General features: G+C 36.2%; 5 protein-coding genes and 1 long non-coding RNA gene across 9 annotated transcripts; 5 read left to right on the top strand and 1 right to left on the bottom strand.

Moving 5' to 3' along the window:
* The first annotated feature begins 604 nt into the window (after positions 1 to 604).
* LOC113063733 (uncharacterized) lies at positions 605 to 2,695 on the top strand. The gene is made up of 3 exons (XR_003278728.1): positions 605 to 663; positions 763 to 863; positions 2,636 to 2,695. It is a non-coding gene; the product is annotated as an uncharacterized LOC113063733 (long non-coding RNA).
* Positions 2,696 to 23,940: 21,245 nt separating this feature from the next.
* Positions 23,941 to 31,181, top strand: LOC113064104 (SWI/SNF-related matrix-associated actin-dependent regulator of chromatin subfamily B member 1-A-like). 4 transcript variants are annotated; one of them, XM_026234663.1, is made up of 10 exons: positions 23,941 to 24,092; positions 25,388 to 25,499; positions 25,642 to 25,750; positions 26,092 to 26,229; positions 27,555 to 27,682; positions 27,829 to 27,995; positions 28,176 to 28,366; positions 29,950 to 29,961; positions 30,434 to 30,565; positions 30,733 to 31,181. In XM_026234663.1, exons 1-10 carry the CDS (start codon positions 24,009 to 24,011, stop codon positions 30,770 to 30,772), a joined length of 1,113 nt encoding a protein of 370 aa, XP_026090448.1. In that variant the 5' UTR covers positions 23,941 to 24,008; the 3' UTR covers positions 30,773 to 31,181. The 4 variants fall into 4 exon arrangements, with proteins under 4 accessions (XP_026090448.1, XP_026090446.1, XP_026090449.1 ...); XM_026234661.1 differs by having other exon boundaries at positions 25,621 to 25,750; XM_026234664.1 differs by lacking the exon at positions 29,950 to 29,961.
* Positions 31,182 to 37,256: 6,075 nt separating this feature from the next.
* On the bottom strand, positions 37,257 to 53,676 carry LOC113064103 (stromelysin-3-like). Its single transcript, XM_026234660.1, has 8 exons — positions 53,360 to 53,676; positions 46,638 to 46,936; positions 42,563 to 42,706; positions 41,114 to 41,247; positions 40,039 to 40,277; positions 39,730 to 39,934; positions 38,829 to 39,089; positions 37,257 to 38,713 (listed from the first exon to the last, which is right to left on the bottom strand). Exons 1-8 carry the CDS (start codon positions 53,462 to 53,464, stop codon positions 38,586 to 38,588), a joined length of 1,515 nt encoding a protein of 504 aa, XP_026090445.1. The 5' UTR covers positions 53,465 to 53,676; the 3' UTR covers positions 37,257 to 38,585.
* Positions 53,677 to 60,151: 6,475 nt separating this feature from the next.
* Positions 60,152 to 63,586, top strand: LOC113064101 (coiled-coil-helix-coiled-coil-helix domain-containing protein 10, mitochondrial-like). The gene is made up of 4 exons (XM_026234657.1): positions 60,152 to 60,358; positions 62,549 to 62,786; positions 63,059 to 63,200; positions 63,397 to 63,586. The coding sequence occupies exons 1-4, from the start codon at positions 60,315 to 60,317 to the stop codon at positions 63,414 to 63,416; spliced, it is 444 nt and encodes a 147-aa protein (XP_026090442.1). The 5' UTR covers positions 60,152 to 60,314; the 3' UTR covers positions 63,417 to 63,586.
* Positions 63,587 to 64,157: 571 nt separating this feature from the next.
* On the top strand, positions 64,158 to 65,719 carry LOC113064102 (D-dopachrome decarboxylase-A-like). Its single transcript, XM_026234658.1, has 3 exons — positions 64,158 to 64,377; positions 64,483 to 64,658; positions 65,075 to 65,719. The coding sequence occupies exons 1-3, from the start codon at positions 64,270 to 64,272 to the stop codon at positions 65,145 to 65,147; spliced, it is 357 nt and encodes a 118-aa protein (XP_026090443.1). The 5' UTR covers positions 64,158 to 64,269; the 3' UTR covers positions 65,148 to 65,719.
* Positions 65,720 to 66,846: 1,127 nt separating this feature from the next.
* On the top strand, positions 66,847 to 69,243 carry LOC113064100 (glutathione S-transferase theta-3-like). Its single transcript, XM_026234656.1, has 5 exons — positions 66,847 to 67,060; positions 67,487 to 67,574; positions 67,950 to 68,100; positions 68,267 to 68,443; positions 68,553 to 69,243. The coding sequence occupies exons 1-5, from the start codon at positions 66,898 to 66,900 to the stop codon at positions 68,751 to 68,753; spliced, it is 780 nt and encodes a 259-aa protein (XP_026090441.1). The 5' UTR covers positions 66,847 to 66,897; the 3' UTR covers positions 68,754 to 69,243.
* The last annotated feature ends 2,332 nt before the right edge of the window (positions 69,244 to 71,575 follow it).

Genomic DNA, 71,575 nt, shown 5'->3' with positions numbered 1-71,575 from the left:
AGATGAGCACCTCCCTCAGAGTTCTTCCGGAGCGCGTAACTTAAGCCTAGTGCTGATGATTATTTTACAGTCTACAGTTCAGATGAAGTTCTGAAGGTAGCGTTACAAACTCTTCTTTCAGTTTTCTGAAGTAACGTTAGTCATTCAAGTGCCTCACTAGAACCTAGTACCCAGTGTAATGCTGCGTGAATATCTGTTTTTATACAGTCTATGGTGAATATACGGTCATAAGTAAATTGCATACGTTCAAATCTACATATTTTAGAATAAAATTAATAATAGCATATATCTTGTATAAATAGAGATACAATAACGATCGACACAAATGTGTTAAATTTCCTTTTATTGTGTTATAATTATGTGTTGTGTCATTTAAAATCATCGTCTGGATGGTATAGTTTGTCTTAATGCATTTAATACAAACTTGTCAATACATTTGACTTTCTCTGTAAAGATTTATTTATATGTATGTTTATTATTTTACAGTGTTTTAACATGTTTTTGTATTTTTCATGTTTATGATATTTTGGGATGACTGAAGATTCAGCGCAGAATTCAATAATCCTGTGAATGGACCACAGCGAGTCCTTTTGCAGTTATTCATCAAAATGCTATGCAGACATAATGGAAATGGCATTTACATTGTAGAGCTTGGACAAAGTTGTAAGTAAATTTATTTATTTATAAATGCACATCTATTGGAGTCTATATGCTTTACGATTGTAAGGCCCTGTTTAATGCATCCCTTTGTTTTTATTAAAGCACACAGGCTCTGCGCAGGAATTCATCAAGGACATGACTGCTGGGATCACGCTTGTGGATGACCGATCTGAGCACCATCAGTCTGCAGTGATGTGATCCAGGTAAAAGAAGAAGAAGAAATCTGGGTGATCTGGGGTTGTAACACGTTGTGGGGTTGTGTACTGTGTTAGACTATCTGGGACTGGGTCTAACAGAAATAAACTAATTCAGGTTTAAAACAACTTGAGGTTTAGTAAATGACAATTTTCTTTCTTTTTCTTTTTTGAGTGAACCCTTTACGAAAATGTAGATATTTGCATTGGAAAACAGCTTCAAATTTTAGAGAACATAATTTGACATTATTTTCCCTTCAGTTTTATTCCGTGAATTTTCTATAATTGGTATTTAAAATGTCTTTATAAAGTGTTGAATTTATTTTCATAAAACCACCAGAAACCCTGTTTTTGGACATAGCCATTCTTTATTATTTTGCTGAATACTGTTTTGAATCCTGAAAAATGTTCAGTGCTAGCATATTGGCCATTAGCAACTTTGCTTAAAGGATTATTTCACCAAGAAATTAAAATTAGGCCATGTTTTACTCATTCTCAAGGCACCCTATGTGTATATGATTTTCTTCTTTCAGACGTATGTTGAATTAAAAATTTTCCTGGCCCTTCCAGGTTATTTAATGGCAGTCGACAGGTGTGTTTTTTTCTCAGCAGTCCAAAAATAGTCAAATAAAATGCACCCATCCATCAATAAAACGTGTCTCACATGGCTCTGGGGAGTGAATAAAGGCTTCCTGTCGCAAATCGATGCGCTTTTTGTAAGAAAAATATCCATATTTAAAAAGTTGTAAACACTTTTTTTTCTCTTCCACTGACTATCATACGTGCAAGCCTAATTTTGTGATTCTACTTTGTGATTGGCGTATTGTTGTCTCTCCTCCACTCTTCCGTGTTCGTCACTTATCATCGGTGCATGCATGACCCATATGTCCTATTTTCATCCACCCGGAATGGCTCTCACGAAAGTTAGAGAAAAGGGTTTAAATATGCTTTGAATATCATTTTAAATATGTATATTTTTTTTACAAAAACACATGGATTCGCTACAGGAGGCCCTTATTCACCTCTCAGAGCCATGTGAGGTACTTTTTATTATGAATTGATGCACATTATTTGACTACTTTTGGACTGTTGAGAAAAACACCCACCAATTGCCATAAATATTTTTTTATATAATCCGACTGGATTTGTCTGAAAGAAGAAAGTCATACACACTTACGATGCCATGAGGGTGAGTAAAACATAGATGGGTTAACCAACCCTTTAAGGGTCATGCTTTACTCTGAACATGCAGTCCAACAGACTATTATTTAAAAGGAATACTATATTTTCTGATCATTGTATAAATGGTGTGACAGATTAGACACTTAGAATTGGATTAAGAAAAAAAAAACTGAATATGTTGTATTGGTTTGTCACATTTTATGTCATTCAGAAATCATGTAGAATACCAGTGAAGAAAATAATTTCCCCCCATTTTTAGCATAGTTGGTTCTGGAGGTGTATTTTACACTTATCTTCCCATGGGATTTTAAACTCTTTGTGTTCGGAAGAACAAAGAATTTAGTACAGGCTTTTAACAGTTTAATACAGGAAGTTATTTTGAATGTTTCTAAACGAAACCGTTGAGGAGCACCATTAACAGTTGACTTTCATTTTTGGTTAAATTTTTCAAAATATCTTCCACTTGAAGTTGAATTACAATTTGCATTTATTGGTAGCTGTGCTTTTAATAAAACACACAACTTTAATAGTGTATGTACATATGTGTGTTCATTTGTTATAAATGTATTAAGTAATGTAATATTTTTTTCTTATCCCAGCCATCCAGTGACATTAAGGATGTTGAGAAAGAAATTGAAGAGGGCATTCTGATTGTAACTGAGGAGCAGCAATGTGATGTGCTTCCCAAGGAATAACCAACATTGGTCTCATTTGGACATCCTGTCATCACTGACATCTCCCATGTCCCCAAGGCATTTGGACTCCTAATGGGTCTGTATGCAGTGAACATCCTCTACCTCCAGCGCATTAAATACACCATTGAGGCTCTGCAAAAACTTGTGAAGACCAGCTGCTCCCACCATGTGCTCGCTACAGCGGCAGGAACTGTAGGTGTGGAGGAGTGAATGTCCAGCGCCCTCTCCACCCTCAACACCACAAATAAGGTGTCCTTGAGCAAGGCACAACTTCTCCCCGGGCGCTGCAGCATAAATGGCTGCCCACTGCTCTGGGTGTGTGTTCACGGTGTGTGTTCACTGCTGTGTGTGCACTTTGGATGGGTTAAATGAAGAGCACAAATGTATGTCATGTCACTTTCACTTTTCAGTGTTCATGATGTGTCCATCAGCACTCTTTTTAGAATGTACATTATAGTTTATCATGTCATGACTTGGAATATGCATGTTCTCATGTAAACAAATGTTGTTTCCCCTCTCATTTTCTTAAACAGTATGTACACATTTTCAGTATGTAGCATTATGATGGGGGACGAGTTTGGAAACTTTCAAGATCCTTCTGATGTTAACACCTCTGTCTGGTCATGTTGTGCTATGAAATTTAGAATCTGACTGTTTAGATCTTTGTGCTTCCATGTGCATTCATTCCATTTATATCTTATTATACAGAAGTACAGTACACTCATTCTTTGTAACTAATTGTGATGTTATATACATATATCTTGGTTTCTCATTTTGACCATGACTTGCATTATGGTGTGGGGAGTGCATGTGAACTTGTGCAGGGTTAATAATCAGAGTTCAACCTTCTGATTTTCATATTGAGTTATGAAATTAAAAACAATCCCTGTGGTTTTGATCTGATGAATTGAATTGCAACTATTTGTTTCTCAATCCCATGCCAATGTTATTTATTATACATCACACTTTCAAGTGTCGGTTCAGATCTTTAGACGTGTGTTTGTATTTTGCATTTTTTGTTTTGTTTATCAATTATCAGTTGATGTGTTGACAGCAAATTGCTTGTTCAATTTAAATGTGAATGAAAGTGTTGTCTCTATCATTAAATAAATTACATAAAAAAAAGTGTTTTGTCATCTTTATTTAAACATTTAAGGCAGTGGAGTAACATTTGTTTATGATTATTGATCGAAGTAAAAAAAAAAAAATCCCTGTTGACACAACATGATTTAGTTGACTGGACTAGAAAATAATAGTCAAGTCAACTTAAAGAAATTTGTTACCTGGACTAACTCCACTCTAATTTGAAGTTGTTTCAACAAGAAATTTTTTGTCAAGATAACAAAAAATTTTTAGGCAGCGGGGTAACAAAATATTTTTAGTTGACTCAACAAATTCTTTTTTACAGCGTAAGATCTGTCTCTTCCCAACCCTCTACCATGTTGCATTATTTATTTACTTATTTTATTTTTTAACAACAGGATCGTTTTAGCTGTTTATCCTAAAGCAAAATGTTGAAGACATAGTTACCATCTAATGTTCTCTCTCTCATTTGGCATTTGGTGAGTGTTAACTTTGGATACTTACTGTAGCTCAACTGTTGATACATATTATTGAGTGATGTTGCCATTATACATTGATTTTAGTACGTAGTATGTACCTGCAAACTGTAAAGTAAAACTATAGCATTTACTCTTGGTATCTTTTTCCATCAGCTTTTGGCATGTTAACTAAAACCGTGAATACTCAATCCAAAAAAAAAAAAAACCTAGCTTTGCTTTTTAGAGGAGATTTTGAAGAATCTAATCATAGCTGCTATGTGAGGTCAAGCTGTGAAAGCTTTCCAAAAAGAAGCTTAAGACAGGGATGTCAGTGCTTTCTGATCTTCACAACAGTACATTGATGGGCCTATAAATTGCAATCTTCTGTAAAATAAACTAAGTTATATGGTTTGCCTTTTCTTTCTGATTGTAAGCTTATCACACGAGACACATTTTTGTTCTCCAGGGGATAAAAACAGCTTTTCCTTTCCTGAGATGTGAGGGGTGGAATGTGATGTGACTAGAACTGATTCTGATTGTACATCTTAGATTATATTTTATGGTGAAACACAGATCTTCACACATTTTTCAGGCCAAGGAGCCCTTGATGGATAGAGAGATGGAGTAGGATACTGGCCTGTAATATTGTACCATAATAATAATGTAAGAATATATTTTACTGAGATGCTATACCACATTACATATTGGTTTTTGGACACTTTAGTTGAAAACAAATCGTAAATATATGACGATTTATAGACTTCATTTGCATAATTCAAATCAACCTCTGAATAAATCTCATTGACAATCACTTAGAGGCACTGCCTTTGCTTTCATCTAATCACAGCTTTTGGTTCAAATGACCCTCCATGTGCACAACCAAAGCAAGTCATTCTCATTTTGAAAATCCCCACAGCCGAATCAGTTCTTGGCTAAAGCACTGTAAATGAATCCTTTCATATTCATTAAGAACAGATTAATTTTGGAGAACACGACAAGGTGGCAATTTAGTGTGTAATTGTGTGTTGGTACACAATATCATTTTTAGGCCTACTGTACATGTACCGTATATAAAGTCATTATTTTGTCATGAATGTTCAATATATCCCTGTTACATGACACCTTCTGCCTATACTGTATATAGTGAAAACGTCTTGAAAATATTTCATCCAAACCTCTCTCAGGGTTTCCCAGTGTTGCCTACATAGCTTTGCAGACTTGTCAACATTACATCTCTGTTGAACCTGTCGTTCTTCCCTCACACTTTATGAATTATTTACACCTTCAAATAACAGAAAAGGCCCTTTCCCCAGGCTCTCCTTTTAGCCGTTCTATAAATTATTGAAATCCAGTTTCTCCCCTGGCGCAAAGAGACTATTGAAAGGTTTATTTTTTTATAGCAAACCAGATTAAATGAACTCTGGCGCTTAATGGTATGTTTTTCAAATTTGCTTGATGTTTGCTTGTCTTTGTTAAGCATGTTCTGCTTCCTTTAGGACTGTATGGAAGGTTGTTGTTTATTCATTAAAAAAAAAAGTAGGTTGTTGAATGCAAATGTCATTCAATGTGCAATTTGTTTCACTGCCAGTTACTTTTGTTTTGCTTGCTGCTACATAAAAGCTTTTTTTGCTTCAGGAGAAACGGTTGACATGGTTATACTTTTCGCATGAAAAATAGTATAATTAAATTGCGAAGAACAGAATAAAAGGCGCAATATAGCATTTTTGATTCAAGGATATGATGGCTGGTAAATGCTAAAGGATTTCTAAAAGCAAAGTTGTGGTCAATATCTTGCAAAATTATATGGCAGCAGACAAGACAAAGACAGCTGTGATGTAAGAACCATGTTTTAAGGACAGCCTTGTGTATCCAGCAATACAACATAACGTCTGTAAAATAGCAAAATAACAGATAAAAGTAGAAGATGGAAGAAACAGTACAAACAGTTTTTGAAATATTTTTTACAAGAGATTTCAAAACTAAATTTGAAATAAAAAATCTACATTCTGTGTGATACATTCAACCAAAGACAGAGACACTTTTTAAAGAGATAGTAAGATCATATGGATGCGAGATTATGAATGAGCACCCATAGGGCTTCAGCTTTGCAGATTCTGTGCCAGACCTTATGGTTAAATCACGCAATTAAGATTTTCAGCTGGAAGTACGTCCCTTCAGGCAAGCAATATGTCACATTGGGGTTATTTGAGAGGAACCCCATGGTTTCCAAACAGCCCCGGGTCTGTTAGCAGGAATGTTAGCTATCCATCAAGACACTTTTACTGCCTGCGCTCAACAAGGGGGATGAAGAATGTTTGTGTTAGATAATGTTCATTTTTGAGCAATGAGCATAGAGCACTTTTTTCTTCTTTTTTCTTTTAGAGAAGTGCTTGAAAATTTTAAAGACATAATCAACAATATCTTGAGTGATTGATTGATTGAGTTAGATGTAAGGAGGTCTACATCACCTGGAGAAAGCTACCTGTTATCATTGTTGTTCATCGAAATCACAGTTTCTCAGCTGGCACAACCTTGGTTAAGCTAGCATTTATCTGGTTTAGCCACTAAGCAGCTTATAAGTGCATAAAACTCCTCCAAAACATTATTTTTTTCAGTTAAAGATTATTATTTTAAAGGTTATTTTTATTTTATCAAAACCAGTTGGGATATTCCTTGTTTTTGCTTTTTGTGAATTTGTTAGTTTTTTCTTCTGATAGAATCAAATATGTAACTATATGGTAACCAGGTTTTTTCCCCCTCCATGCTAATCGCACATATACCAGCAGAGTTCCCTACCGATACCTCACTTGTACTGTGTCGCTAAGATGCTATGGGGAAAACTCCATGAGATGCTCCTCAGATGACTGAATCCTTTTTAAATAATGCACTGTAACTGCATTGCCATTGGTTTATGCCATAATATAAAAATCTAGCCAACGGCTTGGCAGCAGTGCTACACAAGCCGATGGAAATGGAGCCCATCAGAGCCTGCCGCAATGTGCCTGTGGCCATAGCAATGACAACGATCTTCACTGATCTACGAGACTGAAGCCTGCTCGTCATAGAAATGCCTTGCACTGGATCAAGCTTAACCAGCGACCTTGTCATCTGATTCACCAGCTGATTCCCTGCCACCATCCAGCCAGACTAAAAGAGCTAATTTTCTAGCGACATTGTTGTAAATGTCACGCAGAGAGTGTGGCTCTTGCAGAACCCTGCACGATGCAGAGGAGTAGTGAGTATGTTGCCTGTCTGGGCAGTCCCCACACAGAGACTGCTCACTCACTGATACAGAATGCACTCTCTAAAAGCAGAAGTCCACTCGCGCCCCAACTTCTTCAATGAAGGCAGCCCTTCTCTCTCGTTTCTCCTCTCTCAGCAAGCTCGTAGAGAGAAACAGCAGAGCCACGGGGCCGAGCATCAGGGTTTGAGTGATCGCACTCCGGCACTGAGCCCATGTGCTCACTTTCCCCATTGCACTTTGGATATGAAGGATATGAAGATGTTGGAAAAACTGGCCCAACCTCCTCTCCAGGGGCGTTTCTTCCTTTTTTCCTTTTCTCCAGAGCGAACGAGTGAAGTATCGATAGGTAACATACTCAGCTACTTACATAAACTCGGTTCCATGAGATAAACTCGGTTCCCCCTAAATTCAATTCAAGTTTATTTGTATATCGCTTTTTACGATATAATTCATTGCAAAGCAACTTCACAGAAAATTAAGTTACTACTATTTAATTTTGTATTTATTTCCATTGTTTTTAAATTACATTCAAAATTCTATTTGTAATTCAATTTGAATTAATTCTGTTTTTCAATGGGAATTTATCTTCAATTTTCCATGGTTTGTTTTTTGAATTACATTCTAAATACTATTTAGTTTTAATTTAATAGATATTTATTTTGCTTTACTAGGATAATTGTATCTTATTAAATGCTGATATGCTCTGATATACAAAATCAAATAAATCAAGGAATCATTTATTAAGTCAACAGATATCTTGTGACTGTTATTCTACCTTATCGAAACCCTGGGAGGAAAATCATAGATAAACAGCTGAATCAATGTGTGATAGAACATTTTACATGCATCAGTTCTAGTGAATGTGAAATGGCAAACTGTTATGTGCAGCCAGTTCTGATAAACTTGAAAAATAGAACTGGATGAGCAGGAGTGGAAAGGATCTCACTGTGTGCCAAGCACAAAGCAGCGAGATGCTTCACGGAAAGGAGATACAGTCAGCAGTCCAACTGTGTGTTTGTGAGGAGAACTTCAATAGGCAGTGGGTATGCAGTGCAGAATACAAGTATTTCATCTCTTTAATTCATGCAACCGCTGCACACTGTAGCTGCGGAGGAGTTTTGATGAAAGCTCAATGTTGGCTCGTTGCAAAGCAGAGACGAGTTCACAGGATATTTCTGAATCACAGTGTCTGTCTTTGCTCCTAAGAGACAGAAAAGAAGAGACAACAATCTCTATTGGCTTTGTATCTACTGACAGAGACAAACAGTCTTCTTTTGTTACAACAAGGCTGTCAGTTTCATCAAGCCTGAAAGGAAGGGACATTCAAGCATGACTCGCATATGCTTGCTTTGTATTATTTGAAGTTATGTAATTTCATTTAAGGTTTTTATTATGATGATAAAATACAGTAAGACAAAAGCATAAGACGTTATATGTGCTTTATTTTGTGAGCTTGGCCCATTTAATTGCTCAAGCAGAATATGAAATATTGTACAGTTACATTGGGGAAAATTAGTTCTGTGTGATGAATCAATTTAATATGATTATTATCTCAATTACTCCTAGCTTCCTACATAAAATTTCTTAATTGAGGCTCAGGCTTGTTCCTCGAATGTTGTAAACTAATTAGCTCAAACGATAATTCTGTAAGAACTGGGTAACTTTCTTATTAGCGCCATAGCTCAGTGAATTCCATTAATTAAATCTTATAAAGCATCTAGAACTTTGAAGTGCGTCCCAAATCTCTTATTGCTAATGAGCCACACCGTTTTTAGACAGAACTTTCTTGGTTTGAAGATAGCATGAAATGACTGAATCGAATGTGCCTTGGTGGAGTGTCTGGTGCTTTAAAATCTTTGGTACAGATTACTGTAACCGTGTTTTATCTTCAGATCCTTGGAAAAGTTTCAGAAGTGATGTATCTGACATTCCGTAGGACTAAATTCTTTTGAAAGCGGTTTGAAATATGTACAAGAGGAATAAAGACTGACAGCTATTTTTTCAGACAGAATGGACTTTAATTTACAAGAAAACAATTAGAGTCTGTCAGCATAAAGAAACTATTTATATTCCCTGAATAAAGGAGAGTGTTCATCGATGTAAGTAAGTACCAGGGATGCAACACTAAAGGTTGCCTGCCATTTATGTTTAAAGAAAAATATATAATAATTAGAAGTATTATTTTTTCTATTTTTACTCAAAAAAGTATTCAGTGGGCATTATAGAGTGCAAAAAATATACAAAAAAATAATAATAATTCATAAATTGCATTCATTGTGAAAGCAGGAGGGTACCCTCACTGCAGAAACATCTCAGGTTATTCCTATTCTTTCGAGTTTCCCTTGACTCCGCCTCCAGCCTCTAAGCCCCAGACTCCGCCTCGGCTCGTCGATCCCCTCTTGGATATCCATCCTCCTCCTGAGCCTCCTCCCAAGTTCAAACCCATCCCTCCCTCTATTGTTTCTACGGTGCGAGGATGCACCATCCAGGAGAGGGCAAATAGTCAGGATCATGGACTGTCTGTGTCATGTTTCGGTTCCCTTATTTGGTCATGCTCTTGTCTTTGTTTTGTTAATTAGTTTGATTAGGTTCCATTGTCACCTGTGTTCCCCTGATTGCCCTGTGTTTATTGCAGATTGCTAATCTGTTCAGTTTGTCTCTGTCAGGTCTCTGTCTCTGTCAGCTCTGTGTTGGATTTACCCTCTGTGTTGATATAATTTAATTCTCTTTCGATTACTGCTCCGTATTCCTTCCGGGAGCGTAACGTGACAGTGAGATATTAAGAAGGAACTGTGAGATAGAAAAATATTGTGAGCTATAAACGTGCAACTGTGAGAAAGTATAAGGTCATTTTGTAAGAGTTGTTTTGAGAGGTATGAAGTTGCTATTGTGAGATTAAAGTTTTGTGATATACAATTGCAGTTTGGAAATATATAGTCACTGTGAAGTTGGAATTATGAGATATAAATTCATACTGACAGATATGAATTTGCAATTATGAATAAGAAAATACTGTGAGAAATGAAATGTATTGCGAGCTATAAAGTTGCAATTTTGAGCTACAGTATAAAGTCATATTGTGAGATGTATTGTTAGACAGGAATTCATACTGTGAGATGTAAAGTTGCAATATAAAGCTATAAAGTCATATAATCAGATATAAAATGCTATTGTGCCATATGAAGTTGTAGATGTGAGAAATCCAATTCTTCTGTTTACTAGTATTGCCTGTTACTAACATCAGCAGGAATCTCTCTGTGTTTCTCCCTGTCTAGTTCTCATTCACATACAGTAGATTTCTATTTTCTGCACAGTTACTATAGCTGGAATGAGTAAAGAGTCTGAATTTGAGAGCTACTAAACCATCTTTCTTAGTAGTTCAGAGAAACGCAGGGGTGAAAGCAAAGAGACACTGCTGGTCTATGGTTTAATCATGGATAGAGCATTGTTTTAATGTTCTCGTTGTTTTATACTTTGTGGATAGTAATTAATTTGCCATTTGTATTAATGGAGGTCATTGTTCTTCTTGCTAGAAGTATGCCCCGGGTTCAGTTATTAAGGCACCACAGTTGTGTGGCAAATGAGTCTTAATCAGATGTCAGTGTGAAATTCATAAGCCTTCGTGACTCATTTGTGTAATATAACATGACTGCACCCCCTTGTGTGTCTGACTAATATGATTATAGAAAGCCTGCACCACAGATTGAAGGTCGTATGAGGTGGGAAATTTATTGAAGTGGATGTCAGTACTGTACTCAGTTTCTAAGCACGCAGGTGCTTTATCTAAGATCCAGTAGGCTATTTGTACACAAGAGACCTACTCCCATGGAGGCAATCAAGTGTGTGAATGTCTGTGTGTGTGTTTGTGTGTGTTTGTTTGTGTGTGTGGGGGTGTTCCACACACCGAGTTCCCCTTGGTAAATCCCACTCCACTTCACCCTGATTGCAACAATTATGATCAATCCAAACAGTTCAGTATGCATATTAATAACAGCCATCTAAATACCCTCCTCATCATTATGTGATTATTAGTTCACTCAGGTTGTAAGTAATTACTCACGGATCAAAAATATGTTTGAAATTTATTCAGCTTGATGTCAGCTATTTATTTGTATCTGATTCTCTTATGGCTTATTTCCCCAAGAACATGAAAAGAATTTTCTAAATTTACAGTGTGGAACAACATTTCTCAAATGTTTTTCAAAGCTGCTCATCCGCACGTCTGTATTACTAATAACAGAATGTTGTAGGGTGACATTTTTGAGTTTGCGTAGGGCAGAACCATTCATCACAAACTGATTTAGATGGGGGTTTTTTGGGGGGTGGGGGGGGGGGTGTTAGGCAATGCTGTGTGTGTGTTGTATTGCTTTGATTTATTGCACATAAACCGGTATTGCAGTTGGCCAAAGTCCAGACATGTACAATTTGTATTTCCAGTTTATGGACCTCAGTATTAAGTTATTTTGCATTTGGACCTTGTTGAGCGTTTAAAAATGAGGTGAGAACTAGAAAGCTACACAGTTCCAAGTAATTCACTTTACACAGTGGCCAACATGGAAACACCTTTAGCCAGCTATTTAAAAAAATACATCTCCATTTTGTTAGAATGAGAGAAGACAGAAATATATATTTTTGTAAAGATTGTTTCAGTAACTTAAATGCAATAATATCAAACAACGATCAAGTGTTATGTGATTAGAATATAGAGAACAATTTGTATGGACCAGTGTAATTATCATTAACTAAAATTAAAACTATAAAATGTTTATGTTAATTGAAATAAATCAAATGAAATTCAAATTGCCAAGGCAACTTTCTAATTTTGTCTTAGTTTAAACTTAAAATAACTAAAACTAAAAGAGAATAAATAACAACATACTAATGAAACCAACAAAAACACACACAACAACATGGCTAAAACATGAAATAAAATTAAAAGGAAAATTATTTCATATAATTTAATACAAATATTAAATGTAATTATAATAAAACAAAATTGATAAAATATTTATAAATACTATAATATTGTATTAATGATACTAAAATAATGTTGGTGTAGACTGGTACTGTTTTGACAGCCCTCGGTCACAGTTCAATTCTTTGTGTAGAAAAGAGCAACTTAAACATTTTACTAAATCTTTCCCTTTTTTTCAGAAGCAAATCAGTAAAGTGGATTAGGAACAGTGTGAGGATAAATAATTATTCAGAATGTTCATTTTTGGGTGAATTATTCATTTATATTAAACAATTTGATTTCATCTTATTAGATCTGAAAGTGCACGACTATTGCAACGACTGATGGTCAGTAAACCAGGAATAATTCAAGGACAATGTTAGGACTTATGTACTGTTATACACCAGAGATGTTTAGAAACTGATATTATCACAGAGCCTTAAATGACAGTAACTCTCAGATCACCATGACTGGGCTGCAGAAGAGATCAGACACAGAAGAAACAAGAGACTAGGACTGGTGAATCCTCGAAAACAGGTTCTACATTTAAAGGCTGCAAAGTCTGTAATTGCCGTTGGCTACATTTCAGAGCACCCTGGAAGTTCTTACATATTCTTTTTGATGGATCTCTGTGTTTATAGAGCTCAGAGCTGTATAATGATTCACCCCAGCAAGCTGCTTTAGTGCTTTCCCCATGTTTATAATTATGCCTAATATGAGAGACATTTTTCATCTTGACCCTCAAAAGCAATATATATATACTGTAAGAAGCAAAAATGTGCAGTGCTTTCCTTAAGGAAATCGTTGGCATAACCCAAACGTTCCTAAACTTTTTGCATACCAAGTTAGAAATTATTTCTTGTCATCATGGAAAAGTACTTATAGCGCTGATCAGCTTATTTAATGTAAATAATTACCTTCATTAATTGCATTAATTGTTGTGACTACACAGTCATTACTTTAATTCTAGTTTTAGATTCACAGTTAAACTTAATGCTTGGGGCTTTATTACTTTCTTTAATCTTTATTTGATTGAAAACTTACTTACTTAGAGGAAACCGGGTGTTTACTGTGCTTGAACAGATTTTGTAATTTCTCTTTAAACAGTAGTTAATTTTATCCTTCAGAGAGTAAAAGGAAATGTATTTTTAGTGAGCTCCTACCATTGATGAAACAATACAAGTATGAAAGTCTGAGCTGTAAATAATCTGCATTCTGTTTGCTGTAAACAACATCACTTGTGCCAGATAGGATCTGTCTCTCGCCATCTGCCTACCCATCTCTCCTCATTTCATCTTACCTCACTTCACCTCTTTCTCCCCCTCCCTGCTCCTGTCTCTTCAAAGTTTCTTTAAAGATTATGGGTAGTTTGAGTACGTAAAGAAAATTTTAGAACATAGACTGAATGTCATACGTGATGGGTACAGCCTAACTTCTCCTGCCTTCTCCTGTTGGAACTAACAATTTTCATAAAAAAAAAAAAAAAAAAAAACTGTAGTAGATTTATGTCCAGTATTAGTATAAAGAGGTGGAGCAGATTGGAACAACAGCTTGACTCTTCCATTCTGTCATACATCACAAGAAAACAGTTGGATGTAGATGCAATTGCTCCCATTTCCCCCATCATGATACCAGTCATTTGAAAGAGCAGGTACATTCCACAGCATGATAAGTGGCACATCACCATTTGAGCACAGATTCGGTGCATAGCATGACACAGTGTACCAGTGTACTGTATGTCAGTAATTACTGTAATGGCTCATGGCAGCATGCTGTTATTTTTCCACACAGGGAGCCATGTGAGTGAAGTTTGCACTTTCACACATCGGCACAGAATAATGAGGGAAAACTGCACATTAGGATGCTTTCAGCACACCTGATTTTCCCTGTCGGCTGAGGGGTCAGGAGTCAAGCAATGTAAAGATTTAATCAGAAATTCAATTAGCATGCAGTGGACTGATGTGACTTGGGAAAAAGAAAAAGCAGCTGTGAATGGGTGCAAGGTGAAACATAAAGGTGGATGTGCTTATCTTTGAGATAAACAAGGTTATTCAGTTCTGAAATAATACATCAAAATACATCCAGGGCTGAGTCAAGGTATAGGCAAAAGGCCATTTATGCAATTATACTATTATACAATGTGCAGGTGAAATTTCAGACTGCATTCATTTCTTTAATTTCTGCATAAATGTCCAACTTTGAAGGCTTGTGAAAGGTGTCAGTTAAAAAGATATTAGATGTAGGTTTTGTATACAGTGTCTCAAGACCTAATGAGCTAACTACGGTTTAAAAAGAAATCTCATTTTCTATTTTGAATAAGTCAATGGCTGGAATCAAAAATAGGCTTTGAACCCCATTTGCACTGAAAGCCAGAATATGTGTATAGAATAATGGTGTTAGGTTGATATTTCATTTTATTTTATTGTATTTTTTAAATTGGACTTAATAATTTGAACGGAGTTATGTCAAATCTTTATGATTCGTGGTTCATTCATCAGAATGAAAGGTGATCTCTATTTAAATTCTCTGTAGCCAATATGATTATATTGTTATTATTAAAATTATTAATTGTTCATCTAAGCAGTTTAATGACATTGTGAGAGAGATAATTGCTATACAGTAGTTACACAAACAAGTAACTGCAATTTAGAAATCATTTTGTTACTTTATTTTTGCTCTGCTGCCGTCTTCTAGAAGAAATCTACAGCAGAACTTAATGCTGCGCGTCTCTAACCAACACACAGTAAGTGGTGCTTTTCATTCACATTAGACACATAAATGAGTTAAATCATGTTTAAATTTACTAATGCCAATAGATTTGAGTGTTAGGTAGGTTAAGGGGTGGTTTTGGACTTTAGCAAAAGTCATTAGCTTAGTTTTATATATAAAACCATCTAACTTGGAGATGCATATTAGTGTTGGGCTGACAGACTATATGCCATCTGACAGACATCACGGTGTTGAGCCGGCATCGCAATCCTGACCCCATGACTCACACCATCTGCAGGCAGCCCAATTTTCTCCTCCCAAAGATTCATTCTGTTACCTGACTGGATAAGTTAAGCCCTAGTGGTGTTTTACATCAAGCCAATCATCTCAATAACCAGCTCTGGCACGAGTACAACACACACACACTTCCCTTCACGTTATGTTTCATTGTCTTGTCAGTTTCAATCAGTTTCCACGACATGCCGCATGTTTAAAGGGCCTGCAGTCTTGATCAAAGTGACATATGGAACACGGCAGCCCTATGTTTTTTTATTTTTTATTTGGGGGGGGGTTAACACATGAAGCTTTCGAAAACCTTTGCACTGTGCATTATCCATGCATCTCACCTGCCTATTACACACACTTTCTGAACAGAGTGCCCTTGTCCGCTCTAGCTGCTTTTCACATTTCACAGTAAATTACAGCATGTTGCACTTTTAAATGTGTGAACAAGTCCTACACAGAACACCCCTGAAAGCCTGAAATGGGAACGCATAGATTGTTTATGTCATCTGGGTGTCTCATGCATACAAAAGCAATGGGGGTCGGGGGACAATTGTATCGCGTATCTGCTTCACTATTCATTCTCGTTCATTTTTTAATTCTCATCCATTTTGCTTAAAAAAATAAAATAAAATAAAGACATAAATCTCACACCTCTGAGGTTATTTTTATCAATGAAAGTCAATGGTCCACATTATCTCATATTACTATAAACAACAGCCTGGAGCATTACACTTGCATACGATATGCAGAGCTTATGATTTACAGTGTTATATGACCCAGACTAAACCTAAAGAATAAAAAGGGGCCATCGGCATCCACAAAAATTATTATAAAATATATATTCCCATGAGGGTTTATAATAATAACCAAGCCACCTCGCTATGTGTGAAATGAAAGAAAGACCAGATGACCACAGCTGTGTCTGTTTTTAATCTGCTTCTAATGATCCAAATTCTGTCCAGCTTTAGCCCTTTGCAGAAGCATCGGCCCTCTTTTACCTTTTATAAGCCTCATTAGCTTATCAGGAACCTTTTATTTAATAAAGTGAAGTATTGTAATGCATATTTGGCGTGCTGTACGGGGAAGGGCTCCAAAGCTCGGGAATGGCCCGAACCTAGAGTACGGCCCTCTAAGTGAGGAGATGGGGTGGAGGGGGGATGCTGATAAACCGTCAATGGATAAGCCAGCTGTATTTATACCATTGTGTTGATTAACTTGAGTGTGTTCCACCTGTGCTAATTAGGTTAAGTATCCGACTCGCTCCTCCCGAACCTTGTTAATTAGTGAGTTTACACTTACATATAATTAGCGGAAGTATTGTAATGCATATTTGGAATGCTGTCTGGGGAAGTGCTCCGAGCGCAGGAATGTGCCGAACCTAGAGTACCACCCAAAAAGCAATAGCAAAAGGACAGCCGCCAGACTAAGGACCACCCCGAAACAGCATTGAGATCTGGGGGAGGCTGATATTTGGGAAGTCAGCTAGTTGGCAGGCCGTAAGAGCCTACATACTCTGGTGGGAAAGACTTATGTGTTGGAAGGGTAGGCCCTACCAGCTACTGGTATTGTAATATGTGGTTTGGGGCACCTGGTCGGAAGGGCTCGAACAGATGCCCAATGGGAGCAGCTCACAACGTTGGAATGGGAGAGCCCAACTGGCCGATGGGGGAGGAGCAATGTGATTGAATAGCCCGACTACGAGGGCCCAAGTTGCCTCAACTGGAATAGGTCACAGTGTTGGCATACAGGCCCTACTGGCTGATGATCCCCTGATAATCAGTGGGCAAAGGGCAGATGACTGACCGAGAGGGCCCATGAAGCCTCCGGCTGGAGATCAAGACTCAAGACGACGGACGTGTGGGTCCTCTCGGTTGAGCAGATAAACAGGCTTTGGGCTGCCAACAAAGAGGACTCTTGCGACATCCGACGGGAGATCAATACTCACGGCATCAGATGGATAAGACCTGCTTGTGGGTGGCAAGTAAAGAAACCCAACCAGGAGTACTCTCGCCGACATCTGACAGGAGATCAATACTTACTGGATCAGATGGGTAAGCCTCGCAGGACGGGGAGAGGGAAAAGGAAAACCCCACTGAAAAAACTCACCAGGTTGGGGGAAAAGACTTGAAATTTATCTGAGAGAACTTGGAAAGCGTTTGGCAGGAGGTTGAGACTCTTGGTGTCGGACGGCTGATCCTCGCCAACCGTCAAACATGAAGGTTAAGTTAGGTGGCCGGGAGACTCTCTCCGACATCCAACGGGAGCTCAATACTTACGGCATTGCACGGGTAATTCTCACCGACTGGAGTGCCAATCCAAGGAGGAATATTCTTAGAGACGGCTGGTTGCGGCAATTGGACCGGAGGAGTGCTGTATGGGTCTTCGGACGAGGAGTTTTGGCTTTGAGAAATGTTGGTAGACGAGCAAACCAAGATGCTGATAAACCATCAATGGATTGAGGTAAGTAAGCTGTATTTATACCATAGTGTTCTTTAACTTGAGTGCGTTCCACCTGTGCTAATTAGGCTAAGAATCTGACGTGCTCCTCCCAAACCTTGTTAATAAAATATAAGTTATTGTCAAAACCTCTTGACCCCAATAAGAATCAGTTTAGCAGAATACAAACCAGATTCCAAAAAAGTTGGGACACTGTACAAATTGTGAGTAAAAAAGGAATGGGATAATTTACAAATCTCATAAACTTATATTTTATTCACAATAGAATATAGATAACATATCAAATGTTGAAAGTGAGACATTTTGAAATTCCATGCCAAATATTGGCTTATTTTGGATTTCATGAGAGCTACACATTATTTTGTTTTTGTTTTGTTTTTTCTGTCACAGCTGCACCATGAATCAGAGGTAAAATTTCCATTGGAAACGGTGGGCTTACCACTCTGGTTTGACGATAAAGGGTTGCAGGTGAGTGAGACAGTATCCTGCATTGCATTCTGGGAAGAGATGGCAGGAAAAAACTGCATCAGTCTGGCTGACCTGGGTGCCAACATAGCATGTAAATAGATGTTTTTGAGGATGCCCATGGAAGTCAAGCAGCTTTTTGAAAGAAAAAAAAAACATGGCTATGCTGATATTTCAATAAAATATTGCATTGTTTTTTTTTTTTTTTTACATTTTGCAAAATGAAAATTATATATTATATACCCAAAAATTAAAAGTATATATTTTAATATTTTTTCCCATACCATGGAAGTCAATGGCTAGCATCAACTGCTTGGTTACTGAGCAAGTGTGCTATGTCTGAAAAGGCATACTCATAGAACCTGATATGTGATTTAAACATGAAAATGTATTAATTGCACTATGGTAAAAGTGTTTTAAGGTCATAATAGTATTGTGCAAGTAGTTGTGTAAAAATAAATCATTTAATAATGAATTTTCTGCCATTGTAAACATCATCTGTGTGAATTTTATCTATAGGTACATTTAAGTTTAGCAAAAATGTAAGTAGAGCTATGTTGGTTTAATGAGCGTTTTTTTTTTTTTTAAGAAAAGCATTCTGCATAGCAATGTACCTATGCTATAGCTACACAAGCCCTTTAGTATCTTTTGTTCATTGTAGTGTGAAGTGTAGAATTCGAGTTTCATGCCATTGGGCAGAGGTTCTTTGGGGAAATGAATGATTTTTTTTTTTTTTCAAAGTAATCATGCTAATGTTTTCCAAGTCCATAGCGGAGTCGGTGCGAACTCTGGCATGGCTTCATGCTTTTAGACACGGCAGGCTGACGAGCGCTGCCTAGATTAACATTTCATTTTCATGGTGCCAATCAACTCAGGTAAACAGACCCACTCGCTGTTCAAACCTCAGGCAGATTTTATCTCACCAGAGTGTGATACATTGGAAGTATACTAAGGGTAGCAAATAGTCAAAATGGAGCCCACCTCTGACCGCCTTCCACTGTACAGACCCCATCATTTCCCTTTTAGGATTTAAAATGAAAGGTGTGAGTTGTAAGGCAGAAGCCAGAGATTCTGCAAATAAATAAATGGCTATTTTTTTAGAAGCAGCTGATAAGGTCGTCCAGTGAAGATGTCACTATTGGTCAAGGTTCAGCTGATTAACTTCAGTGCCTACTGCTGGTACATTCCGGATTTGCACAATTATGCATTTCACAATGCATATTGCAAATTAACAAATTATATCCATGTATTCTGATGAAATACATTTCCATGTAACATAATTTATAGCAATACTATATTAAAGTAGATATTTTCTAAATTTCTCCAGGTATTTTTCTCGTTTGGCTCAAACAGTCATGGGTTCGATTCCCAGTAAAAACAAGAACTTTTAAATTGCAAATGTGTACCTTGAATGCAATGTAGGTTTCTTTGGATAAAAGTGTCTGCCATGTGTAAATATAAGTATTAAAAACCTTTAAGCAGAATCAGTGTGGAGCGGTATTGAGCAAGTTGTGAATTCATTTTTAATTTGTTTCCACCGTCCCAAGCTGACATCTCACTAAATGCATGCATTTTAGATGCTTTTGGCAAAGCTCTTTGCAACCTTCACTCTTGTTGTTCATCCAAACATCAACTATACATGTATGAGAACAAACATGATGGTGTAGTAATTTCCCCTGATGACTTCTAACTGCAAAGCTCATTGTTTGTTTGATTCTTAGCTTCACTCCTCAGAGGGATCGAATGGTTTCAATCCCATTTTACACTCTCAGGGACATCTATTTGAAATTGAATTGAAGCGTTTAAAGTTGTGATTTGAATTGTATATAGAAGGATCAGACGTTGAGCACATTCTTTTATATTCGAGTTAGACAGAAACATTTAATGAAAGTCCTGTCCTCATCCTGTGGATTGTGCTCAGTAGAGCAGTGGAAAGACAGGATTGTCAGAAACATGACAGCAGTGCGAGTATTTTGCCAAGTGAGACATTCACAAAGCCTGTGTGTGTGCTGATAATTAATGTATAGTCTGAAGATTTAGCATACAGTTATGATAAGTACTGCATAGTCTTGTGCATTTGTATAATATGTATCTGCAAGCATATGTGTGCTGATCTAAGAAAGAAAAAAAAAACATGAAAAATGCAAATGCATTCAACTGGATCTAGCATTATTACACAATATCTGGAGGGCACCAGCTGTGCTTTTTCATGTGAAACCTCAGGGCAACAGTCAAGCCTATGAATACAATCATTATCTGATAGTAATTGCATAAATAGATTAATTATAAAGAAAAACAAGCATGGTTCAACATGATTATTTTGCATGCTACTAAATAAACAATGGAAAAGTTGTTTTCCTTGAAGTAATTAGCATAAACTCTCCATTGCCACGGGCAGTTGTGTTGGTTTATCGCTTCTGTTCTGCTCTCATATTTGTAAACAGTTCTAGACTTAGCATGGAACACATTTGTTTCAATGCACACATGCTCATCATATGTTTCCCCAAAAATCCAGTTTGGTTTTGGTTTACTCATGTCAAATTGTTCCAAACACATTTAACTTTTGTCCACGGACCACTAAGTAGCCTAAATAAATAAATACCTCACCATTTACTTTCATTATATGAAAAAAGAGCAGAGTGAGCATTCTGCAAAGCATCTTCTTATGCATACCATTGGAGAAAGAAAGTCATTCATGTTCGGAACAGTTTGAGAGTAAATAAATAAGAACATTTTAATTTTAAGTGAACTATACCTTTAATAGGGGGGATATCTATCCTCTTAAGGTCTAACAGCTCATGCAATTTTGTCTCATTCTCATCAGTGAGAGGTTGAACACATCTTTGGTGGAATTACAATGATATTTAGATTGATAGTCCATAGCGGCATCATTAGGATAAATCAGGGATTCATTTTCTTTACTACTAAAGAGTCACTTGAATTTGAACCATCCCAAATGACTTATTAAACTGCCTGCCTCTCTCGCTTCTCTTTGTTTTTGTCACGCGCTTGCTCTCTCTTAAAATGCATGCCTTGTTTGCTTAGCTGCACTCACAACAACAATGCATCAATCACTGGCAGTTACATAAAACATAATCATATAATCTCCTGGATGGGTTCCTGAGTAGCAGTTACATGGAGATGTTCAAATCTAACCCAAACATTCCAATTCTGGGATATAGAATAAACTATACCTAAATTAAGTCTCTTTTATTAATAATTATCCAGTACATTTCATTTTAAATAGAAAATTCTGCTCAACAGTTCTCATCCACTCAGATATCCAATAGAGAAACACAAACTGTAGCACAGAAAATCGATTACCGAGAATCAGCAGCTCACAGCTGTCTAAAATGCTAAAGGGTCGAGCTGAGAAGTGAACGGTGTAGTTAGCCAAAACATTGACAAAAATGGAACTTAAAAAAAAAAGGAACAGAGGAGAGAGGAGTGGAGACTTCTGGCGGTTTTCCAAGTCCATTTTCAGAGTGTCACCAAGATCAGACTTTGGAAATATTCACAGATATTTTCATGGGAAGGGGGCAGAAGCATTATTGATTTTTCTCTTCATGGAAGTTTATGGGATTTGATGTTTGCACCTACACTGAACTACACCAAAGCTGTAATTCCTTTCATAAAAAGCAACTGACATTTCAGGAAAAGCATGAAAAGCCATGCATGCATAATTTTAGCTTTAATAACTTCCATGCATATGCCAAAAAAGCAAAATGTCACTGTTATAATTGAACTTTGAATATACATAACTCTACTCTGGTGTTCATTTCAAATGGTGTTCAAACTTTCTGTTTTCCTTCAGGTTTATTTGAATTTATTTTGAATGGCAGAATTTGTATATGTTCTCAGACGTGTATGTCGCACTCTATGAAGATTTTTTTATTATTATTATTATTAAGTGCTTCCCCACACTCTAATGCATTTCTCTAATAAAGAATAAAAGCTTACTTTAGGGTCAGAAACAATCATTCCAGTGTGCATGGAGCCTGGTCCAAGTACCATATGTCCATGTGTGCACTAAATTATGTCAGGAATCCATCACAATAATTCCTTTCAGGAAGACAGGTTTTTATGCCTGCAATATTGAATGAAGTGGAAGTCCTGCATTCATTGTTAATTTTATGGCCTGTGCAAGTGCTGGGTTAAGATCAAACATTGAAAATAAAATAAAAATCCTTCAGGTCAATATGCACTTAGAAACAGAAAATTTAAATATAACATTATTAGGCAAAATGCATTTAAAAAATGCAGCAAAACACGTTATTATAAATACTTATTAAAAATATTTATTATAAATATAACAACCTATGGTAACCTGTATGTAAGAAATATGTAATGTGCCTGCATTTTATTTCATTGCTTATTTTGCAGTTCTCTGTTGGTTTTTAGAGCTTTTGCCGGCATGGTCCAGTGAAAACGAATAACTTACAGACTCCAGTACAGTCTCACTGAAACCATTACATTGTTATGAAAGCTAATACACGAGTTTGGGTTGAGGAACATTTATGCAAGATTGCCATCTAGTGTTCATAGAAGGAAATAGACGGCAGCAACCGGACAAGATGTACTTAAGAATAAATATTAAGAATAAATTCAAATGAAGCTTATTACCAAAGTCTCATTTGCATTTAGCAGTATAGTGTTTAACACTCCTAAATGTAGAAAAGCAAAGATGTATCATTCATCAGCTATGACTAAACCACTGCGGATAAAGATACCTGCTATTCAAACAGGCAATGAAGTGTAAAAAATGCTTTAGATCTGTGGGATTATCCCATCATTCATTAGGATTACAGACCAGTACGAGGGCAAATTGCTTGCAATTCCAAAGACCAGCTGAGTAAAGAAACGCATATAATGAGATTTAGGTTTCCTGTTCCTCTGAGGCTTAGTTCTGTCTTTTCTATTATCATCCATTATGTTTGAATCTCTAGTGAAACTATCTAAGAGGAGCACTCTTGTAAAATTATGATCTCCGTTGTTAATTGACTTTACAGATTGACTACGAAATGGGGTCACATAACACTTGGGGCTTGTTTCACTTGACAGCAATTATAGCAGTATAGTGTCCCATATGTAAAAAGTTCATTGTCAAGGTCTAACTCATCAAGGTAACGTTTTACGTAATTACACTGAGACCAGTGTTGTTTTATCATTGAGATACTAGGATAGATTTTATTAATATTTTGAATTAGTTTTTATTTTCAATTTATTTATTTTTTTGTTTTTATTTTCTACTTTCAATTTAATTTTAGGTAAAGTTTTAGTAAAGTTGTTCCGTGTTTATAACTAGTTCATATTGTCCATAAGAAACTTTTCCCATCTGCAAATCTTGGATCAAAATATTTTGTATTTTTTTGTATTAATTTTTCAGAATTATTACTACAATTACAATTACTGCAATTACTATATATAGCTGCTTTTTGAAGGGATTCCTTGCGCATATTGTAAGATATCAACTCAGACGCCCACGCCCTCCAGCCGAAGGCATTACTGCAGGCCTGCAGCACGGCGCCCCAGTGCACGAGCCTTTCCCTCTTCGCCCGCTTTCTTCAGGCGCATGCGCGATTGCGCGCTGTCGCTCACTCGCTCATTGTGTTGTTCGCAAAGATGGCGTTGAGTAAAACATTCGGACAAAAACCAATAAAATTTCAACTCGAAGAAGATGGGGATTTTTACATGATAGGCTCCGAGGTACGTCTGTGTAACAGAGAATTACGCGTATATTTACACCTGATATTAACACTTAAACCTTATCTTCGACTTCGCTTTGTTGGTTGTGGCCAAGATGCTGTTATCTCCATATCGACGTAATGGATGAATGATAAAATAATCAATAGAGCTTGCAGTCACGTCCGCTCCTGTGTAAAGTGAAGCTCTTGTCCGATCTTTGAAGTCGTTTTTTCTGTTTTCTTTTTGCGAATTTTATTTGGGCCAAACAAGTTGGTAGACGACATTATACATATAGCAGTTTGTCATTTAAATGCACCATAAACATTGTAAATTGGATAGTTCACACAGAAAATCACGCTTCTTTCATAATTTACCCCTTCTCGTGTTGTTTTATGATGATCCTTTTGTTTCTTCTTCTTCTTTTTCTTCTTCATTGGAGCACAAAAGGAGATGTTAACAATGCTGAGGTCTGACAGTCTCCATCCACTTTCATTACTTCTGGTTTCACATTGAAAGTGAATGGTGACTGAGAACATTATGCCTAACATCTTTTGTGTTCCCCAGAAAAAAAAAGTCATTTTAGTTTGGAACAACACGAAAAAGAGAAGGGGGGAAAAACTCTTTTAACTTAAACATTATACATGGTCACTTCCTTTTAATCCTTAATGAGTATTCATAAATAATCACAATACATTACGCCTATTATTATTACAGTTATTGTTGTTGTTTGTATTACAAGATATCTGAAATGGTATTTAAATCTGGTTAAGTATGCACTAATTTGCATGCATTTCCAGAACAGAAATCTGAACTTTTCATGTTTAATTTTGCTGTCTCGTTATAGTTAACAGTTTTTACAAGGGAGGTTTTGTTGTCTCCTTTTATCATGCCACAAATCAGAAAATACTATCCAAATTTCCCATGTTTTAAGAAAAAAAACAACAACTCATAAACCAGTTAAATAATATATGAACAAACCTCACTGTAGAAACCTTCTGAATATAGACAGGAATGAAACTGTACATTTTACTGTATGAAAGTGCTATTGAGGTAAAGATGTGTTGCTTAATGCAGGAGGAAAAAAACTCGTTTTGAGAAATTGATGCATATAGATAGATTCTAATACACAAATAAAATAAAAACTTGAATGTGTATTTTTAATGTTTCCTTTCCACTGGTCTGACTAAAAGATATGTTATGGAAGCAAAAAAGCCCAAAGACTCAAAAGTGTCCAGTGCATTAAAAAGAAGCAAAAAAGGAAAGAAAATGTTTTATTTTGCTTTAAGTATTTTGGGGGGCTTAATCTTCTTCTTTAGGTTGGAAACTACCTGCGTATGTTCAGAGGCTCTCTGTATAAGCGGTACCCGTCACTATGGAGACGTCTCGCATCCATGGAGGAGAGGAAGAAAATTGTAGCATCATCACATGGTAAGTGATTCCTTTCCCTTTAAATGGTCTTAAGTCCAGAAAGCATCTGTAAGCGACACCTACCTCATAGTCATAGTCCTGCTTCTGGACAGCAGTTTGTGCAGTGTTCTTTTTGTGTTAGATCATGGTTACACAAATTTAGCCACCAGTGTGACCCTGCTGAAGGCGTCTGAATGTGAGGAGATCTTCGAGGGGAATGATGAGAAGTACAAGGCTGTGTCCATTAGCACAGAGCCTCCGGCATATCTCAGGTAAGGAGTCCGGGGGTCTCCGTTTATGTGACATACAGGTCTAAACACAAAATAAGGAAGAAGGAAAAAATATATAATAAATGCATTACTTGTTTTTTTTATTTTTTTTATTACAAATATGGACATTTCCAGGAAGTTTTGTGAATGGAAAATGGCAATTTTTAAATATAGTTTTTTGAGTGATGTATTCTATATAAATGATTTATATAAAGATAATTTCTTAATTTTAAAGTTTTTTTTTTTTTTCATTTAATTCAAGGACAATATTCTTCTAGTTCATTTTTATTTATTTTTTTGTTCTTTTGGAGTTTATGTTTTTGTGACTCTGTGTCTGGACTTAGGGAGCAAAAAGCTAAGAGGAGCAGTCAGTGGGTGCCCACCCTGCCCAACAGCTCCCACCACCTGGACGCAGTGCCTTGCTCCACCACTATCAACAGAAACAGAATGGGACGTGACAAGAAAAGGACCTTTCCATTATGGTGAGATGTTTAATGAGTGTTTGACAAGTTCTCCCTTCTGTTTTCTGGATTTTCATCCATTGCTATTAGCTTTAAAAACAAAAACTACCATTCAAAAGTTGAGAGTATTCAGCAAGGCCGCATTAAATTGATCAAAATATGTCAATAAATTCAAGTTGTAGCTGTATATTAATATTAAACCACACAACTGTTTTCAACATTGACAATAATAAGAAATGTTTCTTGAGCACCAAATCAGCAGATTAGAATGATTTCTGAAGAATCTTGGACATTGAAGACTGGAATAATGGCTGCTGGAAATTAGACTCTGGCATGACTGTAATAATTTTATTACAAATATATTGAAGGGTATATGACTGAATGTAAAGGGGACATATGACGTGGCTAAAAATAACATTATTTGGTGTAATGCAATGTTTTTATGCGGTTTGTAGTTTAAAAAACACATTATTTTCCACATACTGTACATTTTGTTGCTCCACTATGCCCCGCCTTTCTGAAACGTGTTGATTTTTACAAAGCTCATCATAAGCCACGGTTGATTACTATGGTTGATTGCTATCAGGGCAATATCTAACCAGAGGATGTTTTCTAAGGAACAAAATCACATTTCCGCTACGTACTTCCCATTACTGGGTTGCTTTGGGTCAGCAGCTGAAGCAATAGACCAAAACACTGGCTTGATTTTGCTAAGAGGTTTTTTTTTTCCCAAGTATGTTGTTTATCGCTGACCAAATCTTTTCCGGTTAAGTTATGAAAAGCAAATACTCTTGTTTTCTTTGGACATGCTGACCTTCCACATGAGAAGATAACCTGTTGACGGTCCAAACACTCAAAAGTCCCCATTTTCCTGAAAAACAAAAGTTAGCCAGATGGATTTGTGGTTTTAGGTCCTCAATTACCCTACATCATCTTATGCCAAGCGGACTTCCTCCTAGGATATTTAGCTACAGTATATGTACTGCTCCCTGTAATACTGTCAGCACTCCCTTCTGAAGGCTTTGGTAAATGTCAGTGATTGGCTTTAGTGAGACACTTCAGACTTGAATGCAGCCAGCCAGCTGTTGGTTTCAAGCATTGCTCCAGTGTGTTCAAAACAAATCTATTCTGCTGTAATTACAAGACCAGCGTTTTTAATCCTTCACTTAATCACATATGTAGGTTGTTAAATATTGGGGCATTTGTTGTGACAGCAAAGGGCAGGACATGAAGGAAAAATGTAGGCTGTTGTTCAGAACGTGGAGTTTAACAGCACATGTTGAGCACATGGTGCTTATTAAACGATAGAGTATGTTTATGGGTCTCTGCTTCTCATCAATGCATAGTTTCGATGACCACGACCCCGCAGTCATCCACGAAAACGCTTCTCAGGCAGAGGTCCTGGTGCCTATCCGCCTGGACATGGAGATTGATGGGCAAAAGCTCAGAGATGCCTTCACCTGGAACATGAATGGTAAGGTGAAAAAAAGTTGAACATTTGTTGCTTTACTTTTGTTTTGCATTGCTTTTCAACAGTAATGCATAAGAAAAGCAAAGATCAATTTGTGCTAAATACATGCAAGCACAGAAGTTTAACACTGTCTGCTTTTGCATCTCCAGAGAAACTTATGACGCCAGAGATGTTTGCTGAGATCCTGTGTGATGACCTGGACTTGAATCCTCTGGCCTTCGTCCCTGCTATCGCCTCGGCCATTAGACAGCAGATCGAGTCCTATCCCACCGACAGCATTCTGGATGAGCAGACGGACCAGAGGGTCATCATTAAGGTATGTTTTACAATGCCATCCTAATACAAAGAGAGGTTAATTTTAATAATTTTGGGCTTAATTAGTTCGTCTGTCAAGGCCTGATTAATGTGTGTCTGTAAAATGGTCTTGTTGCGTTAAACACTGACCAATCATAATGAATGTGGTTAATTCTGTTGCCAACTTTTATTGTGCTTTCAGCTAAACATTCACGTGGGGAACATCTCTCTGGTGGACCAGTTCGAATGGGACATGTCAGAGAAGGAGAACTCGCCAGAAACGTTTGCATTGAAGCTCTGCTCTGAGCTGGGCCTTGGAGGAGAGTTTGTGACCACCATTGCATACAGCATCCGCGGACAGCTCAGCTGGCATCAGAGGACGTACGCCTTCAGGTGGGCAACATGCATGCATTTCCAATAATGGCCAGTGGGTTAATGCTCAAACATCAGTTTGAGTTCAAGTTCAGCTTGCTTTCTCGTATACACAAGCACAAGATGTTTATTCTTGTTCACAGTGTGTGCTGCAGGGCAAAACTATTGCTAGAAAATCCATGTGCCTTAGGCTTTTAGTTTAAGGATGCTATATGTTAATATGGTAGTCCATAAATGAAGTGGTTGCTTGGTTTTTGATGCACAATCCTCTCCGAAAACACTGGATTCCCTGTGGAGTCATTTTAGGACAGTTGTGTTTTCGAAAGCACCGCTTGCCATGATTTATACTTGCTGACATGATCTCCAGACTCATTTGTAAACAGTACAGTGGGCGTAAAGGAAGACTCGCTGTGGTTTGTCTCTCTGTGGCTTACTGTTGAGACATGATTTGTTCTTTAGTATTTATTGATATCACCACCTCACTGTCATATGCCAGAGAATGAATTATGTCCCCAGCCTGTAATATTGCCTTGGAATTTACCCAATAATCAGTAGGTATATTGTAAACCGACTGAAAAACCATATGAAACTATAAATTCTGTTACAGTGATCCAACTACTGTACTTTGAGTGAAGGCTGATTTTTTTTTTCCGCTTACTGCAAAAACTTTCTGACCAGTGAGAAAGATGCTTATGAGTTATGTATTGAGGATGGATTTCTAATCACTGTCAAGCTAGGAACTACTATGATGAAATCCATAACAAAAGTAATAATAGTAATGATAATAATCGATTTCAGATTTAGATTTAGGTTGATGTATATTCAATCATGCAAATGACTTTACTGCGTTTCTGAGACTTATGAAAATGGATTTCTTTCTACTTTTTCATTTTTTTAACAGTGTCATATGTATTCTTGCATGTGATATTTATGTTGATATGTGTTTGTTTGTGCTGTGTTTGTCCTGTATCTATAGCCTGTGTCTGTAGAGATGTCAGCGGCCTGATTCCATTTAAATGAATGATTTAATGTGTTCTTCTTAGGTCGAATCCAGTGGGATTTGCATTACTCTTTATTATGTGGTCATATATACACAAATACACACAGCATGTCTTGTTTATGCCACTAAATTGAGGCCATCTTTAATGCGGTCTGGCCCATACACTGGTTCTTTATAATCTCAATTATTTATCCAACAACAAGCAGACAACCGTTCAAGCATTTATTGTGCCTTGAAGTAGTTTTATGTGTGTCTTTCTTCCTCAGTTGGTTATAAAATAACTCTATACAGTTATTATTCTCCCTGCAGTACAGACCACATTATTTTTTTCATAATGTTTCGTAATTCAGTTGCTTTTCTCATGCATGGCTCGCAACCCTACTTTTGCCTTTTAAGGGTCGGGATTTGTGGGGGATAACCAGTACAATGTCAGTAGATCATAGGTGAAAATGGCCCGTTATTTGCTTTGTGGTTCAGTTAGAACTGTTAGAATGTTACAAGATCAAGTTTTTGTTTCATTCTTTGTGATTAACTTCATTGCTTCTTATTTTTGCTTTGCTATAACCTTCTAATTGTTTGCTTCTCCCACTGTCTGTTCCAATAGGTCTGATTTCAGGTCAATATACTTCAAAATTTCTTCATCTTCTCTCCCTCTTACCCCCCCACGTTTCATTCCCTGGGAAGCTGAGTACTTTCATCTCTTCTTATTTTTTTATATCTTTGCAGCACTTGTCCCTGTATGTGGACATGTTGCGAATGTATAATGCAGGTTTTTATTTTATTTTTTAGAAATGATAGAAATAGCATGAACGTAGTGATAGCAGAACAGACAGTGGTCATGTGACCGTTCTGTTTGATCCCTGCATGTGCACAGCATTGCTTTTTTTTCTCTTTTTTTTTGTGTGATAGTTAGAACAAGTAAATTGTATGAATATAGAAATAGTTTTTCTTAACAAAAATGTCAAAGATATTTCAAAGATCATTCATCACCTCTATGCCTCAGTGGTCATCAGTAAAGCATCATTGGGATTCCATAATGTTTAATTTATGCTGTCCACTTCTGACTCCATATGGCTCATTTCCTGTAGTGAGAACCCCTTACCAACTGTGGAGATTGCCATCCGGAACTCAGGTGATGCCGATCAGTGGTGCCCTCTCCTGGAGACCCTGACAGATGCAGAGATGGAAAAGAAAATCAGAGATCAGGACAGAAACACGAGGTAAGAAAGATGCTCAAATTAGACGCAATTTTATTTTAGATATTTTTATCCTATATTTTCTTTTAATTAATTTTTTGCAATTAGTACGTTATATGTTATTCCGACTTGCTTGCCATATAATATGTATTAGTATTACACATGAGTAATACGTCCTTTTTTTTCCGCAGGCGTATGCGACGACTTGCCAACACCGCCCCTGCTTGGTAAAAACAGGACGTTGTTGATGCTGCCACTCAATAAGCTCACAGTCTCATTAAGGGCCTCAGGGTTGCTGGAAGCCATGCACAGATCCACACAGCTCTAGATAACATTCCTCCAGCCTTCTGACCTCCTCAACCCACACAGCATTACACACTTTCTTAATAACAGGCCTTTAAACTCTTATCTGGCATCAGCCAGACTTTACAGTGCTCACAGGGACTGTTTGGACGTCTTATTAGAATTGCTGTTTCTCGGGTCTCCAGTTATAGAGACATCTGTGTAATCTTGTTGTAAGAACAGGATGTTGAGAACGTTTGATTGAGTATTGTGTTTTTCGTTAAAGGTGCTAATGCGAACTATGAACTTGACTTGCTTTTTTAAAATAAAGACAATGGCAAATTGTTTGTCTATGGTTCTCGGTTTCTGTGTGACTATTCTTCCCTGCACTTAGATATTGCACGTTGAGTCTTGGCAATTCCTTGCTTAAAAGCTGTGAACTATACATTTAAATAGGTTTATACTTGTATGCACAATTTTAATTTAATTTTAATTTTTTTTTTATATCTGTTTCAGAAGTGATATGCCTGAACATTCATTTGCGGTCCTGTTCTGTGCATTAGCTAATCAGCTGGGCCTAAAATCTGTTCTCCGAACCACATACGCCATGCACAGTAAAAACTCTGGTAACACTTTATTTTGATAGTCCACTTTATACATTCTACTAGCAGTAGGTAACTTTGCAACTACATGTCAACTAGCAGTTAGTAGAGTATTAGTAGACTGTCTGCTTAATATCTTCTAACACTTTCTTTGTCAACTTATTGTCAACTTATACTAAGCCTAAACCTACCCCTAACACTAACCCTAAACCTACCCTAACAGTCTACTCTGAGAGTTTGTAGACATGTAGTTGCAAATTTCTGAGATTAAGTTGATATGTAGTTGACATGTAGTTACAAAATTACTTATAGTCAGTAGAATGTCTAAAGTGGACTAACGAAATAAAGTGTAACCAAAACTCTTGCTTCAGTTTCCAAGGCATTCTTTATAAATGTTAGATGATGTGTCTTTGATGTGTATAGAAACTGGAAGGAGTTCAATCAAAACCTAGAAAGCCCTCATTAGCCGATGCCTGTGATAGATTATGCATTCCCATAATCCTGTGCCAATCTATCAGAGCACATGCATTTGGTGGTTCTATAAAAAGTAATGGAAATACAGTAGAGTTCCAACGCCCTTGACATTTGATGTACAGACTATTGTTTGCTAAAAGGACATCCTGGGACTCCAGTAACACTACATGATGAAAGAAGGAAACACTATTGTAATGTAGTGGAAGTAACTTAGTGGAAACCACAATGAAAAGGATTACACAGCATTTCTTCATCAGTCACAGTTAATAACAGCTCACTGAAAAGTTCTATCAGTAAACAAGCAAATAAAAATCGTGAAACCCTGAGGTAATCATTCTGAGTAGTTACCTAGTATCTGAATATGAATATGATACAAGCTGACCACGAAATATCATTTACATATTACCAAATATGCTAGAGGAACAAACAACAGTTAAAATGTGATTTAATGAGAAAAATAATGTAACTGGCGTGATTTTTATATTTCGTTATATCTTCACAGCTGATTTTTTTTGTTATGTATGCTTCTGCTGTTACGTCATCAAGATAAGATTCATATTCAATTCATGAGAGGCAGTAATTCCCTGCACCCTTCACCTCAAGTGCACTTTGGAGTGAGTAGGGCACAGTGGTGTTCACTTTAAATGGAATTTGCCCAGAAAGTGTCAGAAATCTAACTTTTGAACACACCTGTGATCTATTAAATAAATGGATAGTTCAACCAAAAATGAAAATTTGATGTTTATCTTCTTACCCCCAGGGCATCCAAGATGTAGGTGACTTTGTCTCTTCAGTACAACACAAATTATGAATTTTAGCTTCAGTCGTTGCAGTCTCTCAGTCGTTCAATGCATGGCAAATGGTAACAGAGTCTATGAGAGTAAAAATAACATGCACAGACAAATCCAAATTAAACCCTGCGGCGCGTGACGATACACTGATGAGTAAAGACACAAAACGATCAGTCTGTGCAAGAAACTGAACAGTATTTATGTCGTTTTTGTTTACCTCTGATTCACACAATGTCTGAACTGTTAGAACTCTTGTGAATGCACTTCAATGTAGCAAGTGTGTGAGGCATTCTTCTTCCTGTATTATGGCAGATCGCAGACTTATAAGTGCATTTCCACCAACCTACAGGTATCTCTCAAATGGACCATTGATACTCTATCTACAATCTCAGTTAGGAGTGTCAAAAAATCATATAAATACTGTTCAGTTTCTTGCACAGACCAATCATTTTGTGTCTTTACACATCAGTTTATCATCACGAGCTGCAGGGTTTAATATGGATTTGTCTGTGCATGTTTTATTTTACTCTCATAGATTGTGTAACCATTTGCTATGCATTGAGTGAGAGACTGCAATGACTGAAGCTAAAAATAATAATTTGTGTTCTACTGGATAAACAAAGTCACCTACATCTTGGATGCCCTGGGGTTAAGCAGGTAAACATCAAATTTAAATTTTGGGGAGAACTATACCTTTAAATCTACAGCACTTCAGATGTATGTATGGCTTTGTACAAGGGAAAAACGAACTCTTCTACCACAGCTGAAGCACTTTCGTCAGGGCCCAAATGATGTTTGACATATATGAAATCTGATTTACATCTTAATAGTTTTACAAAGAAACATGAAATTAGTGTCCAATCTTTCATTGTTTGTTTACCATCGCTGAGACAAACAATTTGAACATTCCAGTCTTATGAAGATCAGATATCAGCCTAAGGGACATTACTGTCAGGGCTTGAATAAACTGGAAGTCTAACTCTCTTGACTTTTAATCATATCATGATTAAAACTGATCAGGATCAGTCATGATTTTGAATAATGACAGGTTTTATCCTGCTCAACCGTTAGAAGCCTTATGTTTTTAGTTGTACAGGTCTCTCTGATTTATAGGAAATGTGTCAACACACAAACAATCTGCTTTTTAATTTAATGAGAGAAATATTGTGGGGGTTGATGGGGTCAGTGTGTGCATGCTTCTGGTTAAAACCAGTGCACACTTGCTTTACCCTGAAGGCAAATGTCCTTCTTAAAGTTTGAAATATAGACGTGTTTAACATACTCGTAGAAGTGGTACATGTGTAACAACAGCACTTTATGACGTCTGATACAGCAAGATTCAAGATTTTATTTGTCACGTACAACTTATAGCCTATGACATACAACAAGCTTTGAAATGTAGGTCTGGCATACTCTTTTTACACTGTGCAAAAATCTGAGAAATTTAAATACAAATAATGAAATACACAATATATTAAACAACTACACAGATGATGTGCAGAGATGTAAACAACGTGCAGTGAGGATGAGTTGCATAGTTAGCTTATCTCAAAAAAGTGCAGTGTGCAGAGAGTCAGTGGGTAACTCTACACTCCCAGAGTCTCTAAAGTGCATTGTATAAATGTCCATGTTTAGTAGTCTGATAGCGTGAGGGAAGAAGCTCCTCCTAAGCCTCTTTGTTTTTGCCATCAGACTGCGGAAGTGTCCGCCTGACAGTAGCAGATTAAACAGTGGATTTCCAGGTTATGTGGATTTTTTGAAGATCTTAACAGCCTTAGATTTACATCTCCTGGTGGGGATGTCTTGCAGAGAGGGGAGATCAGTTCTGGAGATGCCCTCAGATGAGCGCACTACTCTTTGCAGGGCTGTACGATCCTGGTTGAAATGCACTGAGTCAATATATTTTCTACAGATATAGAAAGTTTTCAGGATTCCAGGGTAAACCTTGGATTTTCTCAGGAGTCTCAGATGGTACAGTCATCTGGCTTTTTTAACTTGAGCTTAAATGTGATTAGTCCAGTTCAGGTCCTCAGAGATGTGTGCACCAAGATATTTGAAGCTGCTCACTCTCTCCACTGGGGTCCCGTTAATGATGAGTGCGGTGTAGGTGCGCTGCGGCCTCCTCCTGAAGTCCACGACCAGCTTCTTGGTTTTTCTGACATTCAGAAAGAGACCGTTTGTTTAGCACCATGATGTCAGACTTTCTACTTCATCAAGGTAGGCAGCCAAATTGTTGTTGGAGATGAGGCCCATCACCACTGTATCATCCGCAGAAGTGAGAGGACGCACAGTCATAGGTGTAGAGGGAATAAAGCAGCGGGCTCAAAACACATCCTTGTGGTGCTCCTGTACTCAGTGTGATGATGTACTCAGTGGCTACTGAACAAGAAAACAATGACACTTCATTAATCATGCCAGAGGTACTCTTGACTTAAGAAAATGTGAGTGGTGTTGGCCTGTGCAAAAATTACTAACTTAGCAAATGTGGTTACTAAGGTATTGTAAGCGGTTGTTAAGCAGTTGCCAGTGTATTCTGGATGGTTTCTAGGGTATTTTGTTTGGTATTTCTGAGCTCTTCCTGGGCATTCTATCTAGGTGGCTGCCAGTTTGGTTGACATTGCTATGTGGTCACTAGGGTATTGCTAAGTGGTTTCTGGAGTATTTTGGGTGGGTGTTATGTGATTGCATCTGCTCCATTATTTCAATGACATTTGTAACAGGAAAAGTAAGGACATGCAATTCAGTTCCAAAATTTGTAAACTTAGAAAACCTTAAAATTGTTTCATTTTTGGAGATTGTACTATAGATATACTGTATATTTACAAAAATTCTGCTGAGATGTTTAGAAATGTTTTGACTCTCAGAGAGCCTGGTAATCATATTTAGAGTAAACAATTCTATAAAAGGTCAAAGAAGTTGCTTTCTACAGTTGAAAACACACACACACACAAAGCTCTTATGACCCTGGTAACCCAATTCAGTAAGCACATGATTATGTTTCTGTTTCGAATCCTGATAACAAAAGGTTCAGTCTTTGCGTTTGTTCCAAAGCAGCTCTACATCTGTAGTTACAAAAGCGAAACCCTACAAAATCTGTTGGCGAAGGATGGTGCCAACAGATGCTTCACATAAAATGGAACTGAAATGATGATGACATCATGGTACAATGTCATTGTGTTACAAATTTGCTCCATGTGATAGAAGCGGGGGAGAAGAAGCCAAGACAGCAGAACTCTGGAATTGTCCCGGCAGGGGGGCCTGCAGAACAGCCGTCTTCCATTTCCCCCGAAACCTCAGATAGAACATATTACAACCGGACTGGTTAAGGATGGGTTGTGCGCACCTCTCTCGCATGACAGTATTTCTTCAACTAATGTCATTTCCATCACATCTCATATTATGTATTGCATCTAATAACATTCTTAGGTGGAAATGAAATATAAAATATGTTTTTTTATTTTATAAAATTACCAACTCCATGGAGTCTTACTAAGGGTTATTTCATAACAATAGCATTGTGTCAATCTTAAATACACAGAAATAAATCATATTTCCACACATTTTCCATAGTTAAAAAAAAATGTATTACAGTTTTATTTGGAACTACCGGTATTCATAATTATAATTATATTTATCTTGATTTTTTTTTTTTTTTTCATCTCAGGTTCTTCACTGATATTGCTGTGTCCTTGTTGAGCAATTATACTCACTGTAGGTGTCATAATTTGTGTAAAAAAAAAATCCAATATTTTATTTTATTTTAATTAATTTTATTTTATTTTCAAACGTTTTTTTCTTTTTGAAGTACAATGTTCTAATTAAATATTATGTAAATAAGGACAAAGATTAAATAATAATAATAATAATAAATACATTAAGGAACCATGGTAAATAATTTCCAGTACAGCTTTATTGTGATCTTCCTATAGCCTAGGCCATCTTTGTGGAGAGCAACAAGTCTAATAATTAAATCCTCATAGAGATCTTTGCCATGAGGTGCCATTTTGATCACCCAGTGGTCCGTATGAGATAATTATTTTTTATTTTTTTAGATTAGATTGAACTTTATTGTCAATATGCAGAGTACAAGTACAGAGCTAATGAAATGCAGTTAGCATTTAACCGGAAGTGCAAGAATCTAGTGTTTTATATACATATAAGTGCAAAGTTAGTAAAGCTATGATTCACAGAATGTACAGTGGAGTTGCTATATACAGTTTTAAGAAGAGTATGTACAGAATATAAATTGGAATGCACTGTATGATTATATGTACATTATGAACAGCAGTAACACAAGAAAAAAACAACAGTGTTAATAAATACAGTTGGTTGAGCATACAAAGTATTGTTAATGTATTTTATGCAAAATATCAGTAGTGCAATACTTTTTTTATAAAAATATAAAAAACTTTTTTTTTTTTTTTTACAGAACATCGACTACTCTAAAATATATCCAGGTTTAATTTCAATAGTAATGTCCCTTGAGAAGATATAATAATATGGTTGCTGAAATGTGAGGGGTGTACTCACTTTTGTGAGATACTGTAATTAGATAATTAGACAGAATACAATAAACAAAGGCTTTTATTGGAGTTGAAAATATAATACAATTCTTTTTACAAAATATTTACATGGTAAATTGATCATTAAAAACAATAACGAGAAAGAATTGATTATGACAAACATTATAACAATGAATGAGAAGTGTGCTGTTTCCTTTAAACAAAAACCATGATTATCATGCTGTAAGGATTATATTCCTCAATATCCACAATATGAAAAAAGTTTAATTAGATAGCATGTCAACAGCATCAGTGACCTGCACTGTAAAATATACATTATCACTATTGAAAAACAGGTCTTGATAAGTCCTTTACAGTCTTAAGTTCAGCCTAAATGGATGTTCACATTGACAACCATTGCCAAAGGTAAATTGTGTCAAGTTAAATTGCTGTTTCTCATTAACAATGGATTAAAGTCAGTGTGACCAGCTCTAGATGCTGAAAGTACAGCATCATGGTTCTACACTTTATAGTTCAGGCCCTTCAAAATTAAAAAAAAAAAAAAGTTCAGCTATCTCTACAAAGTTAAATAATAATAAAAAAAAGGTTAACAAAAATAAATTAATCTTGCTCTGAGAACGAATTGTTATTCATTTCTAGGATGCTTTGATATTTGATCTAAATGTATACCTCAAGTTTTTGTCGCCTACATTTGTACCAAAAATGCCTTTGAACCAAAACTGCTCATGTAAGTAGATTTTAACACTTTTATTTTGAAATCTAGGCTTTCAATATTTTTTTGGACATTAAAGGAATGTCCCAGATTCAATAAAAACTCAACTACAGCGTCTGTGAAACACTGTCAAATACCAGTTCTTTAAACTAGAAAAGTATTCCCACTTTAAATAGCTTGCCTCATAGACTTCCATTGTAAGTGCATTATGGTTAATGCAATTTTTGCTCCTGTGGTATTCAACAGCATAGCACAATATGATGTTTCTTAAAAAAATGGCTGTTGTATTTTCCTAACACTATCAATACTGCCAAAAAAATATACAAATAATAAATAATCAGTTACACAAAATATTTTAAGGCCAGATTTTTCTGATTTTCCTGAGAAATGAGAGTCATTGTTTTGCAGAAGAGAAGATCCGTATGGTTAAGTGGCACAGATGTAGCATCTTGAGTCACTGAGTAGATAAACAGTATCTACTTGAAACCACAGAAAAATGTTTAATCCAGTGGTTAGATTGTACAGAAACTGTACATCTGACACTTTACCTGATATAAGCAAAAATACCAGAACTAGACTGGTTCAAAGTTAAACATGTGTGAACTCCCTGTGGGATCAGCAATGCATTTGAGATAAATTATGTCTAGTTGAACCCATGACTCATCGATACAGGGCTGAAGAACAACCGAAGAAATCCATGCCAATATATTGTGGGTATCCCTCCAGCACCCTCACTTGCACTTGGTCGAACTTCCAGTACTGCTTTCCTCTCAAGAAATGGGCGAAACCTGTGGAGAAATAAAGAAAGAAACATTCAATGACTTTTTAAACTCCCTCCATTAAGAATAACCTTTGTAGATTTAAAAAAACATGCAAGAAATAATTTTTCAGTGACAACTGTACCGAATTGGTCCAGGAAAGCAGCGTCAATGTCATCCGGTATGCCCCTCCAGTCCCTCATGCTCCGAGGATGGACTGAGTCTACATGGTTTTCCTTCAGGTTAAATCGCCAGTAGCTTCCTTTTTTGAAGAAGTAGATCTTCTGAGCCTTGTCTTCTCCCCACATGAGGGCTGCCTGAATGTCATTCACTCTTAGACCCAGTTGGCGTACAGAGTCTGGCCCTGTGATTTGCCGCTCTGCATCAAAAACCCAGTAACTCTGGCCTATGGTGGGTGAGAGGTTATATTAAAATCAGGGTTTATGAATTTTCCATTCATCATGAACCCCTGCTGTTTTAGTTAACTAGTCTAAGGTTATTCAGTTTACTTGATAATTGGGCCACCCAACGATATATATACAAAAATATATACACTTTCTAATGATAGTTGAAATATGCTTTTGGAGATGCAGGATTTCTATATTTAGGATATTTAAGAAACATTAAAGAAATGTGATGGGTACCTGACAGCATCTATGACATAAAAAATAAGCTAAAATAATGTAAAAAAATAAGTATGTATGTGTGTACTGTTTTCTGTTTTTAACATTTATGATAATAAATATAGCTTGGGCACCGAATCATGATTTCTTACCATTCATGTGAAACTAAAGACTAAAGTTATGTCTCTAAAAATTTTAGTTTTGCCATCATAGAATTAAAATACATTTTTTAAAATAAATTAAAATAGAAAAAAATAAAATTGTAATAATATCTCAAAATATTATTGTTATTAGTTGTTTATTATTGTTAATCAAATACATGCAGCCTTGGTATAAAAAAAAAACTGTAACAATAGTAAAAATCCTGCAGACCCAAATCATTCGATCGGTAGTGTACGTCCTAATTATTTTAAGACAGTTTACCTTGGAAGAACCAGATATTTCCAGATTGGTCCTCAAAAGCAGCATCAATGTCTCCTGGGATTCCACTCCAGTGCCTGGATGCCAATGCAGGATATCCAGTCTGGAGTCTACCATCACGGATCCGCCATACATAACCCGACTTGAAGAAAAACAGCTCACCTCGGATCATAGATACAGCATCAAAGTCAGTTTGGCAAGCATCGGGCTGGAAAGACAGGAAATAAGAAGAATAAAGGTATAAGGATAAGAAGGATAAAGAAGAATCAGATTTGCAAGATCAGATAGCATCAGCCATATACAGTATCTCACCACTGTGGTTTCTATCTCATTGGTTTCTTTGATTTTGGGAGTCCTCTCCTCTATCTTTATTTTATCAACAGTGTGTTTGGTGCCATACAAAGACTGTATCCTTCGCTTGTCATCTTCACTCAGTTTGAGCGAGTAGGAGAAAGTGTAGTAAGGCGCCATCACTGCGCCTCTTGTCTTGGAGTGCTGCAATCCTAATGCATGACCAATCTCATGAGCAGCCACCAGAAGGAGGTCAATACCTAGTAGAAAGCAAGATAATTAAACAAAGGGGTTTTAAAGTTAAATATAAAACCTAACAGTGTGGTATGCAGTCCATGCATCATATATTTAGTTGGAAATCCATTTGTATGTAATAAATTCTGCAAGCTGCAAGGATACACCAACAATTCTCTCAACCAATTCATTAAAAAAAACAGATTCATTCAGGTAAAAAACAAAGGACTGGCTCTATGCTTCAGTTTTGAATAATTCAAGCACACATTTCATTCAAAAAAATGATCCATTCAGGAACAAAAGACCCAGTGGTATGTTGCTTGGAGATTTACAAATGCTGATTTTGCTTTAACTTAATTTGGAAGTATTTTAGTTGGCACAGTAAAAATAGACAAAGTAGCTGACAATTCAAATTCGAAATAATTCAACTTTTGTTGAACACCCGTCTATAGCAATACTGGATATTACTTGCAGATATGTTTGATTATAAGCATTATCTGAACAACAGCGTTTGTGTGATATTTCTTATTTATAAGTACTAGTTTAACTAAATGTTGACCAACTATTTTAAAGCAATTTATATTGCAATGGTTATATCTCTTATATCACTTTTTCTTGCAGCTTTGAGGTATGAACTCATCAAATCATGCGATCTTTGAGAAAGAAATTGAGAGATATAAAGTAACAATTACCTTTTTAATTATTATTATTTATTTATTAATTGTAGGATGCAGGATATAAACTTGCAGTTCTAAGAAAAACTGTGAGATATAAACTTGCAATTGTGAGTAATAAAAATAAATAAATAAATAAAATCTGGATGGTAACTAAAAAAAAAAAATCACACCAGGTCCTTACTTACCCATACTGTTGCCCAAAGTCCAAGATTCATCGTAGTCAAAGTGAATTTCTCCCTCCCGGTAAGTTCGTGGAAAGAAGGCATGAGCCAGAATTCCTCCTGGGCCGTCAAAAGGAAGACTGTCTCCATGCCAGTACCTGTATGTGAAACCAAACAAAACCAATGATTCCCGTTCTCTTATTTCATCAACATGCCTGATGAACTGATGATGGAAAGAATTTTATAAGCACACTTCATGACATAGAATGATTAAACGAAGGTGAGAATAAGTATCTAAACAGAGACATCACTGTTACTGCAACCGTAAAGCATTATCACCTACTGTAACTCTCACACCTCAGTAACTTTCCTTATTCTCTTCTTTAATGGAATGCCAAATTCCACCCTGGCTGAATGGCACTGAATAAACTGAACCCCAAATTTTCAATTGTGAAATGTTGAGAGATTAAATTACACATAAAGCCCTCAGGATTATAGATCTCTAAGCCTGTCCACTATTCTGGTTAAGTCAAACCCATAAATGTCTGTCCACTGATATCTCATTGATGGAATCTCGGATTGAGTTAGAACGAATGAAAATGACATGCCTAGAGCCCCACACTTCACTTAACTGACCCCCAGATGTTTCCCTTTATGCCAGATTGATCTAGACATTTCCCTCTGCTTTGAAGAAGCAATTTTGTCCCTTATTTGAGCTTCATACATACGTATCTCAAAAACACAATAACTGTACATTAGCGCTTTATCAGGAAGCCAAGTTTTAAGAAGCCAAAAATTAAGAGGAACAAAACACTGGTTTGAGCAAAATGTCCTGTTGAAAGAGACTGGGTCTGGTGTGACACATAATTTATATCAAGTACTTTTCTCCATGAAGACATTTAGAGGACCTGCTACATCAGGAAACGGCCTCTAAACATTTTAAAACATTTTTCCTCCACAATAAATAATGCAATGTGATAGAGCGCGACTTATGTTCAGTGTGGGGGGAGAAACTCAAACAACGTTTTGTAGTAATAATGTGCTTCCACAAAAGTCATGCTTTTCAACATTAAGATTCATTTTTCAAAAAGAAAGGGATTTTGATATGTTCATATGTACTAAACCACACAAGTGTTCTGAGTTCTGACTTTTCTTACTATGGGAATTTAAGAAGTGAGACACGTTTATGATGTCACAACACTGCAAATCCATTACATATGCAAAGATGTTAGCCAATCAGAAAATAGTATGTTTATATAGTCCTAAAGGTTCCACAGAAAAATCATCAAATAGGGTGATGAATGGTCATGCATGAATTTTTGATGGAAGAAACCTTGACTAACATTACAACGGGACCTCAACTGGAGTGAAAAACATAAAATGATAAAATGTATGTTATGACCCTTTTCAAACATAAACACTGAAAGATCATCATGGATTCTGACACAGCAAACAGTGAAAACATCTTTTTACCTGTTAAAGTCAAACATGATATCCGCCCGGCCACTGGTGACCTCAGTAAAGGTGAGAGGGGTGACGTCGCTCCAGGCCCGCAGTGCCTCTTCCAGCACATGTTTGACTTTTTCTAAATTAATCTGCCAAGGACCCCGCAAGATCCTGTAACATGAGCACAAACACTCATAAACACGCATTACAGACCACCCATGATATTTTCAATTGGTCTCTAGTGCGTTAAACCAATTTTCCTCTTTATTTGAACATGTTTGATACCCTTCTTGGTGGTTTACCAAGGGACTGGATCAGAATCTGACTGTTGTGAACAGACAAGCAAAGTCTGAATGTTTGCCTAATTATGGATTAGGTACGATACTCAACACTATAATAACTGAACATGTGATACTTGATATTGTGACAGTGATGGCACCCCTATCTGGGTTCCTTTAAATGCATGAGTCTTTTGTGTTTTGTCATTTAGCATGATCTTAATCCGAAAAAACTGTTTTAGAAGCTTTAAAGTGATAGTCCACCCAAAAATGAAAGCACATTTACACTGGTGGACCACAAATCTGTATCATGTTACAAAAAAAAAAAAAAATACTAATAAAATGTCTTAAAGCACTTAAAGCTCCCAACATGCAGCTATAGTTAATGGTAACTCTGTGTTGTTTTCATGCTTGAACACCTTCAATCTTTGGTCCTTATTGCTCTGTGGGATGGGGATCGCTTTGGGGCTGAATGTTGGAGCCACAAACCGTCTGAGATTGTGGGGCCTCTGCAGTCTGCAAGCCCAGACAGGAGCTATGACAGCAGGAGAGCCCAGTGTTGCAGTCTGTGTCTTTAAACTTTGTCCTTATTCGCTGCTCCAATTAGAGAATTCCTCCCTATTTGCTGATCTAGGACTATGGCTACTATCACAGGAGAATAGATCAAATGTAAGCCAGGTTTAGATTGGTTACTTTTAAAGTGCTAATACAACGGCCCCAAAAAGGTTTTAGACACTTAAAGGTCAGGGGTTGCCTAATTAGGGTCTAGGGACTCCCAGGAGACCACAAGAGGCATATTTGGGGATTGTGGAACAAATATAAAATAAAAAAATAAATACATCATTAAAAATGCTTTAAAAATGACAAATGTATCACACTTTTTATTCACACTCTATAAGCCTTTATACATGATAATATACACTACCATTTACGTTTACATTTACATTAATGTATTTGGCAGACGCTTTTATCCAAAGCGACTTACAGTGCAGGTTATAATTTTTTTTTTTTTATACCAGAGGAAGCTTTAAAGGTTTGCACCCAGTAGGATTTTGAGATTTTTTTATTTGAAAGAAATGAATACTTTTATTTGGCAAGTATGCATTACATTTATAAAGTGTAAAGACATTTGTGATGTTCTAAAAGACTATTTCAAGTACTGTCATTCTGAACTTTGTGTTTGTCAAAGAATTGTGAAAAAAAAATGGATCAGGGTTTCCACAAAGATATTAAGCACCAAATCAAAATATATGAAATTATTTCTGAAGGTTCATGTGACACGGAAGACTGCAGTAATGGCAAAAAAATCTGTAAATCTGCTTTTCCAACACAGGAATACAATTCATTTTTAATATATAAAATAGGAAACAGTTATTTTAAATTACAACTAACTAATTTTATAATTTCACGGTATTGCTCTTTTTACTGTATTTTGTATCTAATAAATGCAGCCTTGGTAAGCAGCATGACCCTTATGAAACAAAAATATATTGCAGTATATTGGAAAATATCATGTAATATATTAGGCATATATTCTTTTATATATTAATTTTTTTCCAATATATTGCAATATATTGAAAGCGGCAATCATTTGTATATTGTGCAATATATTATATAATATATGTATCATAAATATATTATTAAATGTATTAAAATTTATAAAATATTAGAAAATAAAAAGGGAAAATAATATATTACAATATATCACAATATATTTTAAGAAATATATTGGTAAATATATTGTCTTTCAAACAATAAAAAACGTTTACAACCACAAACATGAGAAGGTAAAAATTTAAATATATTTGGGGGTGCTTCTTTGCTCTACTTTTTTTTTTTTTAGCAGTGACTTGAGAGCACAGGTGCCATTCATCATGTTTCACTGAAGGTGCACTCACACTTGAGATTAAGCATGCAAAATTACTTCGGACCTCAATCCACTGCACATGTAACAAAAAACACATAAATTTACTGAAGTAACTATACTGACGACACAGTAGGGGTAGGATGGGGGGTTTGGTGTTTTTGAGTTTAATTTAATAATAGTAGTAGTAGTAGTAGTAAGTTTATTTCGAGCAAAGAGTTTTGCACATGTATAGTCCATCATTAAGTGAGGGGACACCTTACAGAGGACAGCGAGGTGCTATGGCCTTCGTGAGTCATGACAGCTCTCACTGGCACAGCATTAGAATGCTGCTGACTGTGGTTTGCTGTGGAAAAAGTGTGTGCATGTGTTGCTGTTATGCCATCAGATTCTGATGAGGCAGCACTTATTATACAAATTTTACAATGATTTCACAAGGTTGAATTGCTTTTTTTTTTCAGGGTGCAACCTGATGAGATTTGTCTCAGCTGTAACCTGTCGTCACCTGAGACAAAAAAAAAAAAGTATTTCTATACATTTTTGTTCTTCGTAAATGTACAATACATTGATTGTACCTGTTTTTCTTTGTTTGTTTTGTTTAGTTTTTTATTAAAAAACAAAACAAACAAAATGTAAACAACATTAAAAAAAATCTATCACATAATATAAATATGTGAATAACTCAGTTTTTACAAAAATGTCAGATATAACCTAATAATTCCATATTATAAGGACAAAATATAATTTATATATAAATATGAACCCACTAAATTTCCCATGAATTGCAAAAAAAAAAAAAAAACTTTTCTGTTTTGACTTCTGTCTTAACAGTATACAGACACAAAGTCAAGTCTGCCCTACAGCAATGTGGCTTGATTCAGATGGAGAACCGTTGGGAGATTTATAGGCTGTGATATTTTATGTGAAGAGCTATAAATCAAGGGACAGTTTTAATCAGTGGTTGTACAGCTGGTTTTCTTTCTCTGGATCCTCATCCCACCACCCGCTGAACACTGAAGAGAAAACTAGAACCATTTGGGCTCCGCGCCCATTACACACATGAGCGCTCTCAATTGTAACATCCCCTAGTCGGGTCGTGACCTCACTGACTTCAAATTACAGAGAGTCATATGTCCGGTGGGAACCATCTTTGACAAAAATGTATGAGGCAAATCAGTCAAAATATTAAGTGATCACCAGACAACAACAATAATATGGTGGAAAATGTCAAGCAAAAAGCTTCTTAAAAGCATAGGTCACCCAAAAATGAAAATTCTGTCATCATTTACACACTTTCACAGTTTTTTTTTTTTTTTTTTTTTAAAGTAATTGATATTAATGGTGTTAAAAAAAACCTGAGACATTTTCAAAGCATGTTCTTTTTTGCCAAAGGAAGGAAGAACAACGAGGGTAGGTATATGATGGCATCATTTGATTTTGGGTGAATTATCCCTTCACAAACGAATGAAATTCAGGTCAACTTGGAGTAGCAACTGTGTGTGTGTTCAAGAAAATGATTTACTGTGTCAAATCAAAGCGGGCTTGATACATATTTTTATCTGTGTTTTGGAGCCATGCAGTCCCGGGTCTGAGACAGTTTACTGCTTCTAATTAAGTGGGTGTAATAGCGGAAAGAATGGGTGGTCTTCCTTAGAACCGATAACAGCTTTAAGAAATTTGAGAAGATAAAGAATTAAACATTAGAAACTAGTATTTCCTGTGTGGGCTGGGAATTAGTGTATTTCTGAGGTAAAAAGAGGAAGAGGAACTGCACGTTTCATTTTTCAGTCTTTAATATGAAAAAAAAAAACTTAATGTATAGATATAGTCAAATGTGTGTTGACTAGGAGCTAGGAAGTCATCTATTCCCATTTATGCTTTTGTTTAATTAACTTTATGTCTTTAATTCCAAAACACAGCAACCAGATACAACCGCAACCGCGATCCATGCAAGCCTTACTTGTATGTGAGGTCTGTTTTGTCCCAACGTACTCCGAATAAATCAAAGCGTTTTCTGCGATTATGGCCTCCAAGCAAGCCTCCTCTGTGGGTTAAGTAATTAAGGACGCTCCCTTCCTTCTGTGAGGGGTAGTCTGGGACTCCACAGCGAGGTCTGTTCCAGAACTCTATGTCATTCCTGGGAAGAGTTGAGTGTGGATGCACTCTTTTATTGCCAGAGACTTCACTCAGTGTATCCTGAACATGATGAAATCGGCCCCTCTTCTTCAGGCTATGGTAACGGGGTTTTTGAGGCCAATCCTGTTAACATACACATAAACTGTCAATCAAATGTACATTTGACCTTCGTTTATAGATGCTACACCAAAAAAAAAAGGGTTTATTTGGTGGCTAAAGTGTTGTTGTGTTTTAGCGTATTGTTATTCGGTTGCTAAGGTATTCTGGCTGGTTCCCAAGGCGTTGCTAGTTCATTGCTAAGATGTTCTGGATGGTTTTAAGGTGATGATAGCAGTGTTGTTATTGTTCATTAAAACCAAAACGATTAAAAATCGAATGCAATAAATATCAAAATGAACATATGAATGTAATGAAATATAGAATAAAATGTAAATAGATGAAAAACTTTTCATAAACAAAATTAGGAACGCTGCCCTGTCAACTAACTGCAACTGAACTAAGTGAAATAAACTAAGTTTAAGTAAATTACTAAAATTCTCATTTAAATTAACAAATACATTAAAACTAAATAGAAAAAAAAAAAAAACGAATCAAATAATAAAAGCACAAAACACAATTACTAAAACTTAAACTAAAACTGAAAAATACAAACTTATATAATATAATAGTATATACAAAATATTAAAATAACACAGAATACTAGGGTTTATAAGGCAATGCTAGTAGTGTTTTTATTAACTAAAACTATTACAAATTGTGTTTTGTTTATTGAAATAAAAATTAAATAAAATATAAATGTTGATATGAAAAACATAAATGTAAAAGAAAATAAGAAATGTTGCTCGGCAACTTACAGAAATAAAACGAGTTTAGGTTAAAGTACTAAAAAAAAGATTATAGAATTAAACATAAATGAAAGTTGAATAGAAATATTACAAAAAATATATATAAGAATTAAACAAAATTAAAAATCGCAAACTAAAATGAAAAGCTTACTAACTAAAAACTTGAAAAGTATAAAAATAAAAAATATGAACAAACTAAAATATAAAAATAAAAGCTAATTTGAAATATGAATAAATTATATAATTGTATTCAATAATGATATTTAATATACAGTATTATAAATAATGCTTAAATAACACTGGATTATATATGGTTTCTAGGGTAATGATAATTGGTTGCTAGGGTGTTCTGGCAGGACAAAGAGTGAAGTGAAGGTGCAAATAAGTCCTTGCTGGGAGCAAAATTAGTGAAATTATAGTTGTGCAACAATTGGTCTTACATCATTTATAATTTAAAAGAAGTTTTATCACAGTCAATTTCCTCCCCCGAATTTCAAGGAAATGGTTATGTTAATGGGCTCAGAGGTTAGCTGCCTGGAGGGAAAAGTCAGATTGTCCCAATTTCTCTCCTTCCCCAAACCAATTCTGTACTCCAGCTGTGCAGGTTTAGAAAGCTCTTTCTCACTCTCTTTCCTCCCCTATACCCCCTTCTTTCTCTCTAATTTGTGCTAGGTTAACAGGCCAGGGGTGGTATGAGGTTAACTATTTCTTTTAAATGCTTTTAAAAATCCTTCCACCACTCGTAGCCGTCTGAAAAGAATAAAGTCACTTGTTTATGTGTTACTTTATCACTGAAAGCAGGTAGGACCAACTATGATGAAGATGTATAACAGAATAAAGTGAGATGCTTTAGAGTGATTAAAATTGAGTGGCCATTTTCTTCAGATATTTACTCTTTTTTTTTTTTTTGACAAATAGCTTGTGACCACAACAAAGGATTTTGTCAACCTCTCCACTTTAAAATCTCTTTGATTCAAAATCAAGGTCAAAATATAGCGCTACAGCGATGATGTTTTGTATTTTTTTGTAGAGTAACCTGGAAGTTAGCATCACCCTGGTTCCCTTGACAAAAACCCAAAACAATTTGTCCAGTGGCTTTTGGACTACTGCCGAAAATAAACTCTGTGACCAACAAAAGTATATGACTCTTACATGTTCTGTACATCATGATAATCTTCACAAGCTTAAACACAGTCGCCAGAAGTAAAAAGCTAAACGTAGGCTAAGTGCTAAACTGCTAACTTGTTTCCAGGTTTTGGCCTAAAAATATGTCATCCTGCAGAACTCTATAATGCATCAAACAGCAAATATCCTCTGACTGGCTTCAAACAAACCATTTCACATTCAGTGCAGGCAAACAGATCGCTTATTGCTTGAAATTTGTTGCATAACATCTGGTTAGAAGACAAATTCTCACAAATAAAAAGAAACACATCCAAATATCTGTGTGGCAAGTCGAAACATAACCTTAGTAAAAATCAGCTGACGTAAACTTGATAGCATTGCTAAAACATGACCCCACACCCCCGGCAATGAGGAACCGCACAAATTCCACAGACAGAAGTGAAGAATTCACTGTGCTTCATCGGTTCTTAGTTTGTTTCTCTCAAATCTGCTGAGTGTGCATGGACTTTCCATGGGCTGAACCATCATTAAATGGTCATACATGTTGAAAGCATGTCATTTAAGCAGTCTCAACCTGGAGACAGGCAAGTGTTTTTTGTACAACAGTCAAGATTGTTTATTGTAGAGCAGTGGAACCTCTCAGCGATGACAAACTGACCTCAAGTGTACTTAGGGGGTGACAGAGGTGGAAGAAAGACACCCGGGTGTCTCAGGTTCAACAGGAGTCAAGGGTGGAAGGTTAAAGCCTAAATCAACAAAACAGACCCCTTGGGCCAAAGTAAACACACACATATCCCAGTTTCAAACCAAAACTCAGCAGATATCTATTATATGTTTTTTTTTTTCTAAAAACATATAATAGATATATTCCGTATAACCAACAAACAAATCCTACACAAATCTATCTAAAGTCTTGGGTTTGCTTAATTTGTCAATGTTTTTTAAAATAAGTCTCTTATTCATACGAAGGCTACATTTATTTGATAAAAATTTCAGTAAAAACAGCAATGTTCTGAAATATTAAATTATTCTATTTTGATATTTTAACGTGATGGCTGAATTTTGAGAAACAATACTTCAGTCTTCAGTGTCACATGATCTTTCAGAAATTATTATAATATGCTGATTAGGTGCTCAAGAAACATTCCTTATTATTATTAAAGTTGAGAAAACAGGTGAACTGCTTAATAATTTGGTGGAAACACCATCTTTTTTCAAGATTATTTGATGAACAGAGAGTTAATTAGCATTATAGACATCTTTACTGTCACTTTTAATACATTTAATGTTTGCTTTAAAAAACTTACTGACCCCCAATTTTCACAAAGTGTGCATAAACTAATAATAATAATAATAAAAAATAGAAATACTTTGAACTCACTTTTGTAACCATATACAGTCAGTATTTTATAAGAGGTGGAGGTGCTAAGTGCAAACAAGATGGCTCAGATTGCTGATGTAATAGTACATAAGAAGAGTTTTGATGGGGGAAAATATTGGGTGAACTGTTCCTTTAAGACCAATTCAAAAAGGATCAAATGTGACTGCACTATTGAAACTGTGCTAAGAAATCTTTGCTTGTAATACATCCACACACGCATCTCATTTTAACAAAAGGCCAAATCAAAGAACCTTTTCTTAACCAGACATTCCTCATGCCTAGGCGTACTTTACGGCATCCACCTGCATGTAGTGAAACGTGAAAATGGAAATCCATTCAGAGACCCATTGGAACGTCTACAGTATTACCTCTTTAGCCACACGTTTCATATAAAACCAAGGTGTCTTTTTCCAAACCTCAACATATTTCATATGAGAGATATATGCCTCTCATCAGCTGAAAAAGAAAACAACTGGGAATTATTTTACCTAAGGCAGCAGTCTCATGCATTCAACCATGAGGCGTCTGTGCTTGTGGGAAGATCTGCCATGTTCTAAACAATACAGTAAGTTGTAATGCCTACATTAATAATATAGAATATGCAACATTTGGAAATATAAAGGGGAAGAAATACAAATGGAAGAAGCACCATTAACAAAAAACATACTATTTTCACAGCATGTGCATCTGTAGGTCAATATGTCAGTGGGTAAAAACATGATAAAGTATGTTATGCTGGAAAAAAACACATAGACCTAGAGTCAACGACAAGCCTTTGGGGGAAATCCAAAAAAAGAGTTGACATGTCAGTGCAAGAAGATGGTTTGGAGAGAGAGTATCCTGGCATCATGCCATCTCCATAGTGTTTCTGAGGATAACCTCTTTGTTCCAAGCCAAATCTTTCTCTCTGGGACATCCGGATGATGTCAGATGCCTTACATTTAGCATAGCCAGCATCAAGAGCGAAGTATAATGCGTTTCCAAAATACACCAAAAATGACTGTTTTCTACTGACTCAGCTAGTCATAGAAATACAGCCAAGAGCACTTCCTACCATCCTGCTTTTCTGGCTTGGCTTTTTATTTCCAGTGCAACTACAATCCAAACATCTTGGCTGCATGGGTCTCATTGTGTCTCTGAAGTATGCCTTTGTAGAGAGGAGGAATACCAACAAGAAATTCCAATCTGTTACAGGGACATTTTCTGGCACATTAAAATAGGCCCAACTAGAGATAATGTATGAGCATGCCTGAGGAAACAAGACTAGTGTACATATTTACCCGGAAAAGCCTCCAAAGATCTGCATGCTTTGTGGATGTATACACAAGTTATGACACTGAAAAGAAAAATGTTTAGTGGAAAATAATGTTGATGGAAGACGGTTAGGGTCCAAGGCCCAGTTGTATGATTTTATGGCAAGTCTTCGTGGAGCTTGTGATGCCTGACAATGTCTTAAAGAAGGACATCAGATATTCTTTTCTCAGGGGGGTCAACAAATGCAGTCGTAGCATTCTGGATCCTTCCCTTTCCATTTTCCCCACAGGGTTTTGTTATCCTGCACAGAGTGCCAGATGACTTGTCCCTGCCTGCATAATCTCCTGCTCCGGCATTGTCAACATTCAAGGACAAATTGACAGCACAAGCTCTGCATAAGAGCTGCCTCTCTACATTCAAACATGTATACAGTTTGTCTTTAAAATGTCTGGAGCTGGTTGATTGCAGGTGCCATTCCTGTTTGATTTGCAAAGTGGATCAAGGCAAACATACAATAAAATTAAGCTGCTCTTTATAGCCAGATGCTTTGACAACATGTTATGTTTTATTGTCATTTTGTGGTAATGCCTTGCGTGTCTGTGGCTATTCAGCATTCTAAAAGGTAGACAAAGACAGTGTTCGGTTTTTCTCTACCCTGTTACAACTACCCATTACAGCTCTTTTATTCACAGATGCGTGATTTTAGCCTCATATTTTCCCTGGCAAAATCTCTGTATGGATCTTTGCCAACTGGGTTACAACAGCCATATGTAGTTCTGTTTTGTCCACTTCCTCTCAGTCTTACAAGCCCTCTCTTTCTTTGTGCAGAACAAAGTTCTGACAGTCAGATTTTAGTTCTTCGAAGATCAGCAGTAAGTTTAAACCATAAAGAGTACATCACAATATATTTTTTTTCTGAAACCATTTCAACATAAAGAGCTGGGTGCATTCAACAGAATAACATTGAGCTATAGGGATTAAAAGACATGAAATGGATGTCTGCTGAAAAATTCTGACTTTATATGCAATGTATAAGCAACAAGGTTTCAAACATTTGCGCCTTATCCTGAATATCAAGATACCTTTATCTGGTTGTTTTTGAAAGCAACATTAATGTATGCTAGATTTTCCATTAAAAACATTGTGTTGGAGATTAAATTATGAGAATGTTCATTTATACATTTCAATTTCAATATTCTATATTTTTTTCTCAACTGTTATTCCATTTATATACAAAAATATGCATTAAATATTTGCTTGGTCATCACTGAAGTTGACTATAAAGTTTGTTTTAGACCATTAGGAAGTATGTTACTATATTTTTACTATATTTAAAACAGTTTCAGCACCATCATACACAAAATGCTGCCATTCACTTACTAGGCAACAATGCAGTTGCCTTTTCAGAGACCACTAATGACTCACTGACCCATTTCTGAAAAAAGAATAAGAAAAAAAAATCCAACTTTCTACCCCTTGAACAGCTGCAAACATATTGAACATGAACTACACTCAGCAGTTTTTTTCTTTCAGAATAAACATTTTAGATAATACGCTGTCTGTGTTTTAAATCTAGCTGCCACACATTTCACTGATGCAAATATGTAAATGAGCCCTCTGCAGGTATTGCCTTCTTCATATACATAAGTTTAGTTAATTCTAGTAACAGGTGAATGGAAAAGAATTGCCAATAAATCATGCAAGTTGCATGCAAATTGTAAATTCATCACCTTTTAATGTTTTATATTTATACTCCTTAATATTGAGTCTTATATTTGCATGCATATATTTCATATTGAAATTATGTGTTTTAAAATTTGTATACATTATTTGTATATGCATTTGCTTAACAAAACAAGTCTAATATATTTCAAATCTTTAGTTATATTTCAAAACATTTGTTATTTTCTACTTACATAAAATATTTTTTAATGCACTTACCGCTGCAGGTTTGTACCTGTGGCTGTTTCTGTCTGGTACCGGTAGAGAATGAATGCAGCCTAGGCAGTATAGGACTGCAGCGAGAAGCTGTGCAGATCGCATCATCCTGATCGGATTCAGAGCGGCACGCACCACCTGCGCGCGGAACACTTTACTATACAAGCGCGAGGGTAGGCGGGGAGAGAGCGCGCGCCTGTCTGTCGAGTTTTACAATGACCAAGTACAGACTAGCCGAGGGATTTTATACTCTCTGATTTCTTTGTTCTCTTTTCTTCAAATTACACTTTTTTTCGGAGGCTGGAGTGGCAAGTTCACCGGCAATCACGTGATCCAGCCCTCCAGTCCTCTGGGACGCCCCGTCGCGAGAGGGTCGACGGTGGGTAGAGAGCAGGACTGGACTGGTTTCCAGTGATGTGGCTAAGTAAGAGAGGTTTAGACAGTGACTGTCCTGTCTAACATTTAGATAAGTAATTATATGCTGTTAACATTTTGTCAGTCGCTATATTGACAACCTGCTAGTGTTAAAATGTGTTCGTGATTTTATGACAGTTTTTGAAATGCAGTTTTTTCGTTTGCATATTATATATAATATGTTATATTATAGCTACTAATTAAAAATAAATAAGCTTCTAATTAATTTACATCACAATAATCCGCATGAAATAATGAAATAAACAAATCCATCCAAGTGTCAGGTGTTCTAACTCAAAACGCCTCTTCTGGCCAAAATACGAGTCCATAACACATAATAACATCTCCTCCAGTAAAAAAGAAAAAAGTCCACCCACTGTTGTCCTCTCACATCAAAATCTTCCAAAATATGTGTTTAAACTGCATTTCAGTCTCTGCATAATTCTCATACATTTGTGTTTTTTTTATTTATTTTTTATGAATTTACTATTATTACTTTTTTTTATTAATAATAATAATAATAACAATAATAAAAGACTCTGTGTGTGCATATAGATATAGTAATTCTGATTTGAGCCTTTAATGTCTATATAGCACTCAACTAACTGATTTTGACTGACTCTCAAACAGCATTCTTTATCTTTGCACATGTTTGCCAACACTTGAACATTATTGAGCTTGATTTGTCTTCTCAAACCTTTGCCAGTTTTTCATTCTGTTTTGATATAATCACTATATCACAGCTGAGTAGGATGCGGGAAATGTTGAAACTCTATCTACAACCCATTTTAGAACTCCTACCAAATGAGTCAGATCCTACTTTGTCTCGACCACTGCAACAAAGAACCTTAGCTCTAATTTAGCTCTAAATTTCTGAAAATTGAAATTTCAAGGAATTTCAGAGCGCTTGAAGCTTAGATGTTACTTTTATTCTCAAAACCATTATTATCCCCCTATGATCTCTTACTGCAGCTGTATTCTCCCTCAGCAATCTCCAAATCGATGAGAGGCAATCATCTATTTTTTAAGATGTGGTTTCAGCACTGTCAAGTTCAATTTTACATATACATGAACCGTCCCATCCTTTACATTATATAACATTATAGTACAGCCCAGTGTATAAACAACCAAACATCCATCCTTCATCCAGAACTCACTCTCCTGAATCCAACTCTCTGTGTGAGTGGATTTCACCCACACACTCAAATATAAAGGTTCTTTATTGGCATCTTTGGTGTAAATGGAGAACTTTTAACATCCATGGAACCTTAAAAGGCTCTTAATAGTGGACAAAGTTTCTTTATATATGTTTAAGAACTTTTCACCAAATGGTTCTTTATGGCTTTGCTGCCCTTTTGAAATATTTACTCCTCTTTTTTGAGTTTAGCCACTTTCCTCCAAATAAACACCAGGGCTTGTTAACCCTTTGACACCACCAGAGGAACCAACCACAACAAAGCCAATGAGGCACATGTATAATCAATTATGTCTTCAGATGGCTGTTGGTCCATCAACCCAAAACCATCTATCCCCCTCACAATAGTAGAGAGAACCACAATGAGGTGGACTCATCTCAAATAACAGGGTTATTTGTAAAGCCCCAGTAGATGGGGGCAGGAGGCGAAAACACATTTATCAGATTACTCAAACTTTGCTCTGACGGCCTTTTTGTAAGCTTAACTGTAATACTAAGAGTTGTAAAGTTAAGGTATGTCCACTCTCTCTCTCTCTCTCTCTCTCTCTCTCTCTCTCTCTCTCTCTCTCTCTCTCATCTGCACACATGCAAAAATCAAAGTCAGCATCTGCAAGGGGTAATTAAGCAGGAGATCTTCAGGCTTCCCATCACTGAAATAAGCTGTGGCTGAATCACATAATCACTGACACCCAGCCACATTGATCCATTTAAGAGAGTCAATGTCTAATGATACAAATCATGCCATTGTATGAACACTCTCACAGCATTCCCAAAGTCATAAACATTTAAACATATCAAGGACCACGTACCATTTCAACCACCAGCTCATAATGCAACCCTAACCCACAATGTTTAGAAGTAAATTGAATACAAATGTGCCTTCTGACATACAGCACTTGCACTCCATTTTACAAGGTGTCTGGTAACACTTATTGTTTCGTCCTACCATGAATCATAGTCCTTTTTTTTTATTCTTCCCAAAATAGTTGAGTCGAGTCAAAATGAATGAATTGAGACAGCGTTGGGATCTTGCCAGGAGGGAAATGCATGTTGTTTTGTGTGGTAAAAGACAGATTTGAAGAGGTCTGATGCATGTGAGATCTGCCGTGTCCTGCAAACGATTCATGTTATCGCAAAGCACATGATCTGAATCCGTACCTTCTCCAGCTGGTTCTCCTCCACAAGTGATTATCGCGTGTTCATACAAGACCTGAAATGACACAGCAAATATTAAACGTATGGGAATTTGATTTATGCAGTTGCACTGCTGCTCAAAAGTTTAGGTTCAGTATAAGAGTAACGTTTTGGACTAAATGATTGCTTTCATTCAGCAAGAATTCACTAAATTGATCAAAAGTGTCAGTATATATGTTTTATGCTGAAATATGCTGACAAATATGCTGACAACACAAATGTTTCTTGAGCAGCAAATCAGCATATTACAATCATTTCTGAAGGATCATGTGAATCTGAAGACTGGAGTACTGGCTGCTGAAAAATCATCTTTGATTTTTGATCCTCGTCTTTGATCCTCGGGTGAAATCTGTAGAGAGTTTGAGCTTACTTAAGTACTTATGCCATAGACAAGGATCAAAGCAGAAAGATCTGTCTGGCTCAGTGACTCGTTGTAGTTTTTCTGCTAAATTAATATTTATCTCCAAAAAAAAAAACACCCACAGCATTGTGAAATTTGATTACAGAGTAAGAACTTGTGTCTACGGTTAAAGGTGGGTTAAACGTGTTACTGATTGAGACAAGTTCTTTGCTTCAGTGCCAAATGTTTAAAGCATTTATATATTTTAGGAGTGCAGCTCTTTAAGATTCAATGGTTTGTATCAGTTGGGTATCACTAACGACACTTACAGAGAGAAAGTTAACAGTGGTAAAAGATCATACAACCACCAGCCTCCCTTTTCTTCCTCCGTGCACCATGGGACTTCTCTATAATAAGAAATCCTGTGAAGAAATTACAATGCTGGAACCCTCACATCCCAGCAGGCTCATGAACCTTTGGGGAAAGGATGTCATTCAGAAGCCTCTAATGAACAACAAAAGACTCTCCTAGTGAATGCATAAGTATGTGTATTAGTTCATATTTGTTGTGCATGTCAGCAAATAATAATGTAGTGCTCTTTATTCTTATCACCAAAAATGTTGCTTTACATTTATGCATGAGTCTTCAAGGTATGTATTTGATCAGAATGTGTGCCATTTTTTTTACCAGCTGAACTACAGAGGCCCATTGCAGCGTGCAGCTGTTAATTGTGTGTTTATTTGTGAAAACTATGTTGATTAAGAACAAAGCAAAAGCAAAGATTTCAATCACGAGGATGAGGAGGTTCAAAACAAACTTCTTTTGTGCTGTTGTCAGCCTCTTTCTCGGGTGCGGGGCCCCCTCAATCTGATAAAATGCAAGCCAGACTCCTCAAACACTCCACCATGGAAGCAGCTTCAACCAGACCCCTGAGGCTCTATTAAACGTCACTCAGTGGACACATGAAAGAAAGCCCCATGGAAATGAATCATAGCCTCTACCCCTCCTCACCCTGATCCCTCAATCCCATGCGCCCGTGACCACAAGAAAGAGTGTGGTAGAGGAGTGGAGGTTATAAAACACACGCTTCGTGCAGCTTGTTATTTAGCGGTGATGCAAGATGCAAATGTTGGCACAATAATATCTCTGTGTGACACAAATTGTGAATACATCAGTCTTCGTATTTGGAACATTGTGTTTCAAATGCATAAAATAATCCTCTTTAGTAAAAGCTTTGTCAATAAAGACATTATGCATGTATATCATGACTGCTGACAATAGTCGCTATTTTGCAATTAACTACAGTACCATGAAACGAATAAAAAATGAAGTCCACAACAACATACTAAACATTTGTACTAGCAACAATTCAGCATTACAGTAATATTAATACTGAACTCATATAAGGTCATTTGCACTGTAACTGATTACTGTGTACTGATAACTATATTCACATAGTGTTTCTTTATAAAGTGATATTGCCAATGACTAGCCTGGTATGCATAATACAATACAAGTCATTTTCCCAGATCTGTGTAAATGGGGATCATTTTGACAACATTTGTTATTTGAACGTTTTTCATTTGGCAAGCATCTCTTAAAAATGATCAAATGTGTTACTGAGTGAATTTGTTGTTTTGAGAACGATTTAAAAGCTTGATAGTGTGTGACCCTCTTTTGTTTAGTGTATGTTACCCCGTTTATTCCTCTGTAATCTAAAAAGTTGGCAAGTGTGTGATGACTATAGTGTTTTAAATTCAGTTCAGATTTCGTTAAGCAATGTAAGCTTATATTAGAATAAGTTTCTATTAGAATATTTCAAAGTTTTCAAAACTTCTGTCTGCACAAATCACATTGCACTATTTACAATACAATACTAATACAATCAAAAATAACTGTGGCCAGGTAATTCCCAGTTCTCTTTGGTTTCTCAGGTCTGGGATCTTTTAATTTGAATTGCTTTTTAGACCTTGTGAATCATTCCGGAATCCCCCAGGGATGCCTGTGGAGATCAGATGCACACAGTCTCATCACAGACCATATGGACACAGTATTCCTAATGAGCCCTAATGGTCGTTTAAGTTCAATCTCATATAAATTCACTAATATAGAGATGCAACAGACCACCTATCATGGTGAAATAAAGCAGAACCTTACAAAGACTAATGCATGGTGAATCACTGCCTGCCATTTGAGACTGGGATGTGAATCATGCCAATTTAAGTAAATATGAGCTCCCCCACACTACACACTAAACAGAAATATCAGGCCAGCTGTAACCACTGCACATTTTTTAGAATTATTAGTGCCGGTTTTATCAACATGTTTATGTGCCTGCAAAGCATTTAGTCAAATTACACATTTCCATTTTAGATTACAATTTCTTCTCAGATAAAAACAAGATAATAGAAGATGCCATGTGTGATTAAGGAATTTAAAGGGAAAGTTCACCTAAAAATTACAATTCTGACATTATTTACTCAACCTTATGTTATACAAAAACCTTTGATTTTCTTGCTTAGAAGAAGTTATCTATCAGCAGAGATGGGCACAAATACATGAAAATGTAGCCTATTTAAATGGAATACAAAATACTGCTTGGAAAATGTACTTTTTTTTCAAAGACTTTAAAAATACAAAAAAAGCAATGGTGGTGTTGGGGGAATACAAAAATTAGAGCTTCGACATTTAGCTACACAAGAAGCAATGTCATGCAGGTTTGAAATAGCATGAAATATCCTAAATGATGACAGAATGGTTAAATCTATAAGAAAACTTCTGTTTTCCAAAAAGAACAAATAGCTTTGTAGGTCTATTCTATTTGAAAAAAATGCACCATATTTTTAAAGAAACAATAAAAGAATCTCGTATAAAATCTCTATAAAAGCAAATGTTGTAATAAAACATAGATTTAAAACACCCTCGTTCAAAGACCAATATTTTAGTGCCATCTAGTGGGAATGCTTGTGACTTTACGCCTTCAAATCTGTTTATGTTTAATTGTTTTCCCTCAGTAAACTCCTAATTTGCTGCTAATAAGTCGTTAGTGAAATATAGCTTTTAAGTTTAGTTATTTGGGAAGGATTAGGGATGTAGAATATGGTCATCCAGAATATATGCTTCATAAGTAGGCTACTAATAAACAGCCAATATGAATGAATGAATGAATGAATGAATGAATGAATGAATGAATGAATGAATGAATGAATGAATGAAAGGGACATTTATATAGCGCTGTATTGTGTATTGCTTTACACCCAAAGCGCTTTACAATCACATGCGGGTCTCTCCACAAACACCACCAGTGCGCAGCTTGTTATAGAGATAATTGTTCTATAAGTGTTACCAAAAGTTTGTTTATTAACATATAGGCTAAGAAATGTTTTAGGATTTGTAAACAGATGAATTTAGAAAACGAAAAAATCATTATACCATTAAATAGGCTAAATCAATCACCTCACATGTTGAACCTCACACATCTTATAAGTAAAGATAATTTTCCACAATTCTACCATGGAGGTTTAGAAAATTTTACAAACGCTTAAGGGTAAATGGAATGGTTACACATAATATATTTACATAAACATAACTAATCGCATACATCAAAAAATGAACTACTGAATCGATGCTCTTTTCTAGAACACTGCCGCGCGCATGCGCCGCGAATGTATAACCACAAGGTCAAAGGCACGTGCGTCTACCGGCTGTCATTCAGTAGTCTGTCCACGAATAGAGTGGATTTAACTACCTTAGCGCTTGTTTGCGACCTTATAATAATAATTGGGGATTGATTGCGGTTACGATCTACATTTGGAATGGCAAGAGGAAGTCGCAGTCGTCCTTCACCAGCACCAGCAAGGTATCGTATCTCAGACACTTCAGCTGAGAGTTTTGTAACGCACACTGCGTTTGCGAGCTTCAAGCTAACTTTGACTAAATGTGGGGGTAAAGTTAGAAGAGCAGCATTCAAGAAAAACACCAGACTGCTCACAAAACATTAGACTGTTTTGTTTGTTCCTTTTGCGTATCCCAAATACATACAGAGCTGTAGGTGAAAGGTCAAACCAAAAGCATGATATTCTTACTGACCAGGTGTGGAAAACCTTTATTATCTGCTTAGTATTTATTAAAATGTATTTATTTATGCATAATATCTGGCATTTAGTAGCCTATGATGCAAAACCAGGTTTAAGACTTTACCTTCTTTTCATCTTAAGTTGCCAAAACCAGTTTAAAGACATGTCTGCATCGCGTGATACTAATTCTGGTTAATGTAAATTTTTTATTCTTTATATCTTTCTTTCTATGTATATCCTTTACAAGGTATATGTCAAGATAAGTTGTGCTACTTTTATTTTTATTTTTTAGTGACATACAGTATTGTTCAAAATAATAGCAGTACAATGTGACTAACCAGAATAATCAAGGTTTTTCGTATATTTTTTTATTGTTACGTGGCAAACAAGTTACCAGTAGGTTCAGTAGATTCTCAGAAAACAAATGAGACCCAGCATTCATGATATGCACGCTCTTAAGGCTGTGCAATTGGGCAATTAGTTGAATTAGTTGAAAGGGGTGTGTTCAAAAAAATAGCAGTGTGGCATTCAATCACTGAGGTCATCAATTTTGTGAAGAAACAGGTGTGAATCAGGTGGCCCCTATTTAAGGATGAAGCCAACACTTGTTGAACATGCATTTGAAAGCTGAGGAAAATGGGTCGTTCAAGACATTGTTCAGAAGAACAGCGTACTTTGATTAAAAAGTTGATTAGAGAGGGGAAAACCTATAAAGAGGTGCAAAAAATGATAGGCTGTTCAGCTAAAATGATCTCCAATGCCTTAAAATGGAGAGCAAAACCAGAGAGACGTGGAAGAAAACGGAAGACAACCATCAAAATGGATAGAAGAATAACCAGAATGGCAAAGGCTCAGCCAATGATCACCTCCAGGATGATCAAAGACAGTCTGGAGTTACCTGTAAGTACTGTGACAGTTAGAAGACGTCTGTGTGAAGCTAATCTATTTTCAAGAATCCCCCGCAAAGTCCCTCTGTTAAAAAAAAGGCATGTGCAGAAGAGGTTACAATTTGCCAAAGAACACATCAACTTGCCTAAAGAGAAATGGAGGAACATTTTGTGGACTGATGAGAGTAAAATTGTTCTTTTTGGGTCCAAGGGCCACAGGCAGTTTGTGAGACGACCCCCAAACTCTGAATTCAAGCCACAGTACACAGTGAAGACAGTGAAGCATGGAGGTGCACGCATCATGATATGGGCATGTTTCTCCTACTATGGTGTTGGGCCTATTTATCGCATACCAGGGATCATGGATCAGTTTGCATATGTTAAAATACTTGAAGAGGTCATGTTGCCCTATGCTGAAGAGGACATGCCCTTGAAATGGTTGTTTCAACAAGACAATGACCCAAAACACACTAGTAAACAGGCAAAGTCTTGGTTCCAAGCCAACAAAATTAATGTTATGGAGTGGCCAGCCCAATCTCCAGACCTTAATCCAATTGAGAACTTGTGGGGTGATATCAAAAATGCTGTTTCTGAAGCAAAACCAAGAAATGTGAATGAATTGTGGAATGTTGTTAAAGAATCATGGAGTGGAATAACAGCTGAGAGGTGCCACAAGTTGGTTGACTCCATGCCACCCAGATGTCAAGCAGTTTTAAAAAAACTGTGGTCATACAACTAAATATTAGTTTAGTGATTCACAGGATTGCTAAATCCCAGAAAAAAAAAATGTTTGTACAAAATAGTTTTGAGTTTGTACAGTCAAAGGTAGACACTGCTATTTTTTTGAACGCACCCCTTTCAACTAATTGCCCAATTGCACAGCCTTAAGAGCGTGCATATCATGAATGCTGGGTCTTGTTTGTTTTCTGACAATCTACTGAACCTACTGGTAACTTGTTTGCCACGTAGCAATAAAAAATATACTAAAAACCTTGATTATTCTGGTTAGTCACATTGTACTGCTATTATTTTGAACAATACTGTACTTGGTTATTCTTACATATTTCACCTTTTTTTTCTTCTCAGTGCTCCTGCCCCATCTTATTCTCCAGCCCCTGCACCACCACCTCCTCCGATGGCAGTGGCCCCTGCCTCGGCCCAGCCCAAGCAGCCAGGTCTCATGGCCCAGATGGCCACCACAGCTGCCGGAGTGGCAGTGGGTTCGGCTGTAGGACACGTGATGGGCAGTGCCATCACAGGTGCTTTCAGTGGAGGCAGCAGCAGCAGCAGCTCAGAGGCACCAAAACCAGCACCCACATACCAGGTGATACTTGAAAATTGCCGTTTTTCTCTGTGAAAAACATTTTTGAAAAATCATAACTTTTTTTTTTTACAGTTGCCCACTTTTTCTGCAGCCATTGCTTTAAAAATCGTAGTAACCACATAATAAATAACTGTAGCATGCATATATGTGGTGGTGAGAAGATTTAATGTTTATGTACTTTTTTTAATATTCATGAGGAATATGACAAACTAATAAGCATGACAGGTTACATCCATTCATCTGGTGTTTATCTGTTTATTAATGGCTTGCAGGAGCCCTCACGACTTCCACCCTCTCAGTCTGGCCCATGTCTGTTTGAGGTGAGGCAGTTTCTGGACTGTGCAACGACTCAGGCTGATCTGAGCTTGTGCGAAGGCTTCAATGAAGCTCTTAAGCAGTGCAAACTCTCACATGGTACGCTCCCGTAAACACAGAAATTTGAAATTATCCTCATCTAGGACTGTACTAACATGCAACCGGTTATGTGAATTCAAATTCCTTGAAATTGCCAAAAAAAGAAATTCTTACGAATGAAGTGGGAGATACACATTAATTTATTGCTTATAAAAACCTGTTCTTAGAATGACCTTATGATATTTTGTCCCTTTAGGTGTAACATCTCTGGTTTAATGGAGAACGTGGAAGAGCTAAACACTAAATGTAGTCAAATAAACTGTTGGTTCAGATTCTCAATATTTCCAGCAATTAATGTTAATTACTTCTGTTTATAGCTGTTAAATACACATTGAAATGTCTGATCATGGAAATGAAGTTGTACAATTAAAGAGCTGCTATTTGTCTTTTTCTTTGTTATTCATGACATATGTCTTCATCCTACTCTGTTGTCATGTTTCTTATAGGCACATTACACTGTTTTATGTGGAACAGTGTGTCCATTTTGTTAAAGTTTTGTTTAATGACTTACAAGTATCTAATAGAGTTTAAATTTACATTACATTTAGTGATTTAGCAGAGACTTTTATCCAAAGTGACTTACAAAGGAGGACAGTGGAAGCAATCAAAAACAACAAAAGAGCAAAACAAAAGCAGAATTACAAAAGTTACTAAAGATTAGAGTTGCAAAACAAAAGCCTGATAACTAGTTATATCACACTCTTTCTAAACTAAATTTGCACAGCAGGTCTTGATAACAAAATCTCACTGCGTTTGTCTGAAGACAACAAAAAAGATTAAATAAATATATTTATATTACACAAACAAGAAAGAACGGAAGGTTTGAAGCAATGTGTAGCATAGAAACAATATTTTCTAAAATTGCAATTAAAGTAAAATTATTTTTTATAAACAATCATGTCAGCTCAAGAGGCGTGAAGTGACGCTGACCAATCACAGAGCTCGGTGAACAGGCGTCTCTGTCTTTCAACCAATCAGAGAAAGCGGTTTATCACAAGGATAGCAGAGTCACAAAGGGTCATTCTCACACACTAGTCCAATAGTCAGCAGCAGCAGTAAACCTGAAAAAATGCCGTTCATTAATGTAGAAACCAATTTACCTGCAAGCAAGTTTCCAGAAGATTTACTGAAAAGACTATGTACAACACTGGCTGCAGCTTTGGGGAAACCGGAAGACGTGAGTATTTTAGCATTAGCAATGCAATAGTTCTTTCTCCACGTGAAGTTAGATGATAGATCTTAAAGTTCCGCCGTCATGTAATGCAGTGGTTCATGTCTTCAGAGGATGAATCTGGTGGTGAAGACCGACCTGCCGATGATGATCGCGGGGTCTTGCTCCCCGTGTTTGTTGATGTCCTTGTCCGCCATCGGAGTGACTGATACTGCGGAGAAAAACAAGGAGCACAGCGCTAAAATCTTCCAGTTTCTGAAGGGAGAGCTTGGCCTTGGAGATGACCGGTAAATTAATAAAAAAGACACATGGTTAAAAAATACTGAATATACTGGTTACTTAATTACCGTCCTCAATATTTTGAGATTAATAGTAGTGCTTAAAATCTAATAATTCTAATAATTTGACTTTTAAATAAAACTTAAAAAGTTAGTCTTTCTTTCAGAAAGATAGACCAAAATATTGTTAATTGACATTGCATTTAATGGGTGTGTCTATTTTTGTCCAATAAAATGCTTCCTGGAATTATAATGTCCCTCCTCCTTAATTATAAATCCCACCTGTCATAGCAAATCACATTCATTTTACATAGGGACATTGCCTCAGAATGGTCTAGTTTGCGTAAACAAAATCCTATAATGAAGCACAATGTAGTATAAAATATAATGTCCTGATTTTCTTTCACTTCTGTCTTCTGTTGCAGTATTTTGATACTGTTCTACCCTCTGGAGCCACAGCAGATTGGAAAAAAAGGAACAGTGATGAGCTTCTTATGAGACTTCACATTCTTATATTCTTTTTTTTTAAAGTGAATTCTTCTTATGTGATTCCTGTTCGGGATTCAACTAGCTGGACATGCAGTGCCTCCTGGGTGATACAGGACCAATTGTTCTTATAAGATTAAGAATATTTCCTAATTTTCTTGAATAGTAGCCTGTGATTTGAAAATAATCACTTTAATAAAATAAATATAAAATGCAATTAGCATTTTGAAAGCAAATCATATGATGGGTTGGCTGTGTCTATTTTTAGCCAAAAAGGAAAATAAATGGATAAACTTGTAAGGGAGTTAATTGTATGAATTGAATTTTGTATTAAGATAGCTCAGTGTTCATCAAACATCCTCGGGTCAAATCAGACCATAATAGCCAACTTATAAAAGCCAAAGAAAATATCCATAACCATGTATTCAGAGTGAGTTTTGATTTGCACGGATGTAAGTTGCATAGCACCAGAGCATAAGTGCACAGACAAAATGTCTTTTCTAATTAATTCTCTTTATCATCAACTGTGTTTGTCAAAAACATTGATTCAGAAAATTAAAATTGATTTTTTTTTTTTTTTTTTTTTTTTTAATATAAATCATCTGTAATTCTTTCAGGGGTTTTGGGATGATGTGGGTAGAATTTGCTTCTGGGGGCAGTAGTCAAACATTTTAGATCGATGTTTCAAGGTTTTTTTTTTTTTTTTTTTGCACATCAATAAACGTCATATATTGTAATTGTGTGTACAATTCATTAGTGTATACTGTAAAAACTGATTCTTCAAAGATTACTGGATTATGTTTTACAAGCTAATAAAATTTCAGTATTTCTACTTAAAATTTCTATTTAATTCAGTCTGTTACTTTGTAATTATTTGTGAAATTTACTATCAATTCTGAAAATCTTACACAATTTTTATAGACAATTTTACTGCCAAGCAAGTTTTTAGTCATAAAGTAGTTTATTAGTATACAGTTTAAGCTTATGTCCCTTTAATATCTGAGTTTTAGAGAAAGAAAGAAAAACTATAATTTGATTGCAATTCTTCAAATTAAAATATGATCTTTGAAGAGATGAACGTTCAAAAAACTGTCACGATTAAAATAGCCTCGACTTCCGACAGATGGCGCTAATTGCAAGAGAGAAGAATTAAGAAAATAAAATTATTAACAAGTTTGTAGCCAAACAAAGTTCTCGTTTATAGTGGAATTATAGTGCAAATGTATGATCGATCGATTTAAAGTGTTTATAATAATAGGTTATTATGTGTCCTATGTGGGGGTTATAGGAACAGAATTTTAGGAACACAGGGTTTTAGAAGCAGAGTTCAGCAGAGTGTGGTGTAAGTTAATAGTTACGTTCTATGCCGGTGCACGAGAGCGTGCATAGAGAAATCCAGGCAGCTTGCGTAACGAGGCTAGTATCGCTTTAGAGCAGGGTTCCTCAATTTGCTGTCCACGGTATCAAACTCCCGCAAACCCAATCAAACATAACGACACGCATGTTTTTTTATAGCATCAAATTACTAGAGAAAATTAAACTTATCACAAAACGAACATTTGAACATACATAAGCATGATAAAACTACTTTTAATGACAAAAACAATGCGAAAATTTTGCCTCGTAGTGTAATTTATTTATTTTTTATTTTGACTCGAGTCCCCTTCGTTCACCTGGAGAGGGCGGGGCTTATGACCTGTACTGCAGCCAGCCACCAGAGGGCGACAAAAGAGCCAAGAGCAAGCAACTTCACTTACTGTCTATGGTCAGGACGTGTGAGGCACAGACACGGTTATCGAAGTTGTTTCAGAAAATGTCTTTGGAAATGTACTTGGATTTGTTTTCGCAGCCATGTCGCTCTGTTTACATATTTGCCAAGAAAAACGACATCCAGTTCGATTACAAAAAGATTTCGCTTTTTGAAGGTACAGTATCTTCTACAACGGTTGTTGTTGTTGTTTTTTAAAGTGCAATTAACGTTACGTTGAATTTGCAGGATACATCACACCTTCACAGGAAAGACAAGCTTACTGACTTTGTATAGAAAGTTCTTCGTTTTTTAATGAAATGCAGCTTTTTTTTTCCTTCTAACTTTTTTTTTAACGCGTGAAGAAGTTAGACTTTTTTATTGATATAAGTTAACTGTTATCATTACGCAGATGTGGCTTCAGGTAAATTATTAATTTACAGGATTTAATGCTATGTCACGCTAATCTGGGAGACAGTTGAGTTATTTCATTTCTGCACGTCTTTTGAGTTTTTACATTTTGACAGTTGTATGCATAAAAGATCACCCTTATATTATTACATTAGGATTTTTACGAAAAGTTCATATAAGATCTGTCCTTCAGGTTATCAATATAGTGAAGAGTATGGGAAAATCAACCTGCTAAGAAAAGCACCAGCAATCAAAGATGGAGACTTTTGCTTGGCTGAAAGGTATGTGGTCTATGGATAGCAAGTTGTTCCTTGTTTTCGAATAAATGCAAAGTAACGTTAGTTTAATAGTATTTTCCTTTTACTTCAAACCCATCAACGGTCCACAACTACAACAAAAAAATAACTAAAATAATTATTTGATTTATGTTGGTTACTTAAAAATGAATGATATATTTTTTTAATTAAATCGTATTTTAGTGGGTTTTTTGCTTTTAAATCATTTGAAGTCATATTGAGGCCCCTTGGAAATCCGCTGAAGCCCCTGGTTGAAAACCCACTGTTCTGGATAAATATGAATGTAAGAGTCGAGTTTCAGAGAAACCTGTTGTTTGTTTCGTGCCTCTTGTGAAACTGTGGAACTGTTATTTCCTGTAGTGTTGCGATTATGCTCTACCTGGCTGAGAAGTTCCACACTCCAGACCACTGGTACCCAGCTGACTTGCAGAAGCGTGCTAGAGTAAATGAATATCTATCATGGCAACACTCTGCCATACGGATACATGGATCCAAGATGCTCTGGTTCAAGGTGAGTGAAGTTTATACATTTTCATTCAAAGTTGTTCACTCCCCTTGATTTGTGACCTTGGGACTGAAGCCTGCCTAGTCTTTAGAATTGCTACACAGTTTAACTGCTAACTTTTTTTGTGTAATTATTTATAAATGGAATTAAATCGTTTCTTGTATTGCTGTAGCTCTTGATTCCAAAAGCTTTAGGAGTTGAGATCCCTAAGGAAAAGATAGACAATGCAGTAGAGGATCTTAATGCATCACTGAACCTTTTTGAGGAGAAGTTTCTGCAAGACAGACCATTCATTGTTGGGGATCAGATTTCATTGGCCGACCTGGTTGCTATTGTGGAAATCATGCAGGTATGAATGCAGATTATTCGGTTTCAGATGAAGCAATAATATAACCTGAGAATTTAAGGCAGATCATGTCTGACACTCGATTTATACTTGATAAGGCCTTTTTTTTTAGCCTGTAGGTGCTGGTATGGATGTATTTGAGAACAGACCCAATCTCAAGGCATGGAAGGACAGAGTCAGAGCAGAAATTGGGGTTGAGCTGTTTGATGAGGCCCACCAGGCAATCCTCTGTGCCCAGGAGTCAGTGAAAACCATGGACCCTAAAAGGATGGAGCACTTTAAACCCATAATTTTGAGATATTTCCTCTCATAAACAAACTGGTAGATATTGTTGGTTAAAAAATATCTAAATACGCTTTACATTTTCTGTAATAACTAAGAATAAAATCAGCTGAAATTGAATATGATTTTTGTCATATTTCTGAGAATGAATGCAATAATCAATGTTTCCGTGTTAACTGGACCTCATAAAAAGAAGCAAACTGTGAAATAGCATGTTTCCAGCTGTGTTCGCTCTCAAATTCTGAATTGCTGTATTCACTGTGACCTAGGAAATAACACACAGACACTCAATACAGCATTGTTTTAGAAAATCACTTAACACCCATGGGAAGGAGCTGGGAGGAATGTTTGCTCCCTTTGTGTTTATGGAATGTAATCAGATATTTTATTGTTTCCTGCAGAATACTCTGTATGATAAGGAATAGCATGTTTTGTTAATTTCTTGTAGAGAAAAGGGTTACATTCTGTCAGCAGCATTTCCATTAAATCTCTAATATTGTCAGTAAATGTATCTTTTGTCATCAGTCTCAGTGGTGTATTTACTTTGCCGTCATCTCTACAAGAGTTATTTTTGTGTTGTTTGTTTATCTTATTTATTCGTATTTTATTCTTCTGTGTTTATAGTACTGCTTTAAAATTAATTGGTTGGTCTTTGTGGTTTTCTATTAAGAGGAACAGATAGCAAAAACTGCAACAATAACTAAAAATGAACTAATTTTCTCGTACAAAACTATCATGCTTAATCGTTATTTGGGAGTCTACTATTCCTTTTAATCTGTTTTTGAGTAGTACATGATCTCCAATCTCAGAAAGTACATGTGCAACTCAATAAATTAGAATGCTGTGGAAAAGTTAATTAATTTGAGTAAATCAACTCAAATTGTGAAACTTATGTATTAAATAAATTCAATGCACACAGACTGAAGTATTTTATGTCTTTGGTCCTTTTAATTGTGGTTATTTTGGATCACATTTAACAAAAACCCACCAATTCTCAAAATTTTAACAAATTAGAATACTTCATAAGACCAATAAAAATAAAAATATTTTTTTTTTGTGAATTGTTGGACTTCTGGAAAAGTATGTTCATTTACTGTACATGTACTCAATACTTTGTAGGGGCTCCTTTTGCTTTAATTACTGCCTCAATTTGGCATGGCATGGAGGTGATGAGTTGGTGGCACTGCTGAGGTGGTACAGAAGCCCAGGTTCCTTTGACAGTGGCCTTCAGCTCATCTGCAATTTTTTGGTCTCCTGTTTCTCATTTTCCTCTTGACAATACCCCAATGATTCTTTCTGGGGTTCAGGTCTGGTGAGTTTGCTGGCCAGTCAAGCACACCAACACCATGGTCACCTAACCAACTTTTGGTGCTTTTTGACAGTGTGGACAATCAGCATCTTCAAAAAGCTGGTCAGCAGAAGGAAGCATGAAGTGCTCCAAAAGTTCTTGGTAATAGGGTGCAGTGACATTTGTTTTCAAAAAATACAATGGACCAACACCAGAGATAACATTGCACCCCAAATCATCACAGTTATGGAAACATAACACTGGACGTCAAGCAACTTGGGCTATGAGCTTCTCCACCCTTCCTCCAGACTCTAGGACCTTGGTTTCCGAATGAAATACAAAACTTGTTCATCTGAAAAAAGGACTTTGGACCATTGGGCAACAGTCCAGTTCTTCTTCTCCTTAGTCCAGGTAAGATGCCTCTGACGATTTCTGTGGTTCAGCAAATTCCTTTACACGTCTGTGTGTGGTGGCACTTGATGCCATGACCCCAGCTTCAGTCCATTCCTTGTGAAGTTTATTAAAATTCTTGAATCGATTTTGTTTGACAATCCTCATAATGCTGCGGTTCTCTGGGTTGGTTGTGCATCTTTTTCCTTCCACTCAACTCTCTGTTAACATGCTTGGATACAGCACTCTGTGAACAGCCCGCTTCTTTGGCAATGAATGTTTGTGGCTTACCCTTCATGTGAAGGGGGTCAATGATTCTCTTCTGGACAACTGTCAGAGCAGCAGTCTTCCCCATGATTGTGTAGCCTAGTGAACCAAACTGAGAGACCATTTTGAAGGCTCAGGAAACCTTTGCAGGTGTTTTGAGTTGATTAGCTGATTGGCATGTCACTATATTCTAATTTGTTAAGATAGTGAATTGGTGGGCTATTATTAAATGTGAGCCAAAATCATCACAATTAGAAGAACCAAAGACTTAAACTACATCAGTCTGTGTGCACTGAATTTATTTAATTGAGTTGAATTACTGAAATAAACGAACTTTTCCAAGACGTTCTAATTTATTGAGATGCACCTGTATATCAACCCACCTCAGGTATTCTGTCAATTTGACGAAGAAGAGTTACAGAGTAGACCAGAGGTGTCAAACTTTATTCCTGGATGGCCAACCTTGCTTAAAAAATAAATAAAATATAAAATAAAAACAGCCTTAGCTGGAAGTAGAGGAGTAATTCTTAATTTATGTTGGCAAGTGACTATACTTTACAACAGTTGAAATAAACTTTAAATACCAATCAATCATAAAATTTTGCATGTTTGTATTCTGTAGGGTAAACACAATTTGTGTACTGTTAAATTTTTGTTTTAATATACATATTTAATTATGTTTGAGAGATTGCATTTGTAACAAAATATGCATATTCCCGCCATACCTTCGAGATTTATCATGAAAGGTAATTGCAACAATATAACATAAAAAAATAAAGCGTGAATATAGGTGTGAATATATTGTGAATATAGGTTTTATTTAATATGCACAATTGTATTAAATTGTTTTTTACAAATAATACATATTTTGTTATATTTGACATTGCTAAAAAGAACATTAATTTGTG

The sequence above is a fragment of the Carassius auratus genome, chromosome 46 (assembly GCF_003368295.1).
Source record: "Carassius auratus strain Wakin chromosome 46, ASM336829v1, whole genome shotgun sequence".
In the NCBI taxonomy this organism is placed as follows: domain Eukaryota; kingdom Metazoa; phylum Chordata; class Actinopteri; order Cypriniformes; family Cyprinidae; genus Carassius; species Carassius auratus.
This window is presented reverse-complemented; position numbering and strand designations above follow the sequence as displayed.

Bases quoted from the DNA above. Each gene is read 5' to 3' on its own strand.
- LOC113064103 (XM_026234660.1), bottom strand. From the start codon at position 53,464: ATGATGCGATCTGCACAGCTTCTCGCTGCAGTCCTATACTGCCTAGGC. The intron at 46,937-53,359 runs GTAAGTGCATTA...GTATGTTAACAG, and splicing joins ACAGGTACAAACCTGCAGCG to GATTGGCCTCAAAAACCCCG. The intron at 38,714-38,828 runs GTACAGTTGTCA...ATTTCTCCACAG, and splicing joins TGCTTTCCTGGACCAATTCG to GTTTCGCCCATTTCTTGAGA.
- LOC113064100 (XM_026234656.1), top strand. From the start codon at position 66,898: ATGGTCAGGACGTGTGAGGCACAGACACGGTTATCGAAGTTGTTTCAG. The intron at 67,061-67,486 runs GTACAGTATCTT...TCTGTCCTTCAG, and splicing joins AAAGATTTCGCTTTTTGAAG to GTTATCAATATAGTGAAGAG. The intron at 67,575-67,949 runs GTATGTGGTCTA...TATTTCCTGTAG, and splicing joins GACTTTTGCTTGGCTGAAAG to TGTTGCGATTATGCTCTACC.
- LOC113064104 (XM_026234661.1), top strand. From the start codon at position 24,009: ATGGCGTTGAGTAAAACATTCGGACAAAAACCAATAAAATTTCAACTC. The intron at 26,230-27,554 runs GTGAGATGTTTA...ATCAATGCATAG, and splicing joins AAAAGGACCTTTCCATTATG to TTTCGATGACCACGACCCCG. The intron at 30,566-30,732 runs GTAAGAAAGATG...TTTTTTCCGCAG, and splicing joins GATCAGGACAGAAACACGAG to GCGTATGCGACGACTTGCCA.
- LOC113064102 (XM_026234658.1), top strand. From the start codon at position 64,270: ATGCCGTTCATTAATGTAGAAACCAATTTACCTGCAAGCAAGTTTCCA. The intron at 64,378-64,482 runs GTGAGTATTTTA...TCATGTCTTCAG, and splicing joins CTTTGGGGAAACCGGAAGAC to AGGATGAATCTGGTGGTGAA. The intron at 64,659-65,074 runs GTAAATTAATAA...CTTCTGTTGCAG, and splicing joins CTTGGCCTTGGAGATGACCG to TATTTTGATACTGTTCTACC.
- LOC113064101 (XM_026234657.1), top strand. From the start codon at position 60,315: ATGGCAAGAGGAAGTCGCAGTCGTCCTTCACCAGCACCAGCAAG. The intron at 62,787-63,058 runs GTGATACTTGAA...AATGGCTTGCAG, and splicing joins AACCAGCACCCACATACCAG to GAGCCCTCACGACTTCCACC. The intron at 63,201-63,396 runs GTACGCTCCCGT...TTGTCCCTTTAG, and splicing joins GCAGTGCAAACTCTCACATG to GTGTAACATCTCTGGTTTAA.